The 72,089-nt window shown below is 44.4% G+C and overlaps 1 protein-coding gene across 1 annotated transcript; it reads right to left on the bottom strand.

Annotated features, from left to right (window-relative positions):
• Nucleotides 1-13,019: 13,019 nt before the first annotated feature.
• On the bottom strand, nucleotides 13,020-24,996 carry FAM107B (family with sequence similarity 107 member B). Its single transcript, XM_060258413.1, has 3 exons — nucleotides 24,787-24,996; nucleotides 14,536-14,689; nucleotides 13,020-13,538 (listed from the first exon to the last, which is right to left on the bottom strand). Exons 1-3 carry the CDS (start codon nucleotides 24,912-24,914, stop codon nucleotides 13,422-13,424), a joined length of 399 nt encoding a protein of 132 aa, XP_060114396.1. The 5' UTR covers nucleotides 24,915-24,996; the 3' UTR covers nucleotides 13,020-13,421.
• Nucleotides 24,997-72,089: the final 47,093 nt, after the last annotated feature.

The raw sequence follows: 72,089 nt of genomic DNA, 5'->3' as shown, positions 1-72,089 counted from the left end.
AGACAGGGTAAACAGTCCAGTAAGATTGAGAAGGTCAGAAAATTAGATTCTCTTTTAGAAATGCTTTGGGTCAAAATGGTGGGCCCAAAAGGAAGTTTAGCTCTGGGAGTTTATCATCACCCACCGGTTCGATGCTTATAATATGATGAAAATATTAAAGATAGTGGCTAAACATAAAAACTGTGTCCTAATAGGTGATCTAGACCAGGGGTGGCCAACAGTAGCTCTCCAGATGTTTTTTGCCTACAACTCCCATCAGCCCCAGCCATTGGTCATGCTGGCTGGGGTTGATGGGAGGTGTAGGCAAAAAACATCTGGAGAGCTACTGTTGGCCACCCCTGATCTAGACAATGGTCACCTCCAGACTGGACTACTGTAACTCCCTCTACATGGGGTTGCCCTTGAACTTGATCCAGAAACTTCAGCTGGTGCAAAATGCATCAGCATGCCTGCTGACTGCAACACCTGTGTGGCTGTACATTCAGCCAGTGTTTTCCGGCTGCATTGGTTGCCAGCTGAATACCAGATCAGGTATTCACCTTTAAGGCCTAAGTGGTCAGCGATCAATGTATCTGCAGAACCATTTCTCCCAATATGTCCTATGAATAGCTCTATGCTCATTGGAGCAAGTGTTCAGTTGTCTGTGAGTATATATGTGTGCGTGTGTGTAATATATATATATACTATGTAAGGATTTAAGGAGATAATGTGGATCTGTTGCAATCTGGCAGCTCAAATCTGTGCTCATCTCCAAGCACGATCTCTATTTTACACTCTACCTTCTTCCTTGGTACTCTGGCAACAATTGTATAAAAGCACTTGGTGAAAATATTTCTAACACAGTTTGTCAGCTTTGATTTAGCATTTTTGTTTTGTTGTTGTTCAGTCGCACAGTCAAGTCCGACTCATTGCGACCCCATGGACAAAGTCACCCCAGGCCCTCCTGTCTTCCACCATCCTCCGAAGTCTGCTCAAATTCGTGTTTATTACATCAGTAACACTGTCCAGCCATCTCATCTTTTGCCATCCCCTTCTTCTTTTGCCTTCTGTCTTTCCTAGCATCAGGATCTTCTCCAGGGAGTGCTCCCTTCTCATTTGGTGGCCAAAGTATTTGAGCTTCAGCTTTAGCATCTGACCTTCCAGGGAACAGTCTGGGTTGATTTCCCTTAGGACTGACTGATTTGATCTTCTTGCAGTCCAAGGGACCCTCAAGAGTCGTCACCAGCACCACATCTCAAAAGCATCTATTCTTCTGCGCTCGGCCTTCCTTATGGTCCAGCTCTCACAGCCATACATTACTACTGGGAATACCATCGCTTTGACTATACAGACTTTTGTTGATAGGGTGATGTCTCTACTTTTTATTATACTGCTCAGGTTCACCATAGCTGTCCTCCCAAGGAACAAACGTCTTTTAATTTCATGGCTACAGTCACCATCTGCAGTGATCTTGGATCCCAGAAATGTGAAGTCTGTCACTACTTCCATGTCTTCCCCTTCTATTTGCCAAGGTTTAATGGGACCAGATGCCATGATCTTAGTGTTTTTGATGTTGAGTTTCAAGCCTACTTTTGTGCTCTCCTCTTTCACCCTCAACAAGAGGTTCTTTAGGTCCTTCTCATTTTCTGCCGTTAAAGTAGTGTCATCTGCATATCTGAGGTTGTTGATGTTTTCTGCTTCATTGACTATGCTAACGCCTTTGATTGTGTGGATCACAACAAACTGTGGCAAGTCCTTAAAGAGATGGGAGTACCAGATCACCTCACAGCCGCTGCCAGTCTGAGAAGACAATACTGACTTTGATGGACCAAAGGTCTGATTCAGTATAAGGCAGCTTCATATGTTCACATGTCTCCTGAGAAACCTGTATAAGGGTCAAGAAACAACTGTCAGAATGGGATATGGAACAACTGATTGGATTAGAATAGGAAAAGGAGTTCGACAAGGATGTATATTGTCACCCTGCTTATTTAATTTATGCAGACTGCTGGCCTGGAAGAAGCAGAAGCCAGAATTAAGATTGCTGGGGAAAACATCAACAACCTCAGATATGCAGGTGACACTGCATTGCTTTTGTGCAATTAAAAAAATACATAAGGGGGGAGGTGTGATATAGGCATGCTGACTAGCAGAGAAAGATGAAGCAAGAATCTGTGGGAAAAGGGATACTGGAGATATTCAGGCTGGATTGCCTCCAGCTAGGCAAAGCCGGAGGGTGGCGATATTCAGGCTGGATTGCCTCCAGCTAGGCAAAGCCGGAGGGTGCTGCTTTGGCAGGGGTTCTTTCCATACATACCGAGGCTCATATGCTTAGACCAGGACATCCTACTGATAGGAGTACATTTGGGTTAGCAGAGTGCAGTGGACCATACTTTTCCCAGTTGCTTAATGTATTCTGGGTCATAGAACACAAGTCAAACAAGAAAAAGAAATAATCCTATCCCTAACCAACTAGCAGCATGAGAATGCAGATAGGACTAACTTTCTATCTCAGCAGCACTCTCAATTGTGTCCAATATCTGTGTGAACAGAATAAAAAGGGAGCAATATTATGGCAGGTGTTTTGTTACCATGGTGACATACAGCATGTCATACAGCAAACAGCAAGGAAAATCTCAATCAATCAACCCAAAGGTCAAAAAATCAGCAGGCTTCAAACTTATCAGGCTCTGTGAATCACAAGACCACCAATAAGGGTGCCACGTGCTACCTAAAGCCAGACAAGGTGAGACCGTGGGAGACCTGACAGGGGTGAAACAGCCCCTTCGTGGGTTGCAGCGAGGATTGCCAGGTCTTACCTGATGGCTGGTTTTGCACAGAAGTGACGTCATCGCACTGGGCACATCACACACAGGATGCACTAGTATATGGGTAAAAAGCTCTATGGTGCCAGCATGCAACATGCCTGGTGTGGTAACATCACTTCCAGGTGACATCATCATGCCAGGCACAAGGGGCTTCAACGTGGCAGCCTGGTGAAAGAGTGCAACCATTGTGTTGTGGATGCTATAGAGGCTGCTTGGCTCCATGAAAAGAAGCATTAGAATAAAAAAACATTAATACTGGATACAAAGCCAAGAAAATTCTGATGTAAAAAACTTTGAGTTGTTTACATGTGCATTTCTTGATAAAGATTCTTGAACGAATCAAGAAGTATAACGATGGAAACTCTGTTGAGAACACTCTTTGATGCACGTTTTGAAAATTTATATTCACACACATTGTATTTCTACATTGTCAATGTTGTTTCTTTTTAAGCCTGGACTTGCAACACAACTTTGTTATTGAGCTGAGCAAATGCACCATGTGCCGCCGCGCTGCCCCCTTCTGGGCTGAGCAAGGACTGCAGGGCAGCACGTACCCCTTGTCTGTAAATGCTTACCAGCACTTACTCAGGTCTCCCTTGGTATTTCAAAGTCTCGCTACAATGGCTGCAACATTTGTTTCCACATGCATTTTATGAAGTGAACTCTGACTAAGGAAAGCTTATGCGGAAATGTATTTTTTTAAGAATCACCAGGCTTTGGTTGCTGTAGGAAGACTAACAGGGCGATCCACTTCTGTATTACTTCACATTTCTCATAATAGAATCCTGTCAGTGTAAATGGAACTTGGAACTCAGTCCTGGCTCAAGCGCCAGGGCAGGATGAAGTTTGTGACTATAGATGACTGGAAACTAAAGGTTTGGGGGAGAAAGCAACTCATCCCTGTTTTTCCAAACCCTCAGTCCCAAAAGGCTGCATTGCGAGTGTTATCTGGCCCACTTTCTCCTCAGTAGGCAACTCTTCCTCATCAGGGGCTCTCTTAGCAATGATGTTTCGTAATAGGTGATTTTAACTACCTGCAGATTGATTGGGTCAATATGTGTTTAGGTCGAGAGAAAGAGATTGAGTTTCTAGATGCTCTCAATGACTGTGCTATGGAGCAGATGGTCTCTGAACCTACCAGGGGTGGGGCGATCCTGGATTTGGTCCTAAGTAATGCCCAAGACTTGGTGAGAGATGTAAAAGTGATTGCACCGCTTGGGAGCAGTGACCATAACGTTATTGATTTCACCATTTGTATAAATAGGGAGCTGCCCCAAAAGACCAGCACAACCACGTTTAACTTTAAAAGGGGTAAATTCTCTGAGATGAGGAGGCATGTGAAGAGGAAACTGAAACGAAAGGTAAATACAGTCAAAACCCTTGGGGAAGCTTGGAGGCTATTTAAAAGTACAATCCTAGAAGCTCAGATAAAATATATACCACAAGTTAGGAAAGGAACAAACAGGTATAAGAAAAGGCCTGCATGGTTAACAAACAAAGTAATGAAAGCTGTAAAAAGTAAGAAGGACTCCTTTAAGTGGTGGAAAGCTATTCCAAGTGAGATTAATAAAAGGGAACACAGGCTGTGGCAAATCAAATGCAAGACTGTGATCAGGCAGGCAAAAAGGGACTATGAGGAGCATATGGCAAAAAACATAAAGACTAACAATAAAAATTTCTTCAAATATATTAGAAGCAGGAAACCAGTCAGGGAGGCAGTGGTGTCCCTGGATGACCAAGGGGTAAAAGGATTACTGAAGGAGGATAGGGAAATGGCTGAGAAGGTAAATGCATTTTTTGCCTCAGTCTTCACTATGGAAGACGAGAAGCGTTTGCCCGCTCCAGAACCAATAATTTTGGAAGGGGTGTTGAAAGACCTGAGTCAAATTGAGGTGACAAGAGAGGAGGTCCTACAACTGATTGACGAATTAAAAACTAATAAGTCATCAGGTCTGGATGGCATACATCCAAGAATTCTGAAAGAACTCAAAGTTGAACTTGTGGATCTCCTGACAAAAATCTGTAATCTTTCATTGAAATCTGCCTCCGTTCCTGAGGACTGGAAGGTAGCAAATGTCACCCCCATCTTTAAAAAGGGTTCCAGAGGAGATCCAGGAAATTACAGGCCAGTCAGTCTGACTTCAATACCGGGAAAGTTGGTAGAAAGCATTATCAAGGACAGAATGAGCAGGCACATTGATGAACACAAGTTATTGAGGAAGACTCAGCATGGGTTCTGTAAGGGAAGATCTTGCCTCACTAACTTGTTAAGAGTTCTTTGAGGGGGGTGGACAAACATGTGGACAAAGGGGACGCAATAGATGTTGTTTACCTTGACTTCCAGAAAGCTTTTGATAAAGTTCCTCATCAAAGGCTCCTTAGTAAACTCGAGAGTCATGGAGTAAAAGGACAGGTCCTCTTGTGGATCAAAAATTGTCTAATTAATAGGAAGCAGAGAGTGAGTATAAATGGGCAGTCTTCGCAGTGGGATGCCGCAGGGCTCAGTACTGGATCCCATGCTCTTTAAGTTGTTCATTAATGATTTGGAGTTGGGAGTAAGCAGTGAAGTGGCCAAGTTTGCAGATGATGCTAAATTGTTCAGGGTGGTGAGAACCAGAGAGGATTGTGAGGCTCTCCAAAGGGATCTGTTGAGGCTGAGTGAGTGGGCGTCAACATGGCAGATGAGGTTCAATGTGGCCAAGTGCAAAGTAATGCACATTGGGGCCAAAAATCCCAGCTACAAATACAAGTTGATGGGGTGTGAACTGGCGGAAACTGACCAAGAGAGAGATCTTGGAGTTGTGGTAGATAACTCATTGAAAATGTCAAGGCAGTGTGTGGTTGCAATAAAAAAGGCCAATGCTATGCTGGGAATTATTAGGAAGGAGATTGAAAACAAATCAGCCAGTATCATAATGCCCCTGTATAAATCGATGGTGCGGTCTCATTTGGAATACTGTGTATAATTTTGGTCACCACACCTCAAAAAAGATATTATAGCACTGGGAAAAGTCCAGAAAAGGGCAGCTAGAATAATTAAAGGCTTGGAACACTTTCCCTATGAAGAAAGGTTAAAACACTTGGGGCTCTTTAGCTTGGAGAAACGTCGACTGCGGGGTGACATGATAGAGGTTTACAAGATTATGCATGGGATGGAGAAAGTAGAGAAAGAAGTACTTTTCTCCCTTTCTCACAATACAAGAACTCATGGGCATTCAATGAAATTGCTGAGCAGTCGGGTTAGAACAGATAAAAGGAAGTACTTCTTCACCCAAAGGGTGATTAACATGTGGAATTCACTGCCACAGGAGGTGGTAGCGGCTACAAGCATAGCCAGCTTCAAGAGGGGATTGGATAAAAATATGGAGCAGAGGTTCATCAGTGGCTATTAGCCACAGTATATTATTGGAACTGTCTGGGGCAGTGATGCTCTGTATTCTTGGTGCTTGGGGGGCAACAGTTTGGTGTCGTGGTTAAGTGCACGGACTCTTATCTGAGAGAAACGAGTTTGATTTCCCACTCCTCCACTACAGCTGCTGGAATGGCCTTGGGTCAGCCATAGTTCTCACAGGGCTTTTCCTCGAAAGGGCAACTTCTGAGAGAGCTCTCTCAGTCCCACCTACCTCGCAGGGTGTCTGATGTGGGAGAGGAAGATAAAAGAGATTGTGAGTCACTCTGAGTGGAGGGTGGAATATAAATCCCATGTCCTCTGCTTCTTCAGTGGGAGGGCTTCTGGAGTTCTGGCTTTGCTGGTGGACCTCCTGATGGCCCCTGGGCTTTGGCCACTGTGTGACACAGAGCGTTGGACTGGAGGGGCCCACTGGCCTGATCCAACATGGCTTCTCTTATGTTCTTATGTGACACAGAGTGTTGGACTGGATGGACCACTGGCCTGATCCAACATGGCTTCTCTTTATGTTCTTATGTGACACAGAGTGTTGGACTGGAGGGGCCATTGGCCTGGTCCAACATGGCTTCTCTTATGTTCTTATGTGACGCAGAGTGTTGGACTGGATGGGCCACTGGCCTGATCCAACATGGTGTCTCTTATGTTCTCTCTTAAGGGCAGGGGGGAAGGTTTGGGAGGTATTGGATATCAAAGACTGTTAAATAAATCTCAAGGGTGTTACTATTTTAAGCATGTTTGTATTTTAAGTTAAAAAAATTCTATAATTTTATTTGTGTCCTTTATAAAGTTTATATCTTTGCTACCTGGCATTACATTTTATGACACACATGGACCAGTCTGACAAGGTCCTATTTATGTTAGAACAAAAGACTTTGACTCCCTTGGTCTAGACCTTCAGATCTCTTAATCTACATGGCATAACACAGAGTCCACTTTCCAAAACTGCCTTTTCCTCCAGGGAAATTGTTCTCTGTATTCTAGAGATCAGTTGTAATTCCAGGAAAACTCCAGAAGAAGAAGAGATTGGATTTATACCTCACCCTTCACTCTGAATCTCAGAGCGGCTTACAATCTCCTTTCCCTTCCTGTCCCCATAACAGATACCCTGTGAGGTAGGTGGGGCTGAGAGAGCTCTTCTGAGAACTGCTCTTGGAAATAACAGCTCTGAGAGAGTTATGATTGACCCAAGATCACTCCAGCAGCTACATGTGGAGTGGGGAATCAAACCTGGTTTTCCCATATAAGAGTCCACACATTTAACCACTACACCAAACTGGGACCCACTGAAAGGCTGGAAAGCATACATCAATACAGGAAACCTGCTTGCTTTTACAGGTAGAAGGAGGGGCTGCCTAAGGAATGAGCAGGAACAGGTGCCATGATCGCCTCTCTCCTTGATCATTGTCTATTCTCTAGGTTTCATCCTAGAGAGACAACATTTCCAAGCTATATGGAGGTTTGAAATGCCTGCTGCTTGCTTGCTGTGAGGAATGCCATCCCCATATATCAGGGGTGGCCAACGGTAGCTCTCCAGATGTTTTCTGCCTACAACTCCCATCAGCCCCAGCCAGCATGGCCAATGGCTGGGGCTGATGGGAGTTGTAGGCAAAAAACATCTGGAGAGCTACCGTTGGCCACCCCTGCCATATATTATCATGGAATACCACAGATCAAGACCAAGTGAGAAAGACTCTTACATAAATGTAGACAGAGAACTAAATGAGATACCAAAGATCAATAAAGGTCACAGGAATAGCACCAGCATTACAGGGCTAAATTCAGGATGGCCTTAAATTTTGCAAAGATTGCCAAGTCTGAAAATCGCTATTGCTGAGAGCTAAAAGCTAGTATTCTAAAGCCAGCAGTCTCTTCCATGAAATTACTTCTCAGAGAGCAGCACTGAGCAGCAACTTGAGAACTTGAGTTCATTCATTCCTGGATTCCTGCTTATCAAGCAAGTTTGAGTGTCAAGAAAAGGAGGGCTTTTGAAGATGTGCAGATAAAATGTTCTTAAAGAATAACTGGGTTCCCCCTACCCTTATTCTGAATCCCCATACACAATGTAAAATACTGACCTTAAAGGATTCAATTCTGGCCAGCGCTAAAAGACATGAAACACTCCAGCTTGCCATTCTACAATTCTACTCAGCAGCTTTTTTTTCCTGCTTAGGGAGGCAACTTCCTCCACACATTGTGAGGTCTCTGTTGTTGAGGTATCCCTGAAGGATTCACCACAGAACTCAGACTCTGAGCAGCTGGGCTTTTTTTCAAAAGAAGTTATCTGAAACCATCATATGGTGTACTAGATAAGGTCAATATAACATGCAGTCTTCAAATTTTAGTTTGCACAGGCTTTCAAAATCTTACTAGCATTTGAAGAACATGTTTAATTTCTTAAAACATGTGCATGATTATAGACCTCACAGGTGCAGAGATGTATATTTGGCTACATTATTGGCAGAGTCCGCTTGCGGAGAGGGCGGGAGAGAAATTTAAAGTAATAAATAAATAAATAGATGGCTTGAGTCATATGACCAGAACTAGCTGAAAGGTCAAACCCTGCTGTTTTTGGAGGAACATTATTTTAATCCCAGCAAGGTTTGAGCTGGATTGGAAGGTCACCTTTGTATATTTTAAGGCCATTCTGCCTCAGTTGATACAGGAAAGTGATGCAACAGTATGAATATTTAAGAGTCATTAGATGATTCTTTGTAACTCCAGATACTTTATTATCTGCAAAAGAAAGGATCGAAAAATAAAGATAATCCCCATAACCAATTTTGTTCTTCCGGTCTGGTGGATGCCTTTTCCAAGCACTGGTGGCAATACTATGTGCAAAGGAGAATTATAAGACAGAAACACTTGTAGGTAGCAGTGTTGATCCACAGCACCCCCTGCCTCCAGGCATGCACATTCCTTTTGATTGGTGATTTTTTTTCTGGTCTTGTTAAAGAGCATTACATGATTTTTGTATCAAGACAATGATGTCTGTTCTTTTTTTTTTCTTTTGAAGAAAGACATGGCATAATGTGCACTAAATCAGTGTAGTAGAGAGGAGATTACACAGGAGTACATTGATGCTGATCATTGATGAGTGATTAGCTTGTGAGCAGAGAGTCTAAATGCACATAAGATCCTTTCTCATGATTTTGAACACTGCATTTTCAGGAGCCAGAAATTACAGGTAGGTGGGGTCAACATGCTCCTGCTCCCTCCCTCTCTACATGGATCAATTTCAACTCACATAATATTGTATGTAGAGAGGAGGGACGGTGGAGGGGAGGGACGGTGTATGTAGAGGGGAGGGACGGTGGCTCAGTGGTAGAGCATCTGCTTGGTAAGCAGAAGGTCCCAGATTCAATCCCCGGCATCTCCAACTAAAAAGGGTCCCGGCAAGTAGGTGTGAAAAACCTCAGCTGGAGACCCTGGAGAGCCGCTGCCAGTCTGAGAAGACAATACTGACTTTGCTGGACCAAAGGTCTGATTCAGTATAAGGCAGCTTCATATGTTCAATCTATTGCTGTGTAGAGAGTCAAAGTAAAAATTTTGCAGAGTAAGCAGTGAGATTAAAATGCATCTACGAAGTTAATGCAACCATCAGCAACACCTTCTATGTGCAGAACCAGGGAGACAATATGAAAGAACCTATCAGCACAGCCCTGGAATTGTTTCCTGCAAGGAGAGAGAATTCAATTTAAAATGATCAAAGAAAATGCTAAATGTAGCTGAGATATATTCACACAATTGTGTATTCCAAGCATGTAGACTTTTTTATTAAGTGTTAACTTTGGTTCTAAGAATTTCACCGTCATTTTCATAACACTTTTCAGTTAAAAACAAACTGGGCCAGAGCAAATACAAAAAATATCAAATTACAAAAACAAACCACATTAAGGCTCCCTTTTTAATATTTATACACATTCAAACTGATGGATTTATCAACAGAAGATGGATAAGAAGGAGTGAGAGGAAATATTAATTGTTACCTTAAATTGCCAAGGCCAAGTGGTTTTAAAAGTTTTGATCAGTGAAGAGGCAAATGGTAAAATAAAGTCAACTATGAGGATAGCTTAAACAAAACTACTCAGCAGATTAGGAAGGGTAACATTATGAATTTATCAGTAATCATCTTAGCTGTGAGACTTGTCCTTTGCCATTGAAAACAAGGTGTTTAACAGTCCTATAGCAGGTATCAAAAATATCAGGAAATTGTCAGGCACACATCAACACAACACAAAATTCTGGATTCCTACACAAAGAAGTCTAGCAGACTTTTAGATGGGCCAGAGATATGACTACGTTGTACAAGTAGTTAGCAATGTGACTCCCACTAACCCGCTGCCCCACTCCAAGACACTACGATGTATTGTATCCAAGGCTTTTTTTGAGCAGGAACACACAGGAACAGAGTTCCTGCTAGCTTGGTTAAAGGGGGTGAGGCCTAATATGCAAATGAGTTCCTGCTGTATCTACAAACAATTTTTAGGGTGTCATAGAAAACATCTGTCCTGACCCTGTCCAGTCATATAGTGCATTCAGCTAAAGGTGTCACTCAGGGCATATGACATTTATGGGCTCCCTTCAGAGCACTTTGGGCCAGAAACTATTAATTTGAAACTGACAGCTAGGATGAGGCCTCCATTCTCAAATTTTGAGCACCCTAAGACATTCACTGAGCCAGAGTTTGCCGCAGGCTTGGAATCCAGAAGTGTGCCTAGTTATGTAAGGGGTAATTATGCAAGAGAAGCATAAGGAAACTACAGCAGTTGATATAAAGCATTAAGGCAAGTTATTCTGGTGTTTCTTAAATATTTCTATGTATTGCAGAAAGAAAGACTAAGGTGAAGGTGAGTGGCAAAATCCAGTTGCTCTGTACACGGAAAGAATGAGCCATTTGCCGTTAGAAGACTCTCTAACCTCCAGGAGAGCGGAAGGGAAAGAAAGAAACTACAGTACTTCAGATTCTGCTTTGTAAAAGCAGCACAAGCCAGCATTGTTGAGTGACCTGTCATAAGTGTTGACGGCACTGTGAAGTCACATTTTGGCTTTGTGAAAAAAAAACAACCCTTCACTCTCCTGGGTGTGCATGCTGCTTTCTAAATCCACGTCAATGACAAAGTTGTTTGTCAGGGTTCAAATCATAAATAAATTTAATCCCAGCAAGATTTAGTTAATTGTTTCTTGGATATACCATGTGATTGTATTCTCAAATGGGCTTGGACAACCTGAAACGCTTCATGTCAAAAGGAAGACTGCCTATAGTCAATGGTACATCACAAGACTGGCCTCAAAAAAAAAATTTTCCCATTACCATTGCTTACAGCAATGACAAAAAATCAACTTCTTTCATTGCTGGTGCCAACACCAAAGAGATGCTGCAATCAAATGTAGCTACACAAAGTAGGAGGCATTATTACTCAATGCTCCAAAACAAGAAAAATGGACCTGATCTTCCTCCAATGTTGCTCATGTAATTAAACTGCAATTACTAGCTGTCAGGTGATCTGTACTGAAAGTCTATGTTATATCCATTTTGAGAAATATACCATATCTGTGTATCCAGAAACCAAAAAATGAAACATTTATTCCCATCTCTTACATATGACCTTATGTAGTAAAACTAACTTAAGACTGCGCAGATCCTGCTTAGGACACAATCTGCATTTTGTAAAGTGAGCATTTTGTAAAGCAAATTCTGTTCCCAGTTACTGATGAAGATGTACACCTCAAATACCTTTCACCTGACCACTGGGGGTAGGGGAGGAGACATCAGTAAAAAGCACTTGGAGGCCCAGATCCACATTGCATGATTTGCACTCCTTGGAGCCATAGGAATACTAAAGAACTGTAGAACTGGAAGGTCACTCAAGATTTCCACACCTGACTGGAAGAGTTTTAGCTGGTAAAACACAGGCAGACCAAAGTTTAGGCTTGTTCCTAAGAAAGCCCATTTCAGCAGACTGGTGTTAAAAGAGAGCTATTTTTTCCCTTGACAAGCTGCAGCTTTGTATGTGAAATGCAGAGATAGTCTTACTGAATGGAATAACAGAGAAACCAGAACATAATCAAGCTTCTTACACCCAGGGGGCAGACAGATGGTTCTTCTAAAACAATCTCTTATCATTCCCAATCTCTACTCAACCATGGACAGGTACTGGTTTACACAGGTTTTACATAGTCCACTGTTATTTTTTATGCCTACTGTTTTGTTCTTTACTTTAAGAAAAAAGGACATGGTTAAAATGGCTATATTATAGATCAGAATACACCCAATGAGATCCCCCCCCCCTTTCCCTTTTTGAACAGTAAGTATTTATGCATGAACTGCTTTTGAAAATGCTTGGTTTCAAAAGCAGCGCGCAGTGTCAAATGAGGGGAGGGGAAGCTGCTGCCAAGAAGCTCAGTCTTCAAAGAATCCCCTTCAAAAGGACACAAAACCAATTATGCAGTTCTTCACATCCTGGTGGAAATATGCAAGCCAAAGAATCAGAGGAGGGGCTGCTGCACAAATGCACAGCAGTATGGGTGCTTCACAAGGTGGAGGTAGGGGTCATACATTTGTGTGCCTTCAAATGCACAGCTCTGCACCCTGCTAACTGAAGAGATCTTGTAGCAGCTACATGACCAAGAACTTCCCCCCACCTCTCGCTGTCCATATTTGCTCACAGTGATGCTGATGTGGCCCCTGCCAGGCCACGTGCTAGTAGTGGGCAAGACACATCCAACTACAAGTCTCAAGAAATTCAGAATAATATTAAAGACTATGGGGTGCCCATTTCCAAACTGGGCCAAATGCAAGAGAAGTGGTTTCAGAATGTTTATTTTTTTCTGCATAGCAGAATTTCACAAAATAGAAGGGGGGGGCATTATATACACTAGCCTGAGATTCCCAGTAGCCTTGGATCAGGAATAAACAAGCAAAGCAACAAGTCCAATTTGTTTTCCTGGTCACCACTTTGGAGAGCTCTTTCCATTGACAACGTTGCTTATTTATCTGCTGATTCCTGTATTATTATTGGCGAATTGGTATCAGTTAAACTTGCAGTCCACACATGCTCCAGAAACTGACCTCATATTGAGTACATTTTATACCCAGATGCAGATTCTCTTCCTCCACAGCAACTGGGTGAGATGACCTTGCTGAAGAAACCTCTCCCAGGCAGCCCCAGAGGAAAGACCTCTAAGTCTTATCAGCAGCTTCTCTTCTAGGAGTTTTGTGCTTCTGCTGATTCTTGTGTGGTCCTCCTCAAGTTGTCTTTCACTTTGACAAACTCAGGTGCATTCTCTTGTTCTTCCTGCATCTTCTGTTTTTCAAGTTCAAGCTTCAAATAAAATGCAGATTTTTTTCAAAAGAGGAAGAGACAGGGGGAAAAGTATTGAACGAAATTCATACCCTGCCTGTCTACCCTCCTAAGGGCTACCCAGGTGGCTAACACATTAAAGTATGCATAATAAAAACCACATTTTAAAAACCATTAAAACCAACAAAAATATCACATAATTAAAGCATAAAACTAGAGCTAAAATATATTTGTTGTTGTTGTTGTTGTTGTTGTTGAGTCACACAGTCAAGTCTGACTCTTTGCGACCCCGTGGACAAAGTCACACCAGGCCCTCCTGTCTTCCACCATCCTCTGAAGTCTGCTCAAATTCATGTTTGTTACATCACTAACGCCGTCCAGCCATCTCACCTTTTGCAAAACATAAAAGCATTGGGCAGGGAGGAGGGACCAACTAAGGAAATGAAACAAACAAGTCTTCACCTAATGACAGAGGATGGCAACAGAGAGTTCCAGAGTTTTGGGGCCAGGAACAAGGCGGCTATCTCCCAGGATGCTGCCTACCTAATCTCAGCACGCAGCAGCACATGAGCCAGGGTTTCCAAAGACAGCCATAGTGGTCAGGTCAAATAGCATCAAACAAGTCACAGGACACAACGACCAGTGCTGAAAGGAAACCAACTGAGCGCTCAACAAAGAGGTAACTCATAATAACCTTGAAATGTAGGCAACATTATTATCTGAATATTGCCAAAGTGGGTTTGTTTTAAAGTTACTAAATGAGTTTCTGTCACAGTGAGATTTGAACTAGGGGCCACTTGGATCACAATTCCAGCGCCCAGGTAATGAGGACCCTCTTTCATGCACTTGACCTATCATTTTTAGAGCCCCAAATAACCAGTTGCTTTCTACACACATGCACTATGAAAATGACCACTAGATTACTATTCTGTAACTAACTTTCTATGTTGTTTTGTTGTCAGTAGTACATATCACGTTCTCTGTAAGATTCAACTGGCTTCATTCCCTCCCCTCTTACCTGTTCCAATTTCTGCTGCCGTTTAAGTAGCTCTATTTCCAAATCAGATTTCTTCTTCCGTGCCTCCTCTTCTTTCTGCTGTTTGATAACTTGGTCTCGTTTCCGTCTTTCCATCACTTTTTGCAGCTCTGGTTTATTCTGAGGAGCCAGACCCCTGGCAAGAGGGAAAACAAGCAACAACAACAAAAGATCAAGAAGGGCAGCTGTGCTAGTCTCTTTGCAGCAGCAGAAAAGAGCAAGGGCTCAGTAAAACCTTAAAGACGAACAACATTTGTGGCCGATATGAGCTGTCATGAGTCACTGCTCACTTCTTCAGACAGAGCTAGAATGTGAGTCTGTCTGTTCTTATATTTTGGAGACCAGAGTGATTTCAGAGGCCAAATGACGATAGCAAGCTCGATTGGATTAGATGTGCTATGCAGAAGGATAGCAGGTGAGGAAAAATCAGCATTGATAAGACAGGAAACCTAGATTCTGATTCAGTCTAGAAGGATGTAGTGTCTTGAGCTTTATTATGAGTTGTAATTCAGCAGTCTTGTGTTTCTAATTTCCTTTTGAAATTCCTTTGTAAGAGAACTGCTATTCTTAGGTCAGCAACTGAATGTTTTGTTTCCCCACTGGTTTTTGAATGTTGTGGTTTCTAATGCCAGTCTTATATCTATTTATTCTTTGTTGTAGGGGCTGCCCATTGTCTGGACCCATGACAAAAAAGCCCCTGAGTGATTTCACCAGGCTTTCAACAACTTCCACCCCACTTCAATCTAACTATGAATTAGGGAGAGCCAGTTTGGTGTAGTGGTTAAGTGTGCGGACTCTTATCTGGAAGAACCAGGTTTGATTCCCCACTCCTCCACTTGCACCTGCTGGAATGGCCTTGGGTCAGCCATAGCCCTGGCAGAGGTTGTCCTTGAAAGGGCAGCTGCTGTGAGAGCCCTCTCCAGCCCCACCCACCTCACAGGGTGTCTGTTGTGGGGGAGGAAGGTAAAGGAGATTGTGAGCCGCTCTGAGACTCTTCGGAGTGGAGGGCGGGATATAAATCCAATATCATCTTCTTCTTCTACACACAAGAAACAAACTTCCTGCACACCACAGTACAGATACACAAAGGACACACAACCACCACATTATACCGGAAACTGACAGATTGACAAACATATTTCTATGCCTCCAGCTACCACCCCAACTACCACCCCAAATAGCCAAGCCCTATGCTATAGTCTCATCTGCTTCAACCCGCTTGAAGAACCTAAAGCAGGCATCTTTACAATTGCAATATCCTCTTGATATGGTAAGAAAGATGATTGGAAAGGCCAGAATGATATCCAGGGACAGTTTGCTACAAGACAAGCTCAAAGAAAATGAGAACAGAACAGGGGGCATCGGTCACTTACTGTGAAGGGTCCTTCTCCTTTGAGATCCCCATTGTCCTTTCAGGGAGGCAGGAACTACTCCCCGCCTCCCACTCCTGTTAGTGTTGTGGGAGTCACTCGCCTTTCAGTTCCAGTAACTCCAAAAAACAGTAGAAATGTTCTCTAACAATTCTATGCTTGATACTTAACCCAGAAGAGTAGCAACAACAGATAACCAGAAGATGACATATAAACAGAACAGTTTGGAGCATGAAAAGGAAGTAGCCTAGACAGATGTTGACTTCAGGAGGGATAAGATGTCCTCCTTTTCTCAGAGGAGAAGGACCCTTCAGGGTAAGTGACCAATAACCCATTCTCCCTCTGAGACAGAGGACATCTTTGTGGGACCTCCTAAAGCAGTGTCCTCAGCAGTCTAGGTGTCTACCACACACTGCAGAACTCTTCTGCCAAAGGCAGCATTGGCTGAGTCATAAGTATTCATTTTATAACGTCACACAAAGGTGGAAATGGATGACTCTGTAGTTGCCCCCCATACCTCTTTCACTGGTTGGCAAAGGCTGTATTAGTAAATGCACTCCTGACTGAATGTGCTGTAATCCCCACTGGAACTTCTATGAATGCTAAATTCTTCTCTGATCTTCATTGCTTCCTGGCATTGTAAGGCTTTGGACACACACATACCCTGTCCGTTTGTTGATGTTTGCCTTGGCAGAAGTGTTGTCTGTCCTTACTAACACTTGTTATCCCTTCACCTGGACACTGAACTGCATTACAGCAAGGTGGATCACTCCGAGCTCCAATAGATAGATGGGAGGAATCTCTCACAGTTGGACCGACAGCTCTGAACTTGAGAATCATCTAGCATTGTCCCCCCACCTTCCAGCATGCTTGGTTTTTTCCCTGGCAACAGTTTGTGTGTCTTTGTCCACGCTGTTAAGCTAGATTTTACCGCCAATGGAACCCATATTGGAGGGTCCTCTTATTTCATCATTTGTAATAGAAATGGTCTGAAAAAGACCTGTAGAGTTCTGGTATGAAGGCATCCCCATTGGATCACGTCAGTTCCCAATATTAACAGGCACAGTAATTTGGCCAGTGTCATCAGTGAAGAGGACTTGCTCTTGATGACTGATACAGACATTTCCCTTGTCTGCTTTGCTTTGTCGTCTGTAAGGAAAAAACCTGTTGTGTCTGGTGCCTAATGCCAGCCCCAGATGTTCTAACTTCTGAGTTGGTTGAAGTGAACTTTTCTTTTTGATGATAAAGAAACCAAGATGTTGTAAACAGCATATGGTTGTTTCTGTTTCCTGATGTGATTTGATTCTTGAACTTGACCAGATCAGTGGTCTCCGTAGGTGAATGACTGGCTTGATCCGGAGCTTAGAAAACACCCTTGGGGGCTGTGGATAGGCCAAATGGAAGGGCCCTACACTAAAAATGGAAGCTCTCTACACAAAACTGCAGAAATCTTCTGTGTGGTGGAAAGATTACCACATGCAGGTATGCTTCTGTCAGGTCTATAGAGGTGAGGTATTCCTCTGGTTGAAGAGCTTCTGAGATAGATCTGAGGGTCTCCATCCTGAATGTCACAGTTTGATGTACTGGTTGAGGAACTTCAGGTCTAATATTGCCCTCCAGTCTCCATTCTTCTTGGGAACTGTGAAAAAGATGGAAGAGACACCTCTCCTGTCTTCCGTCAGTGGAACAAATTTTATCATGCAGATTTTGAGGAGATGTTGGATAACCTCAAATATTATTATCTGCTTTGTCCGGCTCCTGTGAGTGGGAGACCTCAGAAATCTTTCCAGTGGAGGTTTAGCAAATTCTATGCTGTAGACCTGGGAGACTACCTCTGTTGCACAAGCATTTGCTTGGGAGGCTATCTAGGCATCTTGAAAGTAACTGAGATTACCTACACCACCACCACCACCAGAATGTGTGGCCAATCATACTTTTGGGGACTTGCCATCACACTCTGCTCATTTGCTTCTATTTCCAAGCTGTTTGTTGAATCTGCCACCAAAAGATGGTGTCTAGAGCAAGCGTGTCCAGAGCAGGGGTGTCAAACTCATTTGTTTTTATGGCCAGATCTGACATAAATGAGACCTTGTTAGGATGGGCCATGTGTGTCATAAAATGTAATGCCAGGTAGCGGAGATGTAAACTTTATAAAGGACACAGACAATCACAATTATAGATTTTTTTTAAAAAAAAACTTAAAATAAAACATGCTAAAATTAGCACTCTTGCAATATTTTGTTTATTTAACAGTCTCTAATAACTGACACCTCTTGCTCTAAATTCCTGCATCAAAATCTGGAGACAATGTCTGTGTTGTAGCAATCGTGATTATGCTGTTCCAGTGTGTATCTGTAAGTTGCAAACCTTCTTTTGTTTTATTGACATTCATTACAGAAATGATGATGATATTGATGATATTGGATTTATATTCCGCCCTCCACTCAGAGTCTCAGAGCGGCTCACAATATCTTCCTCCCTCACAACAGACACCCTGTGAGGTGGGTGGGGCTGAGAGGACTCTCACAGCAGCTGCCCTTTCAAGGACAACCCCTGCCAGAGCTATAGCTGACCCAAGGCCATTCCAGCAGGTGCAAGAGGAGGAGTGGGGAATCAAATCCAGTTCTCCCAGATAAGAGAGCTATGGCTGACCCAAGGCCATTCCAGCAGGTACAAGAGGAGGAGTGGGGAATCAAATCCAGTTCTCCCAGATAAGAGTCCGCACACTTAACCACTACACCAAACTAAATAGTCAATGCTTTGAGCTTAAGACCTAGAGGAAAACATGAAATGGCTGGGTGTTGCGCGCTTTTGTAGATAAATTGCTTCAAGTGCTGGTGAAATCACAGACTGAGAGCTATGTGCTTGTCTACTATAGTCTTCCCCAGAGAAATAATTACAACTCCTACAAGGCAGTGCAAGAACAGAGAGACAGCAGTCTACAAAGGAAAAGTGCTGAGTGAACTTGGTCTAGACACATACTCTCAGCCTAATCCACCTCACCTCACCACCTCACTTGTTATTTCTCATCTAAATAGTTCAGATTACTTTCCTACTGAGAAGAAGACTGGATCATGAAGGCACGACTACAGTGAAAATGGGAAGGCAAACCCAGTTGCACCCAGGACAGCCTGGCACAATGAGCCATCTCTCTCTCTCTAGCAAGGCAAAAAACTCATACCTTGAATAAAACGTCATCGCTCTTAAAGGTGCTTTCTTTGACTCTCCCTGCGGTTGAGAGAACTGGACAAAGGAAGCTCTCTCTCTTTCTCTCTGTCGCCAGGGGATGAAAAGGGGGAGGAACCTCAGCAAAGAGAGGCTTTGCTCAGTAGCTTTGCTATGTGATTGAGAGAGCCTGGCAACCAAGCTGTCTCTTCCCCCTTCCTTCCCAAGGGAGGAGCCTCAGCCAATAGAGAAAACAGAGGCTTTGCTCTGTAGTTCCTGTGTGATTGAGCAATCTTGGCAAAGCAAGCTGCAGCAATGCAGAAGAAAGCAAGAGAAGGAAGCAGAGGACTATGAGTTTCTCACAGGCCTCACAGGAGCCCTCCGGGAGCCAGATAGGAACCGCGGGCCACATATTTGACACCCCTGGTCTAGAGGAACCACAATTTGTTATTTTGTTATCCCGTCTGTATTTGGGTAGCATATGTTGAAAGCAAAAGGAGTGACTACTGAAGGGTCTCTTGTCAGTATGTGTCTTGGGCATAGCCTTTTTCTTATCTCTAGTCTTTATTAAAATTTTGTTAAGAGTCTCTTCGGGTTGTTTGTCACCCTGGAAGAGGTAGGCGGCTAATACAGATTTAGATTGGAGGTTGGCCTGCCAGGTACGTGCTATAACACCCTCCTTGCTGCTGAAGCCATGTTTCTTGAACAGAAGTTTAGAACATCTAGGGTAGTCTCTGCTGTAAAGCCATTAGCTTTAAGGCATCTAAAGCTCCTTCTAGCAGGCAGCTGCTGTTCTCAGGAATCAACTGAACCATTTTTCTGGTCCAGACTATGGAGGCTCTGGAGTTAATAGAAGCTGTGCTCATTTCAGTCATTTTGTCTAATGTGTCTTATCTTCAGACAATAAATGACTGAACTGGTGCAAGGGGATCTGTAAAAGCTTGTTAGCAAACTTAGGTAAGGCATATAACTTTTTTACAAAGTGAGGGAATTGTCTATTTGCCATGGGTTTGTCTCTCAAAATATTCAGGGAAGGGAAAAAGCCTCTCTGCCATATTGGATCTGGGACAGAACTCCCCTTAAGTCTGATCTTAGTAGCATAGTCAATGTCTGCAAGAGTTCTCAGAGTCATTGATTTGACATAAGCTCGTCAGGATCTCTCTCCACCATATCCTCCTTCTCTTTCCCCAAAGCCCCCACAGACTCCTCCCCCTTTTCTGCTTCCTTATGGTTGCCTGCTCCAAGTTGGGAAATTCTTGGAGATTTGGGTGTATAGCCTTCAGAGGCCAAGCTTTGGGGAGGGAAGCAACCAGGAGAACTGATCTTCATCATCCTGAGGGTATCTCAGGTCAGGAGAGCGGCCCCTGTCCCAGGACCACCACAACCCAGAAACAGGGCCTCCATCTTTGCCAGGTTCAATTTCAACTAGCTTTGCCTGAGCCAACCACTCACACTTGCAATGCCAGATCAAGATCTACTAGCACATCATTCAGCACGCCATCCCACGTCAGGTAGAACTGGGTGTCATCTGCATACTGATGACACCCAAGGCCATGCCTCTGGGCAACCTGGCGAGGGGACACATATAGATATTGAACAAAATGGGGGAGAGTACCGCCCCCTGTGGGACCCCACATTCCAGTGGATGACTCTAGGAGATCCCCCCCCCAGAGTCACCCTCTGTCCCCAACCTTGTAGAGAGGAGATCAGCCATTGTAAGGTAGTCGCTGTAATTCCCATGTCTCTAGGCCCCACATGGAGGCTGGCAACCCTATTGTGTTTCAGCCAGAGTGCCTGTAGCTATCATCAAGTCCTCCTATAACAAGTTACATGGAGCCAAACCAGAGCAGAGGTGTGGGGTGAGTTCAATAAAGATGGTGTTATGAATCAAAGGGGCCATCTATCCAAGAAAATGCACCGTCTTCTGTGAGTTCTGTGATCACAGCCTCATTTCATGCTCAGAGGAAGGAACAGTCGTTTTTATCATGATACATTGGTTTGGGGGTGGATTCCCATTTGGCACACTGCAACCTAGGAAAATGGAAGGGGGACAAATAATATGGGAGGTGTCAAGCATGGTAGAATTCCACTGGGAATTAATTGTTTTAGGGTCCTTCATAAAACTGGTCTGTGAAATATCAAGGAGTGCCCCGGTATGTTGACTCTGTTATTCTTTCCCCCCCTCCCCCTTCTTGCTTTATTGCTTGTGAATTAGAGTAGTGAGAAACGAAACTAACTTGAGAAAGAGTAATCAGCACCTTCCCATACATTCCTGTCTGGGAGTGTGAAACATCTGGGGGAAAGTAAGGACGAGATACTGATAACATTGTGAGAATGTAGACATTTATGATAGTTTATGTGTTAGAGCGCATCCCTCGCCCCCACCTTGGCCGCTACCTGAGAGGGGGAAATCAAGGAATCTACCACCTCCTCCTTTTGGCTATTGTGCTGGGGAAGGCACGAAAGGGCATCTGCCAAAAAGTTTTTTGTTCCCAAAATGTGCTTCAAAACGAAGTCAAATTTAGAGAAAAACCCCGCCCACCAAATTTGTTTCTCAGTGAGTTTACGGCGGCCAGTGAGCGCCTCCAAATCCTTGCGGTCAGTCCAAATTTCAAATGGCAGCTTGGCGCCTTCTAACCAGGACCTCCAGGTCTTTAAAGCATAGGTTACGGCAAAAGCCTCTTTATCCCATACCGACCAGTTTCTCTGCTCTTGGGAACGTAGGCGCAAGGTTTTAGCTTCCCTTCCTCATCTTTCTGCATGAGGATGGCTCCGACGTCGGAAGCGTCACATTGCACAATGAAGGGCTTTAGTTCATTGGGGTGACTCAGGACTGGCTCACTAGTGAACAGTCGCTTAAGCTTAGTGAACACCTCCTGGCACTTAGGCGTCCAATTTAGCTTTGCCCCCGGTTTCTTGGAGTCAGGACCTTTCCCCCTAATTTTCAACAGTTCAGTGAGGTGCAACATTATTTGAGCAAACCCCGTAGTTTTGTATCAAACTTGACTCGTCATTGAAACTGCATGCTTGACATTTTGAAAGTGATCCTATCAGAAGTTTAACGGCCCTGGCAACTTTGTAACCAGATGGCTGAAAAGATTCCAGTGAGCAGTAAACTTCCAGAACCTGAAGAAGGGGCGAGAGCACCCACTCCCCCGTGGCACATGCTGGACGCCCGGAGAGTCGCTGGAAAGGGCTCCCCGCTCCACATCCAACAGCTCTCGGTAACCCCCCGTCAGTGGCAGCCATGCACTTCATCATTGAAACCGCATGCTTGACAGGAGGGGGTGAAATCTTCGTGCATTTACAAGAGTTTGCTCATCATGTATAAATAGATGGGGATATCTGGTTTTAAAACAAAAATGGATTATCATTTAACCTTCTTTGTAGAATGATTCCTTGTAGATTTTGCACTACATCATATCTTGTTCACTGAGCCTCACATTCCAAAATACAGGTGCGGCTTTGCAGCTGTTGCTGACAATTCCTGTTTCAATTGTATCAGTTGAAAGGAGCTTCAGCAAGCTGAAATTGAGAATTATCTCAGGGCACAGATCTCCCAAGATCAACTGAATGCTTTAGCAGTCCTGTCAACTGAATCACATCAAGCACAGGATGTAAATTTTGATACTGTGATGCACCATTTTTGAGAGCCAGCATGGTGTAGTAGCTAAGAGCAGAGGCCTCTAATCTGGACAAAAGATATAGTGAATGGGTAGGTGTCAACTGGAAGAGGTGTGATTAGAGGAGAAAGAGGCTGTGCACCAAAGAAATGGAGGCCCAGAGATAGGTTTTTGGCTAGGGTCCACAAAAATCTGTAACTGCCGATAAGAATATAAAATATAGAATTATTTCCTTCATCTGTATCCCCATCTTTACTGATTTGGTTGAAAATACAATCCATGTAACTCATCTGAACAAACTGTATTTCATATACACACACCCAACCAGGGATCAGAACCAGGAGACATTAAAAGATAGTCTGCAAAAACAACAAGGGAACATAATCTGAAAAGACCCACAGTCTACTGTGTGCAATGTTAATACAGCAGAGAATTCATATTAAAGCAGTTCCACTCTGCTTTGTGTGTGAGCAGAAATCAAAGAAAAATTTCTTGTTCCTGCATGGCTGAAAACTAAATTTGTTTCTGAACTGCAGAATTTTACCCTTGATTTCCTACCTTTTCTTTTTATGTTAAAAAATTTTTATTTGGTAACATATGGTAACAAATTATATTTCTTGCATCATTAATAACTTCTTTTATCTATCCCATATGTTACTTTCTACCCACTCCTCCCCCCGTTACTTGACTCCGCCAGTGTTATTTACTTAAAGTACTAATGTTTAAAGGTACCCTTAACTAATAAAAACAAAAATTAATATTCTTCTTTTTTCTAAAACTTAATCATTATCAAAAATTGTCCAATGTCCTTTTATTTTCCACTCGTCTTCTACTACATATCTTCTGAACTTTTTCCACTCCATCTTAAAAACTTCTAAATCATAGTCTCTTAAAATTCTTGTTAATTTGTCCATTTCACTCCATGTCATAACTTTTACAATCCAATCCCATTTCTCTGCTATTTTTTCTTGCTTCCACAACTGCGCATATAATGTCCAAGCCGCTGAAAGCAAGTACCAAATTATAGTTCTATCTTCTTTTGGAAATTTTTCCATTTGTAATCCCAACAGAAAAGTCTCTGCAACTTTCTTAAATTCATATCCCAAGATCCTAGAAATTTCTTGTTGAATCATATGCCAATACTTTTTTGCTCTTTCACAAGTCCACCACATATGGTAGAAAGAACCTTCAAGTTTTTTACATTTCCAACATCTGTCTGGCATCTTATTATTCATCTTTGCCAATTTTTTAGGAGTCATATACCATCTATACATCATTTTAAAACAGTTCTCTTTAATACTATGACACGTCGAAAGCTTCACAGAGTTCTTCTACAAATATTCCCAAGTTTCCATCTGTATTTCTTTACATTAATTGCCCACTTAATCATTTGAGATTTCACTACTTCATCTTCCATAGACCATTTTAAAAGTAATTTATATAATTTTGAAATTAATTTTTTGTTATCTCCAAGCAGAACTTTTTCCATTTCTGTTTGCTCTTTTCTTATTCCTTCAGTTTTAATGTCATTCTCCACCAAGCTCTTTATTTGTTGCATTTGAAACCAATCATATTTATCATTCAGCTCTTCAGCAGTTTTCAATTCTATTTTGCCACTTTGTATTTTTAATAGTTGATTATATGACAACCACTTTTCTTCACCCGTCTCAGCTGTTATTTTTATCACTTCGGCTGGCACTATCCATAACGATTTTCTTTCATCTCCATATTTCTTATATTTCATCCATGTATTTAGCAAGCTGCTTCTTATATAATGGTGAGAGAAAAAGCCATCTATCTTTTTTTCCCCATAATACATATACGCGTGCCAGCCAAATTTATTTCCATGATCTTCCAACGCTAAGAGTTTTTTGTTTAACAACATTATCCATTCTTTTATCTATACGAAGCAAACTGCTTCATGATATAATTTTAAGTCTGATAATTGAAATCCGCCTTCTCTCTTTTGCATTTGTTAAAATTTTCATTTTAATTCTTGTTTTTTTCCCCACCCACACAAACTCTGAAATTTTTCTTTGCCATCTATTAAATTGTTTACTGTCTTGATTTCTTACCTTTTCTGATTCATGCGGAGCTCCCTGTGAAGGTCTTGATGATTCCGAGATGATTTGACAGGATTAATTAGTTTCTGAGGTCTAATTAACTCTGGATTGTCTTCGTCTATGTAGTCTGGTTCAGCCATAATGTTTCTTGGAAAGAAGGAAAGACCTCTGAACTCCCAATTCTCACTTAAGTTATCTGAAATACATAAACAATTTTTCGTCATTAACTTTAGCAAAATACACACAGACAGGATTGCAAAAATGAATAGGGTTTCCATTTGATCAAGTCAAACATTAAAAGTATCCATCATGATATGAAGCAAGAAGAGAGTTTCTGCCTGCAAACTGACAGCCCTTCAAATGTTTATGGCAAATACACGTTTAATGCAGTTTTTCAGATCAGTATGTGTATTTTAAGGGTGGGGTCTACATCCACAGTCCATTCGCGGAGAGGGCAGGATATAAATTTAAAGCAAATAAATAAATAATCCCATCATCCTTCTCTGTTAACTGAAGTCTGAAAAGGGGGACGGGGGTCAGTGTACTATAGGGTTTGCCCCCCCCAGTCGAAAGAAGAGACAGACACAAGTGTTGGGTTATAACCGGGCCGCTTTATTAAATCAATTAACCTGTAAACTCGGCAGGGATAATGCCTGACAGAACAAGCCCTGGGGTCACCCCTTGACCCCGCCTTGTCCTAAGGGCGAGCACCCCTGCCCCCAGCACAAACCCGCCGTAATTCGGGTTGTAACTGAGCGGCCAGGCCCCCAGCCATTCTCCACCTGGGCCAGCATCGATCCCCATGGAAAGATCCGCCCAGGTGAGGCTACCCGTGGTCTGCATTTCCCGCACTGAGCCGTGTAGCCCATCTGCAGTTCATACAGACCACCCGCACCACTGGTGCTAGGCCATAGGGTCTCCCCTGCAAAATCCTGTGGCCAAAACATCCCCCTGCCACCGCCAAGTATGTGTATTTTAAGGGTGGGGTCTACATCCACAGTCCATTCGCGGAGAGGGCAGGATATAAATTTAAAGCAAATAAATAAATAATCCCATCATCCTTCTCTGTTAACTGAAGTCTGAAAAGGGGGACGGGGGTCAGTGTACTATGGGGTTTCTTCCAATTCCCATATTCTTGCATGTCTGCAGTTGCACAAACTGACCAAAGAGAAGCCATGCAGGAAAGACATAGCATTTTGCAGTTGGACAAACACCCTACTTGCAGATTAGAGGCCCCTTGCAAGCTTGGGCAGCAAGGGGCCTATCTGTGGCTTCTGGCAGATGACAATGGCGGGAGGGGTAAAAGGCAGGCTCCCCTTTGCAGACAAATCTGGCTCTCAACAAACTCTTGCAATCACATTACAGACAGCATACTGACTGGCGACAGCATCAATATTTACAGTCCATTTTTATTACAGTCCTGCTGTCTTATTGTGAAGAGGAATTCTCTAGTAAGGCTTGTGGCCACGGATTGTGAACCCGAAACTAGCATAGAATCAATAAAGCAGGTTACACGTTTGGATGGTCCAATCGCACCCTCCTGCAGAGACAGCAATTGCACTTGGCTCCCCATGTGAGTTGGCTGGTAAAGCTGCTCACGGGATCCCTGGGCTTTTTACTGGGAGTGTTGTAGTTGCTTGGGGCAGCTGCTTTTGTGTGGGCTTTTCCTGCTTCAGTTTTAAATCTGAAGACCAGCTGATTACAGGACTGCTTAAACACAGGAGCAGTCATGATCCTGAGATGCTGGGCAAAAGTCCAGCATCGGGCCCCAGAACTACTGTCCCTCCCAGGAGGGCCAAATAGAGAGTGGCCCCTGAGCCAGGTGAGGTGAGCAGGAGTCACTACAGCTGCTGGGAGCCAGGTGGCTGAGCCCAAGATAGGTGAGATGTACTGGGTTCAAAGCATTAGGATGCCCAAGAGATAGTGAGTTCAGCTCTTTATTCAGTGATTCAGCATAGTGAAATAGGAACAGAACTGTCTGGCAGGACCAATGGCCCTGCTTATATGCATGTAAACCTCCCCATCCAAAAACCCATTACCATCATCCCATTACACACAACTATAGGTTATATAGCCCTGTGGCACAGAGTGGTAAAGCTGCAGTACTGCAGTCAGAGCCCCCTGCTCACGACCTGAGTTCTATCCCAGTGGAAGCTGGTTCAGGTAGCCGGCTCCAGGTTGACTCAGCCTTCCATCCTTTCAAGGTCGGCAAAATGAGTATCCAGCTTGCTGGGGGGGAAGTGCAGATGACTGGGGAAGGCAATGGCAAACCACCCCGTAAAAAGTCTGCCGTGAAAAATGTTGTGAAAGCAACGTCACCCCAGAGTCGAAAATGACTGGTGCTTGCACAGGGGACCACCTTTACCTTTATAGGTTAATAGCTAGCCTAACGATCCCTGATAGGCCTCCTTCCGGAATCCCATTACACACAACTATAGGTTAATAGCTGGCCTAACGATCCCTGATGGGCCTAAAGCCAAACTCCAGTTCCAATACATAACAATAGGGCAGGTGCAATTGGTGGAAATAACTTGTTCTTCTTTTCCACTCTCCTCTGAGGTGGCAGGGCTACTGGCCCTTCCCAAACATGGCATCGAGGGCAGCTGCCTATTGACTAAGACCATCCTTGCTTAAACATCTTACATTCTTGCATCTAAACCAATCCTGTAAAAGGCTGCTTGGAACATCCCACCAGAAGGGGGGAAAGCACAAAAACATTCTAGAGGTCTATGTTAGTGGTGGCAATGATTTGTGCATGCTGAGCTTGGTGAAGAAGAAGAGCCAAACAGCAACCGCAACCTAGCCGGATCCATTTCACCATTAACAAGAGAGAGAGAGTTATGATGAGAGGATATACTCAAGGCTGGCACAATGCTTCGAGGAAGCAGATGCGGAGTCTCCAGCAGAATCTCTGTTGAGAGCTTCTAGCCCAGCGGAAGAATGTACCACTGTGTCATGAATGTTGCAGAGGCTGCAGGGTTCCACAGACAAGAAGCATCTAAAAATATTTTGAACTTGATGCATAGTTTTGAGAACCTCAGTGTAAAGGCTTAAGTTGTTTATATGTGCCTCTCTTGATAAAGATATTTATCGACACAGGAAGTATAATGATCAAAATTCCGTTGAGAACCTACTTTATGCACATTTGGAGAAATTATATTCATACTACCCTTGAATATTTTATACATATTCTTTGACAGCCTGGAATTGTATTGGAACTTCGTGGTTTGGTTTATGTATTTTTGACCATTGTATTTATTGGCAACAGTGTGTGTCTTTTGCCATATGCTTTACTAGTGCTTTGTATATTCTTCATGTGCTTGTGTAATTAAGTACATTGTTTTCATTGAACAAGGGCGATATCTGGTGTTTTCTGGTTGCTTAATCTTCCTCCTGGTCCCTGTTTTTTCATTGCTCCAGACTGCCAACAGCCCAAGTTAAAGGGCCAGCCTATCCCTGTCCCCAGCACAAATCTTCCACTTCCAAACTCCCTAGGTGGCCCCTCAGCAGGACACTCACATCTCCACCCTGCCTGTAGTCGGAAGAAAGCAATACAGGCCTAGTCTAAATAATTATTGTAAGGAGTACAAGTTGACCTGGAACACTCTGAAGCACAATGTAAATGCTAATTGGGTACACGGAACAACAGCTGAACATTTATCATTCATAAATAGAAGGCCACTGTTATAACTCTGGTCTAGTCGGATTTAGGGTACAAGGAGTGTGTATTTGTTCATTCTTTTACCAGTGTATATTCATACTCTTTAAACGCCCATTCCTGCTGCTGGCGCTGTGGACAGAGGTTCGAACTAGGATCCTGAGAGACTTGGGTTCAAATCCCAACTTCTATCCTGGAAGTATGCCAGTCTTAGATCTGTCACAAACTTGTAGCCTGACCTATACGTTACAGGGTTGTTACGGAAAAATGGAAGACGAGAAAACAATGTTCTAAGCCAGGGTTTCCCAAACTCCCGCCCACCCCCCACCCCCCATGGCCTGGTTATTTTTACACTTCTCCTTCGTGGCCCAATAAAATTTGGGGGTGGAGCCAGGAGACTCTGGGGGTGGAAACAGGAAAGAATGTACAAACAAGCCTAAAACTCTTGCAATATTTTGTTTAGGAAAGATAAGGAGAACAGTGGGATTTTGCAATGCAGTTTTTAAAATAAAACATTAAGAAAAAGCACAAGGACCACACAGCAGAAAACTAAAAAATATAAAATGCATTGGACTAGCTAGAGTGAATACATTTCTCCCCACTGTCTCCATATCTGGCTACATTAGTCTGAATTTTGCTTTCTTGGAGTCCTGTACATGTGAAGGGGCTGTAGAGCTTCCTCCCTGATTTTTGGAGCCCTTCCAGGAGGCTGCAAATGGGGAAAGGGAAATGGAGATGGGTCATTTTCCATCACCTGAAGATCCTTCAGGCAAAGCCCGGGGTATTGTTACAGTTTGCTGGTTTTGCACCAGAGAACATAATGAATTGAACAAGGCTTTTTTGTAGAAATAGTCCAGCAGGAACTCATTTGCATATTAGGCCACACACCCTGACACTAAGCCAGCCAAAACTGCATTTCTGTGCATTCCTGCTCAAAAAAAAAAAAAAAAGCCCTGGAATTGAAGCACCAGAACTTCTCAGTGACCCTCAGTAGTAAAATTTACTAAATATGTGTATTAATGCAATGCAGGCTTGACCGCTGCAGATGTGAATTGTACAAGTCATCTTGTATTGTACAAGAATTCATGTATTAAGTGCTTTTCCTGTGCAGAAGGACTAGACATAGAATTATTGTAGACTGATATATGTGTTTATATTTTCAGTGTATGCTTTCTTCAGTGTATGAGTGTTAAATGATTTTTCTAGACATTATTAATAATAAGCAATGTATAATCAGCACTTCTCATGAGTAACAGTCATTTAATGTTGGTAATTTTTCACTTGCAACACGTTTTTCCCCAGTCTTCTTCCTTATAGAAGCAAGCTGTGTACAGCACTGGTTGAACACCAGTAACATACCTCCCTATCCAAAGCAGTTTTTCAACTTTACAATTAATTGTACGTGTATTATTTACACAAGGTTATCAACTAATATTCAAGTGAATAATTTACAGTTGGAGTTTAAAAAAGTCCAGCAGGGAGGCATCTGAAGCAGGGAGTAGGAAAGGCCCTAAAAGTACTGAATCAGCATTCATATCAGTGATAAGTTCTCACTCAAATGCACTTTAAATGCATTCTTCAAGTTGCTCACTGGCTTGGCAAAGTAATTAAAAAAAAGAACTGCCTTCTCCAAGCCAGTCGATGGAGCAAAAGGGGCTTCGAGAGCCACACAATGTGTGTGAAAGAGCCACAGTTTGGCCCCTCCAGTTCCAGACCAACCTCCTTTGAACTACAATTCCCAGGGAAGAAAGAATGCCTGCAGATGTAAGGAGGCAGATGTAAGCCACTTTGGGTCCCCACTGGGAAGAAAGGTGGAGTATAATTAATTAAACCAAATATCAGAAGTATGGTGACAAATTATGCCTCCTCCTTATGTTCCCATACGTCCAAAAACTGTATCTATAGCTGCCAGAATTACATTTTTCTCTCTTTTTAAGAAACAGGCAGTCTGAGGCTCTTTTTGCTCTGGGACAGCCTTCAGACATCCGGAAGTTGGTTAATATCGCAGCAGAACTATCCAGACGGAGAAAACTACGAGGTGAAACTCAAAAAAACACCACAAAGGAGCAGGTAACAAAACAATCCCGTTCCGAGAAGGATTGGGGGGGGGGGGTACCACGAGTTAATACCGGGAGGCAGATGCTGCTGTCTGATCAGCCACTTTAAATCTGGAAGGAAACAGCAGCGACATCTGATTAGACTGTGCATCTGAACAGGGGCTCGAGGTCCCTTCCAACTCCATGATTCTATTGAAAGACTGCAATTTCTAATTACATTAGCTCTTTATGAACCATTGATGCATAAAATATCTTCATTGGCTCATAGGGAAAATGTGTTCTGAACCATACCAGGAGATGCTCAACTGGTGTTGGGACAGTTTTTATATGCTAGCAGTTTTCCAACGTTAATGGGTCCTTCAGACTGCACAGCAAAGCAGTTCTTTCAGTTCTGTTACTCAAGCCCCTCCCTTTCCCAAAAGGAAAAAAGAAGAGACTGGATGTATACCATGCCCTTTACTCAGAGTCTCAGTGGCTTACAATCGCCTTCCCTTACTCTCCCCACAACAGACACTCTGTGAGGCAGGTGGGGCTGAGAGAGCTCTCCTGAGAACTGCTCTTGAGAGAACAGCTCTGAGAGAACTGTGGCTTGCCCATGGTCACCCAGCAGCTGCATGTGGAGGTGTGGGGAATCTCCCAGATTAGAGTCTGTGCTCTAAACCACTGCACTAAACTGAAAGAGCTGATGAATGGTGCTGGCATTTACTGCAGAACCCTATACTGCACAATAGGTGTTCCATGTTTATTTTCCATCCCACTATAACAGGGCTGGCCAACAGTAGCTCTCCAGACGTTTTTTGCCTACAACTCCCATCAGCCCCAGTCAGCATGGCCAATGGCTGGGGCTGATGGGAGTTGTAGGCAAAAAAACTTCTGGAGAGATACTGTTGGCCACCCCTGCACTATAAAATGTAAATCAACCTCTCTCTCAGAAGGGCAAGTGGTATTTCAAAAGTAGGGAATCAGGCAATGCCTTTCACAGTAAAAACAAATAAACCTTTTCTTTTTTTAAATTCTAATTCTGCCACAATTCTTAAAACAGCCTTGCATTCCACAATGTTCAAAGTTCCAACTACACATACATAAATTGTGCAAACTAATTCCCAAAATGAATGTTCATGCTCTCACACATACACAGACACACACCCCTTAATGCATTAAATAACAAATTATTTTTCTAATTACCCACGAGGCTGAGAGGAGACAGAAGAATGGCACAGATTTCCAGACATGCTGACCATAGCAACAGCCTACTGAAACAGTACTTTTTTGAATAAAAAACTGCTGGCCATACTATAATTAGATTACTCCCCACCTACATATATTTTTACTGTAAATGTATTGGTTCTCTGAATTCCATAAGAAGAAGATCCTATAGCATGTGGTCATTTTTTTAAAAAAAGTACTGTAATTTGTATAAAAACAAAAAGTGCATTGCCAAAGGCAAGGTTCATTTGGAGCTAAACAGGTTTTCTAAAAAAAAATGTATTCTATGGACTGTCAATTAATACTGTACTCACACCCAGGGCTTTTTTTGGAGAAAAAGCCCAGCAGGAACTCATTTACATATTAGGCCACACCTCCCTAATGTCACCATTGTTTCACACAGGGCTTTTTTGTAGAAAAAGCCCAGCAGAGACTCACCTGCATATTAGGCCACACCCCTTGACACCAAGCCCGCCAGAACTGCATTCCTGCTCAAAAAACCCCCTGCTCACACCCAATGGAAATAAAACAAAAAGCTAAGGGTCATATAAGGTGGTCTTATCTACCAAGTACATAAGACATGCCCATGCCAAGCTATACCTGTTGATGGGTAATCTGTATTATCTACATGATACCATGGGCTGCACACCTATTGGCCAGTTTCCCATCCAGATACAACAGAATATATTCCATCCTGGTTATTACCTTTAAAGCCCTATATGGCCTAGGACCTGCCTACCTGAAGGACCGTCTCTCCCCGCATGTTCCCCAGAGAGTACTGAGATCGGGAACTCAAAATCTCCTAGTTATCCCCAGGCCAAAGGAAGCCCGCTTAAAATCGACAAGGGACCGGACCTTTTCTATTATGGCCCCCTCCTGGTGGAACCAGCTGCCGGAAGAGGTGAGGGCCCTGCGGGACCTCGCCCAGTTCCGCAGGGCCTGTAAGACAACCCTCTTCCGGCTGGCCTATGACTAGCTGGTACAAGAAACTGAGCGTAGCTATACTGGATGTCTGCTGCCCCCAACGTTTTAAATGTTTTAAATGGTTCAATGTTTTAAATGGTTTAATGCTTAAATTTAAATGCTTTTATATTTAAATCCTATTTATGTTAGATTCCTGTGTTGTAAGCCACCCTGAGCCACTTGTTGGGAAGGGCGGGATAGAAGTAATAAAATAAATAAATAAATAAATCCTGGGCAGCGACACACATTTCAGCGTGTTAAAAATCTCTTTTAGTTCACAGAACTGAGAAGAATAAACCTATGCACTTGGTGAATTGGGTCAGAGCAGTGAAGCAAAAACACAGTCTCAAAGCCAGCCAAAACAAAGGTTCAGTGGCTGTGCACATTACCGGTACTTCCAAACAGAGATCTGGCACCCCTTTGCTTTTAAAGGTTTTCCAAATCAAAAAGAGAAACTGTAGATCAACATTAATGTTTATCAAGTCTCAAATGGCACCAACATTACAACCACATGTAGTGCGCAGTTCAGACAAGGGTCAGGACTACAGGTGACACAAATCATATCTGCCCTGGCCCACAAAAACACTTATCTCACTAAATTGGGTAGGACAACTTTCTTTTTATCTTTTGAATTTAACTTACCTATCTGGGCAGCCATTTGCTGGAAGTCAACTGAACTTCACACACAGCTTTTTCAGTTCCAAAACAGAGACTGAGGCCATGTATTATGTTTAAAACCAACATACATTACACAAAGCAGTATGTAAGCTCTGAGATTCTTCAGAACCCTTCATCAGGCTAGATTTCCACACACACCCCCCTCAGGCCATGATCCCTTGTCAGTTTCTAATGTAACATGCTAGGCAAATTTCCAAGAGACACACTGGTAGGCATACTACCTTGCCAATCCTGGTACAATTGCTCTTGCTTTCTTCATTCTAATTATAGACATTACACATTCGTATGATTCCTAGTAATCTAGTTTTTAACCACATGGCTTGTAGTTTAGCTGCAGGCATCAACATGCTTTGTGTAAAATGCCAGTTTATTTGTCTCAAATAACATGTCAGGATATTACCTCCGCTTTCCACCCACAGGGCGCTCAAAGCTGTTTAAAGTTACAGTCAACATCTTCTTCAACATAAAGCCACACCTATGCCAGTTAAATACACTTAACAACCCAAAAGCAACAAGAACCACCAGCAGTGAGAAACAGAGGTACAAACTAGCCCCAATTATTTCCCCATAGTAAACTTTCTTTAACAACTGTCCCAAGCTCCTTTCTAGTTCATCTTTCGTAAGTTTTTATATGGCTTTTCTTTCCTTTTCTCTTTTAAAGAGAAGTCAAAGGGAAAAAATTCAGCACCCCCTTACGCTTCAAGCAATAGAATTCACATACCTTTTAAAGCCCCAAGAATCACTTTTCAAGGGCTCATCTCACAATGCAGCTGAAACATTCTCAGTGGAGTCTGAAACAGTGAGAAATCAGCAGGTTTCAACTGGGCTAACTGCACTGGAAGCGCAGTTAAGAGAGGGAAACCATGCAATGCTCCAGTAGATTTTACCAAATGAAATTAATTTGTGTTTCTATCTGGAGCTTAGTTTAAAGAGTCATATAAGGTGAGCGCTTGTCTGTCTTCCAGTGAATTACTGCTCAATCACTATTTTCTTTTTTGTTGGGGGGGGGGGGAGTTCACTGATCCACTGGGATCAGTTCCACCAAGTTCCTGAAAACCTGAACTTACAAGCCCAGCCCAATATTTAAGGCCTTTCAAATACATTTATTAACTTCCTTTTCCTGTGGCAAGACGGGGTCACAGGGGCCAATTTATAGACACAAGCCAGCACAACAGAATTCAGAAGCAGAGCAGGGAATTAAATAGAGCGGAATGCGTACAAATCATGGAAAGGAACTGAGAGGAAATGCTTTCGAGTGTGTTTTCTATTGCCAGTTACAGGAGGGGTGGATTACTTAGCTAACAATAGACAAGCAGCCAAACTACAGTTTCATTCAGTTTCAGCTTCCTTAACCATCAGCACTTCTTCTGCACTGTCATGATGGTACTCTGACAAATGCCAGTTCTACAGGATTATCCACATAATTCTAGAAATGCTTAGCTGGCCAAGCACCCTCTGCAGTTGCAGCAATTAATGAAATAAGGAAATAGGCTGTGAGCTCTCATGGCTGGAAACTATAACAAACCTGCTTCCAATTTGCTCTTCATGATTAACATTACAAAGCTGGTGGCACGCAGTTACAGAAATTATCTCAAAAAAAGAGAAAACAATATTCTTTATTACCCACCCTTTAAAAAAATTTACTGTAAACCAGCATTTGTCCCACTTATTTATATCAGTTTCCTGGAGCTCTCAGTTATGGCCCTGGAAATGAAAACTGGAAACAAGGGGGGGGGGGTTTGGGGGGGGGGAGGGAGAGCTGATCACAATTTGAAAAAAAGGCTTGCTGCTCTGTGTATTCACTCCTTCCTACCTTTAACTCCCATATACAGGATTTGTATTGTTTTCAAAAGCTTGTTCAATAATATAATAGTGATTGCAGGGCAAAAGGTTGCTTGAACACCTTGGGAAGCAAAGCTGCTCAAACCGCCTCTAGCATGAAGGCAAAGGCTCTGAACTAACCCTGATTTAGAAGTCCAGATACTTTATGCAGTAGCCCTAATAGCTCAGAAGCTGAGCAGGACCAGTGCCTGGATGGGAGGCCAGGCCACCAAGGAAGATTGGGGCTGCTGAAGAAGAAGGCAATAGCCAATCGCATCTGCTCATCTCTTGCATTCAGCCACCATGAGTTAGTTGCAACTTGACAGCATGCTTTACTTTAAACATTTTATGCCAACAGATTCATACAGGTGAAGACCCTTAATTGATAGCAACTATAATCTCTCTGGGAAAAGTTATATCATCTTTGAATTTATATGCAAACATGTAGAGTAGCCCCTTGCTTCTTATGGTTGCTTCATTACACATCCTGTTATTTTAACATGCAACACTTCAAGCCTATGTTGCAACTTCAATGAAAGTGCAAAACTTGCAATGCATTTTTAAAACCGTTGCGCACACAGAGAGAGCAACCACAGCTTCCTACTACACATTTCCGTAGTATACTTGAGATTAAAAAACACATGACTGCATTACCAGCTAACAAATACTGAATGTGCTTCCAATTGTAAGCATGAGCCCCCTCTTTCATCTTTAATGGACGATGTTCACCTGGACCCTCGTACCCCCCTTTTTACCGTTTATGGACTGAGTTTACTCTGGCCTAGTGTCAGAGATACAGGACTCTTATTGTTATGAACTTACAGCATGAACTCATATCGTGTGAGCACAGGCAAGCGGCTTCTATAAACATTCAGTGGTAAGCAAAAAACATTGGGTATAAGAACTAATCCAATATGGGCATTAATCCCAAATACCCACTTTCCTACTGTCTATAGGCAATGAATCCTGTCTAACTTTAAGCATTCGGCATTCGTGCCAGCTTCCATTTGGACATTTACTCTGCGAATCATGCAGCAGTGTTCCTTGCCAGTCTCCAGCCAGCTCTCTGCTTGTGCCTATTTGTGTCTGCCCTGCCAAGAAGGACTCCACACTTCTCTCTGGAACTGCTCAGCCTGCAGATCCTAACTGCATCCCTGATTCTGAGGGCCATCAAGCAGTCTAGAAGCCATATGCCTGTGTTGTCCTGAAACAATGACGTCAAGCCTTTCTGGACGCTATGAGAGCCAAGCAGGAGCCCCATGTACTCAGGATATGTCTTGAAGGTGCAAATGGGAGAAGTCTAGGTGAAGCATGGACTTGTGAATTTTGTCTTCTCACCTGGACAAAAGACTGTTACTGCCAGACAGCCAAAGCAGTTACGTACACAACTTCACCCAGGACAAAGACCAGTCCCAGCCACAGAGACCATCCTCATTGTGTTTAGCTCTGGTGTCACCATAGGTTGCGATTTGGCCCACTATTATTCCATCAGGTGTTTTGTTTAAGTAAGTTAAGATAATCAACACTCTTAATTCCTTTTCCAAACATGCCTGGGAGCCTTCCTCTCTGTGACATCAGGTACGACATGCTGCAGTGGGAAGGGAAGGTGGCTCAGTGGTAGAGCATCTGCTTGGGAAGCTTGGGAAGCAGAAGGTCCCAGGTTCAATCCCCGGCATCTCCAAAAAAAGGGTCCAGGCAAATAGGTGTGCAAAACCTCAGCTTGAGACCCTGGAGAGCTGCTGCCAGTCTGAGAAGACAATACTGACTTTGATGGACCGAGGGGAGGTCTGATTCAGTAGAAGGCAGCTTCATATGTTCATATGTTCAGTGTCACCAGTCAGCTGACAGCTATGTCATGGGTCACCTGATGTCACTGCCTGGGGATTACTTAAATTAGCTAGTGATACTGGTCATCTCTGGCTCCCCCTCCCCTTATTGTTTTCACCACTGGACCATTCCTTCTGCAGTCTTCAAGATAGGTAAAGTATAAGCCCTGCATGTCTTTCCCTTATATGTTTCTCTATAAATTTCATCTCTATTTTTCTAAGAAACAGTGTGATTGATGAGTGATTTTATTTTCTTGTATGTTTGAGTAATTTTCTAATAAAACCAATTATAGTGTACCAAAATTCTCCTCATTATTTAAAAGGGAAATTCTTGGGAGTCCACCTCCTGTACACACAGGTTTATAACCCCGCTTAAGTTGGCCATCTTTGCCCACCAGACTAATCCCCCAACCTCCTTTAAGGGCAATTTGGCTTACACAATATAAAGATGAAGATGGACACAATATTGTTAATGTGGTCACAGGACGTGTACAAATTTTCTTCATATATATACATGCTTGCAAGTTGAACAGTGGTTCTGCTCTCACCCCAGCATATTTTAAAAATGTTTCCCATCCTGGGGGCTTAGACCCAAAAGTGAGTTGTGAAGCCTCTGAAAGTGGGTCACAAGCCAGCCCTCCCTCGTGGTGGCCCCTTCCTTTTCATTGCTCTCTTTCTCCTTCTTGCCATCTTCTGACTTCTCCCTCCCTTTGCAACAGTATTGAGGGGGGAAAGCCATCCAAGACCAAGTAAATGTGTAATAGGAGCCTGAAGAAGGGGAAAAGGCTGAAGAGAGGGCAGGAGCTGTTCAGGGGGACATGAAAAGCCCAGAGGGGGATAAAAAGAGGCACGTACATTCACCTCTTGCCCAGCCCCCTGCACTTCTTCACCGCCCTCTACCTGTTGTGGAAGATGTACCACACCAAGCCTCATACTGCCAGCACCTTAGCTGCTGCCCTTTGTGCATCTTCTCAGCTTCGCACCCCCTGAGCATGCTTCCTTAAGCTCTAGCCCAACTGGAGGAGGAGGAAGCGATGATAGAGCGAGGCCCCCACTCTTAGGGACTTGGACCTCATTTTTGGTCTTCTTCAGTCCGGTGTTTTTGGATACTGTTACTACTGGATTTGGATTTTGCACACCCATGGACGCAATATGAAAAAACCCTTTTTGTCTCTGTTTGAAGTCAAGATATTGTATTCTATAATGTTGTATGTCGGCGTTTCCCATCGGCAGGGTCATGACCCACCCCCGGGCCATGGACCTCTGGACACCGGGTTGCGGCTGGGCTGCGGGCAGAAGGCAGGAAGCACTGCTGTCCTCAGCTGAGCAGAGCTCCTTGCCACCTCCCTACGGCAGCACCCGGTAGCCTCCTTCCCTCCTTTGTGTGTGTGTGTGTTTGGAGTCTAAGAGGCACAGTGTGACTGGTGTGAGCGTGTATGGGGGGGGAGGAGGTCTGAAGGGTCCCCACGTTAAGCTGAGCTGTCTCGCGCTTGCTCACCTTGTTCCCTTCCCAGGACTTCCCCATTGCACACGAGGCCCCACAAAGGAGAGCGAAAGCTAGAAGGAGAAGGGAGGTGGCGACGCAGGCTCGGAGCCTCTTGCCTTGCATGGCCTGTCGACGCTCATCGAGGCAGCTCGCTCGCTTATCCCCTCACAAGGCGCTTCTGTTTTTTGTGTGTGTGGAGCGTAAGAAGTGCACTTCCGTGTGTTTGTGTGTGTCTGGAATCTGAGGCACAGTGTGACTGGCAGGGAGGCAGCGGGCTGTTTGTGACAGAGTGTGTGTGTTGGGGGGGGGGTCCCCCTTAAACTGAGCTGCCTCCTTCCCAGCCAAGTGGGCTTCATGGGAGCAGCAGTACAGCCAGGCCCAGCAGCTGGAGGTGAGAGGGTGCTGAGAGCGCCTTCAATGCCCAGCATGGAAGAGGAAGGCAGGGAGAGAAGGCTGAGGTCAGTGTGACGGGTAAGGGAGGGAGGGAGGGAGGGAGGGAAGGACAAGTCTTGCACTGCCGGCTGCCCTCTGTGGGGGTTTTTCTGTTACCACCCTGTCCAGGCAAGTCTCTTGCTGATGGCCACCCTATCCCACCCAGAGCTGGCCCCTCTCACAGGCTTGCAGCTGCAGGCTCCACCAAGTCTCGCACAGGCACCTGCCACTCTTTTTGTTTTCTTTTTGCAACCTCATTTCAAATGCCCTTTCTTTCTTTTTCTTGCTCACTTCCATCCTCTCCTTCAGTATTGATTTTTACCTTCCTCACCTTCCCACCCCCTCTCTTTCTTATTTACTTCTCATTTTCTCCCCCTTTTAATTTTCTTCACTTTTTCTTCTCTCTTCCTCTAAAAATCCTACTCTTTCCCCAGCAGGGTTCTCTCCCCCCGTTTCCATCTCTTTTTGTTCTAACCCCGCCCCCCCCTCAAGTGAGTGAAGGTGATATTCATCAGCAGAACTTGCTTAAGGATGCTCTGAGCCAGCAGGTGATGCTCTGATATCCATGAAAGCTGGCACAGAAGCATCTTATTTTTCTAAACTGCCAGGATTTTACTCTAGTCTTAAACTTTTGTGAATTAGCCCTCTTCTTTAAATGCTCTGGCATCCACAAAAGTTTATGCTGGAATAAAATCCTTCTCTCTCGTTAAAAAGATACCACCATGTTCTAAAAAAACAAAACCCTGAAACTTACCTGTGTGCATAAAACTAACACTGACAAGCAACCATTCAATCAGGCAGCTGTCACTTCGGAACAGAAGATCACTTTTAGGCATAACCTGAAGGTGCTTTCTCTGTGAAAATGTGATAGTTCAAAAGCCCCACCATGCCAAATGAACTTACTTCTGGATTTAATCATTCCTTAAGGCTCAATAGAACCATTTTTTTCTGTGCTATCTTTTTTCTCCTTCCCTCTTCTCCCTCCTTCTCAGGCGGGGAGATGGCAAAGGGAGCTCCCGGGCTTCCCCTCCCTTTAAACACCCCAGATAGCCTGCCTTTGCCCTCTCCCCACATTTGCATGTTATTTGCACACCCTTCTTATGTAGCCAATCCTTCAAGAGTTTACAGGGTTCTTTGTCAAGGGCCTACTGCAAGCTCCAGGAGGACTGGCTACATCAGGGGGGAGTGGTCTAATATGCAAAGGAGTTCCTGCTGCAAAAAAAAGCCCTGCATATTTGTTCTATAGTGCTTAACTTTCTCCTCAGTATCTAAGTTTGCTTTGAACAGGAGCAATCAGCCAGGCCTAGTTAAGTCATGCCATTCAGGTGGCATCAAGTCACCTAGAGGGTGCTACCAGGCCTAGAGTAGCCAACCTCCAGGTGGAGCCTGAAGATCTCCTGAGATCACAACTGAACTCCAGACAATAGGTCTCTCCCCACCCCCAGAGAAAATAACTGCTTTGGAGAGTGGACACTATGGCATTATATTCAGCTGAGAGCTCTCCCTTTACTGTCTAGCAACACCCTCCGGTTAGCAGCTTTCCCAGTGGGCCAATCCTTGTCTGTCCCAAGGCAAGGCTGAGGGGAGGAAGGAGAGAGGGAGTGACAGGAAAGAAGCAGCCGCCATGGCCTCATGAGGCTGCAGTACAGTAGCAGCCCTTTCTTAGACTGGTTGATGGAAAGGACACAGAGAAGTGTCAGAGATGTGTCCGTCTCTGAGGTAAGACTGTTTTGGTGATTTGTTCAGTGTTCCCGGGCCTACAGTAGGTGGGGGACAGGGGAGTTAGCCAATGGGGAACCCAGAGGTGGTGATTGACACATGATGGGCCAATGGTTTGTTGTGTGCACCAATCAGCCAATGGGAGCACTTCTATTTGGCCACCACCATTAGGGAATTATTATCTACTAGGAGTAAGGCCCGTTGTGAAGAAAAACACAACGGGCTCTAGAAGGAGGTTCTGGGCAAGTGCATGCCACCCTTGCTGTCTTCCTGCCCACCCAAGTGAAGGCACTGACCCCCCCCCCACACTTCAATCTCTGCCACCCTTGCTGTCTTCCTACCCACCCAAGTGAAGGCATTGACCCTCCCCACCTCAATCTCTGCCATCTAGAGAGCAGTTGTAAATCTGAGTGATCTCCAGTGCCTCCTCAGAAGCAAATGGCATTGTACCTGTCTGAGGTCCTATCCCTTCTCAAACCCCACCCCTAACCTGGAGTTGGCTACCCTATATCCTTTCCTTTATCTGCCCTCTGACTTCAGCTTTCCATTGCCTTTCCCACTCCCTGCAGCTTCTACATAGGAAAATGACAGTCTTTCTTGACCGGGGGAGGGCAAAGCAGTTTGCATCATTCTCCTCTCCCCCCATGTGATCTGAACAACAACCCTGTGAGACAGGTTAGGCTGGAAGTCTATGCTTGGTCCAAAATCACCCAGTCAGCTTCTACAGCAAGAACTTGGGTCTGGCAGATCCCACTTTGAAGCCCTAACTCATATGTTCTCCTCAAATTCCACCACAGAATCTCCAGGAATTTCCCACCAACTTGGAAAGGTACCACTAAAGGCCTCTAGGTGAATGCCCCCCCACCAGCCTGGCTGTTTTTCTACCTACCTGAGTGAAGGTATTCACCACCACCACCCCCACCTCAAGGGAGCTGATCTCTACCATGTAGAATTTCTTGACCTGAAGTTTGCCTGCAGCCTCTAAGGAAAAGGACAGTCTTTCTTCACTGTGTGTATGTATGTGTGTGGGGGGGGGGGGGGGGGAACCAAAGCAGCTGACATCATTCTCATTTCTCTCCCCCCTTTGTCTGAACAACCCTGTGAAGGCTTCCCTATCTCCTTCTCAGGCAACCATTATGGAGCGAGGCTGAGGAGAGAAGGGAGAGAGGGAGTGAAAGACAGTAAAGTTGGGGCAGCCATACCTTCTGAGGCTATGCCAGGCTTCCTGCCTATTGCAGTGGCTTTCTGAGGCTGTGTGTGCTGGAAGGCCATCTGTGTTGGCTGTTGATAGGGCCTTTTGTGAGGCCGCAAGAGCTCTGCAGCCCTTTTTTAAACCGGTTGACAGAGAAGAGCTAAGAGATGTGGCTGTCTCTGAGGTAAGACTGCTTTCGGCAGCTTGTTCTACATTCCTGGGTCTGAGTAGGCGGGGCAGGGAAGTCAGACAATGGGATGCCGGAGACACTAACTGACATGTGATGGGTCAATCGTTCTCAAAATATTAGCGAATAGCCATCCTCGGTTTGGCCATGGTGAAAAGAGAATTATAACTATAGATGACAGTGTTTGCAACGCAATGTAATTGTAATGTAACGCAATGCAGGAACAATATATTGGTATAGTACTTAGATCAATATATAGTGATTGTAATGTAATCCAGTGAAAAATGAAATATATTTCTCTACATAGCACCGCACCCAATCCCAACAAAAAAAAATGCTGTTTGTTACTACCTTCATGCTTGAGAGGAGATGGAGTGTCTTAATGGAATCTCAACTAACTTCTCACCATTAGAAAGGATTCTCTTACACACATTTATCTCCTATTTTGACATATGTATCACTTCACTGTTTTCCCCTCTTAGTTAAATCCATAAAAGTGTTGACCCTATACACTTGACTTGTTATTCCTGTTTTGTCTCCACAAATCTTTATCATGTTATATACTAATTTGCTGTTCAGCCTCTGTCTATAAGTTTGAACAGTTTCTTCCATTTCATTGTATCTGAAGAAGTGTGCCTGAACATGAAAGTTCATACCGTGAATAAAACTTTTTGGTCTTAAAGGTGCCACTGTCTACTGATAGTGAAAGCACAGGATAATTGCTATCGTATACCTTGCATTACAATATCCTATATGTATCCACTGTTATTTTGCTAAAATTGTACTATGACAAATTTCTCAATAAAGACTGTTTGCACTCTTAAAAAAAAAAAGTGCCACTGGATTCAAGTTTTGTTCTCTTGTTTCAGACCAACATGACTACCCAACTAGATTTAGGCAAACTGGAGTTTGTTCTCACAGCTAAAAGGAGGAGATGGAAAATGAGGGTAAACATATGATAACTTAATCTGAAAATACTGCAACAAACTGGAAATTGGTGGCCATCTGGAGACAACTGCTTTAGGTAAAATGAAGCTGCATTTTCCTGTAAGCAATCTTGGTGTGCTGCTAAAACACCAATACAGAGCCAGAAACTGACATCATTTTGACTGGATGCATTGGGGTTCTCCTATAATCAACTGCTGCAACGATCACATCACACCAGATATTTTAAAGCCCAAGACGATGAATGTTACTAACATCCGTGCACCATATATCCTCTTCCTCTCCTCACCAGTTACTTCCCAGCAAGGAATTTTAAAGCTTAAGAGTTTGGTTTTAAAACACAGAGTGCTGCTCCCCAGGAGTAAGGATGTTCTGCATCCATACCACACTGCTTTTCCCAAGTCTATCCATCTACTGGCCTCTGATTATAACAAAAACCAGTAAAAGGGAAAATTCTGTACCCCAGTTCTTGACAAAAAAACCCCTTCCTTTTACTAAACCATCATAAATTTGCAATTTCACATACCAAAAACACAGCAGACGTTTTCTAGTGTTATGTAACAGTTATCTGTGTGTAATTTTGCAAGTTAGGACAGCACCTGTTATCTAACATTGTGGCCTTATTTGTACATTTCCTTTTTCAGGGTGGAGGATGTTTTTGGTAGCAAGAAAAGGAAAAAACTACACACACACTCACACCAGTGCAACAATCTTAAAAATAAAAGAATGTGCCAACCTAGCATTCCGAGTGCAGCAATTACCACAGTTCAGAGACAGTGTTAGAAATTTTTACTGACAATGGAACCAGGACAATGAACAGTCAAGTGACCCAAGGCCTGAATCTGGACTCCACTGGTACTCAAAATGGCTGCCCCCAAGCACCTTCCGTTTTTTTCCCCTCACACATATAAGCTGAGACACAGGCATAAGGATATTTTATCTCCCTCAAAGAAAACAGAAACAGAACCCTGACTAAAGTCTTCTTGTTGTTATTTAACATTTACTTATTAGAAAACAGACACGCTGCCTCTCCAGAAAACTTCGCACCACAGCCTTGAAAGGCCCCTGCGGCAGTAAGCACGAAAAGCCTACCCATTAATCAATATTCCCTGTTAAACATTACTTGACGTATGGGGAGCAAGATGGTAATGTTTTCACACATTTCAATTCTCCTTGTTCAGAGACAGTCCATATTTCCAAGTCCTCCTGTAATATTTTAAATCTTGTTTTTGGTTTCTTTCTGCTCCATACAAAATTGTTTATCGTGTTCTGCCATTTTTTCCCAAGAACATTCAACTGCAAATTTCCTAGTTCCTGACCTTGGAAAGTCAATGTCCATGTTCTGACCTCAAGGGAGATTTGGGAGTACCTTTTTAAACATTATTATGAGTGTGGACATACCTGAGTAGTCCTTAGGGATTAGAGCAAGTGTGGCAAAGAAAGCTTGGTCCTGCTCCCATCAGAGGGCTCTTCAGATCAAATCTCTTAAATTATGGGAGATCAAAACACTGGACCTTCCTGAAGGTGTTTTTTCTTCAGTGGGGGCAAAGTCATCCAGGAAGTGGTTAGGTCAATTTTCTGCTCACTCAGACAGGGCTATGCAATTTTTTTTTGCTGTGTGGCTCCTATTTGAAAGAGCCAGGCTGACCTCTCCAGTTATGTCCAAGCTCCGCCCTGCATCAATTCTCTTAAGTCTCTCTTTGGAGGAAGGCTTTGCTACCCTTGTCATTGGCATACCACTCAAAAGTCTCCTAGTCCTTCTCCTTGGACCTAGATCCCCCCTCTGAACCTTGTTACTATTATCTTTGGGGAGGGATGTGGATGATTTTGCCCCATTGAAGAGAAAGAACCTTTGGGTAAGGTAATGTTTCATTCTCCTTCAGTTGGGGAAATCATCCAGGAAGTGGTTAGCTGTCCCCAAACAGTTCCTTCTGGGTGGGTTTTCAAAAAAAATATTTATGGTTCCAGCACTTGTTGCCGCACCCATCTTCCAAATGCTGCTTCAGCAGAGGCTACTTGGTCTATTCTCTAATGCCTCACAAAGGTAGAAATGGAGGCCCAGGTAGCTGCTCTGCAGATTTCCTCCACCATAGCCCATGTGGAGAAGATTGCTGTAGCAGCAACTGATTTAGCAGAGTGCAGGGTGTTGGGCCCCAGGGAGGTTAGTCCTTGTATGCCTTTGCAATGCACTGTTTGATCCAGTATGCCGCGGAGACCTTCGAGACCTTCTTCCCATGATTCTGGGACAGTGGGAGACAAACAGTGCATTAGATCTTTTGAATGCCGCTGTTCTGTCAAGATATATTTATGGCTCTGAGTACATTCAGCTTGTGCCAAAGCTTTTCCTTAGGATGCTTCAGATTTGGGCAAATGATGGTAAGATCACTTGATTGTGGTGGAACAGGCAGTTCAACTTAGGAACAAAGGAAAGATCTGTCCTCAGGGTTATCAATTCCTTCTGGCATAAGCACAGTTCTTTCCTAGTGAATAAAGCTGCTAATTTGGAGACTCTCTGCACTGAGGTAGAGCCCCGTGGCGCAGAGTGGTAAAGTTGCAGTATTGCAGTTGAAGCTCTCTGCTCATGACCTGAGTTCGATCCTGATGGAAGCTGGGTTCAGGTAGCCTGCTCTAGGTTGACTCAGCCTTCCAACCTTCCGAGGTCGGTAAAACGAGTACCCAGCTTGCTGGGTGGGGAAGTGTAGATGACTGGGGAAGGCAATAGCAAACCACCCCATAAAGGTAAGGTAAGGTAAATTTATTTTTGTATCCCGTCCTCCCCCGCCGAAGGCAGGCTCAGGGCGGCTCACAGACATGGGACAACCATGATTTCAATAAAATACAATCGAGACAAAAGACAAATTAAAATAAAGCCCTTTATGGCTGAGGACCTGCCTACCTGAGGGACCGTCTGTCCCCAGAGGGTACTAAGATTGGGAACTCAACATCTCTTAGTGATCCCCGGGCCGAGAGAGGCGAGATTGACGACTACGAGGGATCGCACCTTCTCAGTAGCAGCCCCCTACTGATGGAATCAGGTTAGGGCCTTGTGGGACCTCACTCATTTCCGGAAGGCTTGTAAGACCAGACTCTTCTGGCTTGCTTTCAGCTGACCCTTGAGACCTATAAGAGCAGGAGGAATCCAGGAAATATTGATGCCAGCGTAACTGTATTATACCAAAATGTTATTAGCACCAACTGTTTTAAATAGTTTTATTAACTGACTGATTTTATTACTAATGTGTTAATCTTTTATTGTTATTATGACCAATGTTGTAAAGCCGCCCTGAGTCTGCCTCGGCAGGGAGGGCGAGGTATAAATTTAATAAACTAAACTATAAAAAGGTCTGCCATGAAAACATGATGTAACGACACCCCAGAGTCGGAAACGACTGGTGCTTGCACAGGGGACTATGTTTTTACTGCACTGAGATAACGGCCATAATGAAAGCCATCTTCCAGGATAAGTAACGCAGGCTTGTTGTCTTTAGTGGTTCAAATAGTGGCACAGTCGGTGTGCATAACACCTTAGAAAAACTCCAAGTGGGGAAATCTGGAAAGATGAGGCCAACTATCTGGTTCTGAAGATGAACCTCTTCATGTACTTGGTTGTGGGCAGTTCCTTCTGTCCTCACCCTTTGAAGCTCTCAGGCTGCTGAAATTCCCACCTCTTTCTTCCTTGTCTTCGCAGGCTGAAGCACTAAGCAATTCTGGGCTTGCAAAGCTGCAACTAAAATGTGGAATGGACATTGCAAGAGTTTTAAGCATATTTGTATTTTAAGTAAAAAAATAATATCCTTAATTGTGTTTCTCTGTATAAAGTTTATATCTTCACTACCTGGCATTACATTTTATGATACACATAGCCTGTCCCCACAAAGTCCCATTTATGTCAGATTCAGCCCTCATAACAAATTAATTTGACACCCCCTGGCTTAGTACAACCTATTTATCTGGGATATTTCTCTGGATCTCTTACCTATGTGGTAGACAGCATGATGCTACAATTGGTTATAAGGTATTTTCTAGGGTTCGTACCCTATCACTTTGTTATTGCTTTAGTACTGTACAAGAAGGATAGCTTCTTAGCAGGTCAGTCTGGAAAGATATTCTCAGGAGGTCCTTGAGTGGGGGTGGAAGGTTACCAGGGCGCTTTCCAAGGAACCCTGGTTTAAGGGAGTTTCCCAACAAAGTAAAAACACTGTTTACCCTTTCCTTGAGTAACAAAGTTCTCAGATTACAGAAGGACACATTCATGGGACTTTCCTTTAGCTTGTGGTCTCCACAGACATTTGGGATATGGGGAGGAGCATTCTCTCAATCCTTCAGTTTCACTCTTCAAAGTTCTACTCAAAAATTCAATGGAAGATTACCAGAGCAAAGGATAGAAGAGAATTTAATTGGGACAAAGCTAAAGAAATCTACTCATCCCTAAATTGTCATTATTCCGATTTCAGCTCCCTCCTCCAAATCTCCAAAGGTTGAATATTGTATAGGAAGGAAGCTTATAAAGTATATTTGTGTATGGGGTGGGGCAGATTAAATAATCTAAACATGCAATCCACACTATGACCCACTTTATTCAGTTAAAATGCCCAGGAAGAATTATACTATGAATTCAATTCAACTTTTAAAAACCATATCCCACACCCAAGTTTAAGGTATTCACTACAATCTATACTTCACCTAATCATGCCTCTTCTAAATACAACACATAACTATTTGTTTTTAGCCTTAATTTTTCTCCTTTAGTGACCAATGTTAACTGTTTCTTGATCTTTGGATTTACAACATACAAGATGCCCTCAGACCAGTTCCACATCTACCCTAACATCCTATCTCACACAGTGGTCAACCAGTTGCCCTGGAGAGCCAAAAACATGGCACAGAGGTCAAGGCCATCACCTAATGTTCACTCCTAGCATTGGTATTCAAAGGTTTACTGCCTCTGAATATGGAGGCTCCCTTAAGACACTATGACTAGTAGCTATTGATGGACCTCTCCTCCAGGAACTTATCCAACCCCTTTTACAGCCATCCACACTAATGGTCATGAATATATCTACCAGCAGCAAACACTGTGATTTACTTACTCTTTGACTGAAAAAGTACTTTCCTTTGTCTTTTGTATTTTTTTTATTTGATTTGTACCCTGCCCTTTCCACAAGTGAGTTCCAGGTGGGTTACAGTATTAGTTATAAGATACACACAACTTTAAAAATGATGAGTCCTGGCATTAGTTGACTAATCACTTCAACCAGTCATAACTGTCAGAACTTGTAACTTTCTCTCTGCCTGCCTTGGCCAAACCGACTCCATGCTGTAACCTAACACTAACACAGAGTCCATAACCCTGCCCTCATAGCTATTCCAAATATTTAGGGCTCCGAGACGGGCGACAGATAGTCTCGGTTCAACATCCACAGGTGCCCTTTTGAAGACAGGCCGTTTGGCCTTCACCACAGGGAGGCATCATCCCTTCTGATAACGAAGCCTGGGAAAAGAGACACTTGTCTGTTACCCGTGTGAATGATAGCTTTATTGTACTTTACTGATGGCATAAAATGTAACCAAATGCCAGGAGCCGGCATTACTGTTATCTCGTTGCTTCAGCACTGTAGTTCTTCAATAAAGATCCTAACTTTGTAACAAGTATTGGAATCGTCTGAAGTTCGTTCCAGTTCTGACAATAACAGATGATAATCACTGATGACAGTGGCTGATGACAGGAGGGGCCAAATGGTATATAAAAGGCAACCCATGTTGCCGAGGACTCACTTTTGACACATGTAGACTGGGCAGTGCCGGGAGTGAGTGTAAGATGTAGTGCTACCCCCAAAGCCAGCCAGCAGATGAGCATTCAGCATAGGCCCTCCACGGCTCGCCTCATGCCTTCACTTTCTCTCACCCTTTCCCCCACAGGTGGCGAGGCTCTGGTGAGCAGTGGCTTAGAGCAGGGCTGCTTCTGGGAGGGGGAGGGCTGGGGCGCTGCTTTCCCACCGTCTCTGATGAACTTCTCCTTCCATCTTTGCTCCTGGTAGCAGTGGAAGTCCAGTGCAGGTGAGTCGGTGGGTGGTGGGGCTTTGGCCTGGGGGCTGGCAGAGCTTTGTCCAGGGGGGCAGGCTCTCACTGCTGTCCCTTCCTTTCTTGCCTTTGTGCCGCTGCCGGAGCTGGAACGGCTGAGCAGGGAGGAGCAGTGTGCAGGGCTAGCTGCAACCACTGCCTATTACAGGCTGCCCAAGGACCAAGGTGAGCCGCCACCGCCATGCGGGTGGGTAGGGGGCAGGGGGGGGGGGCTCAGGCACCTGCTCACTCCATTCTCCTCTCCTTGCAGGGAAGATACTGCACAAAGTGGTGCAGTGGTCCTCCCCCTGTGCCTGCCGCCCCCCAGGGGAGAGAGAGGCAAAGCTTGTGCTGGCCAGGGCTGGTGGGTAGATAGGGAGAGGAGACTCCATGTGGGTCCAGAGCAGGGGATGGAGACACACCAAGGTTGCCAACAGGTCCACTGCTACTGTTTCCCTCTCCAACAGCAGCAGCAGGCCATTGTCGCAGCTTCTGTTGTATCTGCTAGATCTCACCTGACCCAATTATTTAATTCATTCTTTGACTTCATTGTCTCAAGGCCCCAAATGCTAAGGAATTGGCTACTGGCTGTGAGGCATTTGTGAGCTTTTTGGCAGATAAAGTCTTGTCACTCCACCAAGACCTCCCAACCACATTTGATACAATAATGGAACTGGAAGCCCCTGGTCCAATTTCTGGTCTGATACTGAACCACTTCAGTCGACTCTCCCAGGAAGAAGTTGACAAGATTCTGATAGCTGTAAAACTCACCACTTGCTCCCTTGCTCCATGCCCTTCTTGGCTGGTTAAAGTCTGCCAGGAGAGCATTTGGAGTCCCCTGGATGATATTATCAACTTATCCCTGCTATCAGGAATCTTCCCAGCTCACTTAAAGGAGGCAGTGGTGCATCCATGCTTGAAGAATCCATCGTTGGACCCTACAGTCTTCTCTATCGACCAATTTCAAATTTATTGTTCCTGGACAAGGTGGTGGAAAGAACGGTGGCAGAACAGCTCTAGGCCTTCTTGAATGATGCTGCAATCCAGTCTGGCTTTCACCCTGACCGCAGGACAAAGGCCTGGGTCACCCCCGTGGATGATCCCGAGAGACATCTGGATTGAAGTGCTGCTGCTTTTTGATCTGATGGCAGCATTCAATAGTCAACTACGATCTTCTGACCCACTGCTTCACCAACACTGGGACATGAGGGACTGTTTTACAATGACTTTACTCCTTTCTTTACAGTTAGGGATAGAAGGTGGCACTCTGGGAGGAACTGTCCCACAACACCTGCTGGAATGCAGGGTACCAGAGGGGGTGTTCTCTCCCCAATGTTGGTTAACTCCTACAATATATGCACCCCCTTGCTCAGTTGGTCCAGAGGTTTGGCCTGGGTTGTCAGATGACACTCAGCTCTATCTAATGATGGACAGCTGGCCAGACTCTGACCCAGAGGGACTGGGTGGGGTATTACAGGCCATGGCTGGTTGGCTTTGACAGAGCTGACAGAAATTAAATCCAGCAAAAATGGGGATCCTGTACCTGAGTCATGGCGATCTGAGATTAGAATTCAGTTCCCAACCCTCAACAGGATACCACTGAAGCTGATGCCAAGGATTAAGAGTTTGGAGGTGCTCCTGGATGCCCTCCTTTCAATGGAGGCCCAGGTTGCTACTGTTGCTCAGTTGGCTTTTTACCATGTGCAGCTGGTCAAGCAACTGGTCCAATATCTCATTTCCCATGACTTAGCTACAATGATCACTTCCAGACTGGATTATTGTAACTCGCTCTACACAGGGCTACTCTTGAACCTGACCCAGAAACTGCAGCTAGGCAGAATCCAGCAGCATGTGTGTGAGGGCTCACATTCAGCCAGTGCTGTGCCAGCTGTGCTGGCTGCCAACAGAGTACTGGATTCAGTTCAAGGTCTTCGTGTTAATCTTCAAGGCCATATGTGGCCAGGGGCCTGCATATCGTTGGAACTGCCTTTCCCCATACGTCCCTTGCAGAATGTTGAGCTCAGACAATCAGCATCTTCTGGTGGTCTCCAGTCCCGAGGATGTCCAGCTAGCCTCGACTAAGGCCAGGTCCCAGCCTGGTGGAACAATCTCCCTGTTGTGATCGGGGCCCTGTGGGATCTGTTACAATTCCACAGGGCCTGCAAGACAGGCCATCAGATGAGACAGCAGACATTCAAATCCATCGTGGCCTCCTCTGCTGACAATGCTGGCCAAATGGAACCAGCCCAAACTGAGCATTGCTGTTGAGCCTAATCCACTCTGATAGTATTTCCTTTGTTTTAACTGAAATATGTTTTTAATTATCTAAATTTATATTGTTATCTTTATGACTTGTAACTTGCCCTGAGCCTACCTTCAGGGAGGGCAGGATAAAAATCTAAATAAATAAATAAAATTGAAAGGAAGGAGGCAGGAGTTTTAAAAGTGCAGGAGAAAAACAGAGGGAAAAGGTCCCAAAGACACCTGGCAAGAGGGAGCACAGACTAGGAGGAAAAAAGCAAGGTAATTCCACTACCACACCACCCAAAGTTTGACCCTCATTTCCTACTCAACAGTGCCTATCTTTAACGGTTACATTTCCGCACACATTTCCACCACATAGGACACCTTTTTAAAACAAAAAATCCCAGTGTGCTTCTGTCACAGAAGATTTCTATCAAGTTTACCTGAGCAGCAGAGATAGTCTGGAACTGCATCAGGTTTCATGAAACTGCAGCATTTCAGAAAGCACACCTAAAGAAAAGCACAGAATGGAAAGGATGTATAAAGGGTACCAGCAAAACTACAAGAGTATGCAAAGTGACTGGCTTTTGGATGCAAGATACCCGGTTGCACAGACATTGCTCAGCACATCATTACATTCTTCTAGATTAAGCAATGCATGCTCAGTGGCTTCTGGCTGATCCTATGCCGGCACACGAGGAAGATTTTCCCCCCATTCAGAACAACATTCTGGGAAGAGACTGTCCTGAAAACTCAATGCCTGAAGAGGACTTGTCAGCATTTCTATCTACTGCATTTTATTTCTGTAGGAACTATGAGGAAGCTCTGAACTGAGCAACTGTCAGACTTCAGATTACACAGCTCCTCTGGCTGACAGATATGACATGAATGAGTGAAGGGATGAACATCAAGCACGCATAATTTTCCAAATTCAGTCCTGAGGATATTCACAAACGAGATCAGGAAACAAGGCTGGGAAAGCCCTCAGCTCAGAACCTTGGAGAACTGCTAGTCTTTCAATCGGCTCACCCTCTTTCTGAAAAGCATGGCAGGAGCCAAGCAAAGTACTAGGCACCAGTTTAGGAAACCTGTGCTCCTCTCCTACAATGATGAATGTACACAATGAGATAAATGGTATGTTCCAGGTGTATTTTAACCTACTGTGAGATGGAAAGAGACATGCATAGCGTGTTGGGGAAAGGAGGGGAGGCCAAGAAACTCATTCTTTTCTCTCTTATCATTAATTCTTTTTGCCTTGCAAACCTCTCCTCTTAACCCCCAATTTGATGACAAGCAAAAGGATAGAGTTTTTGTTGGCTGACAAATGTCCCTCAATTACTGAGCAGGTTGCAGAATTTCTGGCCCTAGCAGTGAATGAGAAAGAAATTAAAAATGGGGAAATACCTTGCCCCACTTTTCTTAGCTATATTCCCATGCTGGTTGGTTGGGTTTGCAAATTACTGTGGTTTGTATGTCCCATTTTGAAATTCCTTTGGACCTTGTTTTTCTTTTCTGTTATGCCAATAAAGGTTATGTCTGTCTGATTATATAAACACTTTATTCTAAAGGTCACTTTGGCAGAGTTTGCAAACAAACTAGTTGGGAGTACTGCTCCTAGAAGGACCTCACATATTTATTATTAACGTGCTAAGTGAACTTGAGCAGCTTCTGATCTAGGGGCTTTTCAAAAAACGGGAAACCAAGGGGCTTGCTCTTGCATATGCTAACCAGTTTAAAGCAGTTGCACAACTCAAGTGACTGATAAACCAATCTGCAAACCAAATCCCACATATACTTTCTTCAGACAAGAGTAACTTTCTTCAGACAAAGTCATTGTTTCGATCTGGATGCAGACCACTGCAGTAAGAAACTGAAACTTGTAAACTTATGTTAAGACCTACTTTTTTCATTGTTTCTAATTTTTGTAATCCCAGTCCCATTGTGTCATTTATTAGATGTCTCATGCTATTCGACTGCATTGTCTTTCACTGGCTAATCCACCTTGAGTCTCAGTGTGAAAAGCAGGTTATAAAATAAATAGATAAAAAAGGCCTGTCAAATAACCTTACTGGATGTGTCTCATTGCCTTGCCTTCTCCAGCACTTTGCATGGGACACAGTGGAAGGCTGCAGATAACATCTGGAGGGAGCTGCAGGCGCAGTGCTCCCTTGCCAAATCTCACATCAGCCCAAAAACTCGCAAAATGGGAATAGGCAATTCCTTCCTCTGCCACAGAAGAATCATACCCACTCTCAGCTTTTAGACATGCATTCTATTTTTAAAAAATTACGGTAAGTGAATGCAAATACAACCTCGCCTACTTTTTAAGGCCATTGTAAGGATTACCAAGAGCAAGTGAAATGAACTCAGAATTTAAGAAAAGGCTCAGGAGCTGGCCTGACCTAGAGGGCCTAGACTGGCCCAATTTCAACAGCTAAGCAGGGTTGGCCGTGGTCAGTACCTGGACGGGAGACCTTCAAAGTTGCCATTAGGGAGGAGGGAAAATGTTCAGATGACAGAAGTGGATCGTTTTTTAAGGATGGCGAATATATTAAATTACTGAGCTCTGAAGAAACCATGAGCACTCTATAAAACCACCTTAACCTGCAGTTTGTTTGGTTCAGCATTCTGTTCTCTTCAGCATACTACTGCCCAAGTAACTGAATTTTTAACTCTTTTGTTGGCAAGCTCTGTCCCTCTTAGCACCAAGGGTATTTCATGCCATCACAGTCCACCATGCACTAGTCATGGCTTGTTGCATTCCCTTGAATCACATCATTTTATTATTTCCAGTCACAAAGAAGAGCAAGCAATTATGTGATCATGTGTTTGATCCTGTGGATCCATTCCGTTAACACAGCAGGTGCTTTGTTCTGGCAGGATCCGTGATCCACATGACTCTGACAGAGAGAGAGAGGTAAGGAAGCATGGGTGTGCCATTCCTAGCCCTTGTTTTAAACTGTCCTACTGAAAGCTGTGTAAATCAAAGGAGGATATCATGATGACCTCCAAAGCACCTTTACTGGACATGCTTATGTTTCACTAATGCCAGCTAGCATAGCGTACTAGTGATCTGTGAGGTCAACATTATTTGGAAGGAAAAGGCCCAGAACATATGGACATATGAAGCTGCCTTATACTGAATCAGACCCTGGGTCCATCAAAGTCAGTATTGTCTACTCAGACTGGCAGCGGCTCTCCAGGGTCTCAAGCTGAGGTTTTTCACACCTATTTGCCCGGACCCTTTTTTGGAGATGCCGGGGATTGAACCCGGGACCTTCTGCTTACCAAGCAGATGCTCTACCACTGAGCATATCAAGGACGTATGTTTAAGGAACAGTCTACCTGTGAAGGAAGGTAAGGTGGCGGGCCAGACTGGATTCCATCATGCTGAAGCTGGGGATGCCATTTTTTAATATTCTACCATATGCAAAACTCCCAGCAGGTAGAAAAATTAGGGCAGTAAGGAAAATGACTGTGACAGAGCTTTACTACTTCCGCCTGTAAGTGGGGGCTCACAGAACTGAACCCTCCCTCAAGGAAAAAATACACTGGAAATTATCATGTCAAACGGTTAGGCTACAAAACCCTTCACCCCAACACCTAGTTTTTTAAAGGGGGGGAGGTGTTTTGAGAATTATTTATCCTTTGATATGCAAATACTAGCAGCCTCACTCAACAGGAACCTGGCTGTTTCCTGAAATAATTTTACCAACCAACACTTCCTGGTTTTAACATACAACGGAAAAGGAATCCTCACCCTTGTGGTGAGAAGGGCGTATGTGGGAGCAGGCATATGTACCGTGGGCCCCAATAAGGGGCAGAAGGCAAATTTAACCTTCACTGCAATATTACTCCAAGAACACTTCAGCTTCCACATGAAGCTGCCTCATACTGAATCAGCCCATTCATCCATCAAGGTCAGTATTGTCTACTCAGGCTGACAGCAGTTCTCCTGGGTCTCACAAAAGCGTCCTTCACATTGCCTACTGCCTGATCTTTTTAAGTGGAGATGCCTGGGATTGAACCTGGGACCTTCTGCATGCCAAGCAGATGCTCTATCACAGATCCATGGCCCCTTCTCTCCTAGGAATGAAGAGTAGTCCCCTTCCTGGCTGGCTGTTAGAAATAAAGAGGGATGGAATATCATTCAACTCACATCTACATATGGACCCTGACTCCAGCCATTAACAATCCAATTCCTATCTGCCTAGACTCCTCTGGAGTCTATTTTCTTCGTCACACTAGGGTGTGACAGAAATTAGGACAAAGATGGGGGGGGGGGAAATCCTCTACTTAAACTGCTCCTATCCCACAGACCCAATCCAGGACATGGTACAAGAGGAGCAGATTACTGATAGAACTATAATAAGCAATGGTAAGATCCTGCAGAACCGTCAATACAAAACTGTAAAAAAATCAATCAGGAGACAGCATGTAAATGTATACACATTTATCTGCTTAAAAGATATACTCTCCAGGCTCCCTAGAATATGCCTGTTTTCTGGCACTTGGGAGTATAAAAGCTTCTGCTCTGAACAAATTACTTTTTAATTTTATCCTGCATGTGAGATACACAAAAGTGGGTAACATTCCTACTAACCCGAAGCCTTTTTCTTCTAGCAAAGGAAGGTATCTTAAGGTGCTCTTAGCTCAAGATGGTCTTTTGAAACAAGAAGCTTCACGGGCTGTAGCCAGCCAATGACTCCTCAGGAAGCTGAAGGTACCATTATCTGCTCTACAGAATCATTTTGTACTTCCTTATATGTTTGGGAATTCAGGTTTCTTTGACTGCCATTTGCAAAAACTACCACTGTCCAAGTGCTGCCGTAACAGATGGATATACATTTTGCTGTAACTTTGGGAGAGGCTGCGACTCAGTGGCAGAACATCAACTTTGAATGTAGGAAGTCCCAGGTTTAGTCCCCTAAACATTCAGTTAAAATGGGAGTGGGGAAGGAATCTCAGGTAGTAAATGCTGGGAAAGAACCTTCCTTCTAGAGACCCTACAGCACCACTGGCAACTTCATCCATTCAAATTGGCTAGTTTCTATGAGCAACAGCAAACTTCCCCTGTACTATTCAAATCTAGATCACTTCTGAAACTTTTTTTCAACTATGCAAGAAATGAAAATCATATTGATATTTTCATACTAGAGTTGCTAACAACATGGAGGGAGGGAATCTTGCCCCTTTTACAGAGGCTACAGAATGGAGATAAATACCATCTACTAAACACTAAGACTGTTACAGGGAAAGGACTTATTTTCTCCAGGCATCTGGCAACCTGAGCTCATACAGCCCTTTAAAGTGAAAGAAGTAAAGGTTTCCCTTTACAGTGAAACGAATGAGACCACAGGCTTCTTGCTATCTGGTGCAGCCAATTTGACATCTCTTTTGCCTTTTATGAGCCTGGGAGGAGGTGCTAAATCAGGCCTCCACCCACATGACAGGTCCCACTGTTATCTCACCTTTCTTCCAAGGAGCTCAGCATGACATAAAGCTCTCCTGCCCTCCATTCTGCACCTACAACAAACCTTTTTAAGGTTAGGCTGAATCCCAGGCATCTCCACTTAAACCCAGTGGAGATAATCAGTTTTCAGGGGCGGAACCTCTCCTCAGATATGTCTTCTCCCAAGCAATTCAACTTTTAGCCCTATGGGGGTGTTGAACTCATTTGTTATGACAGCTGGATCTGGTAATGAGAAAGGAAACCTAGGTCTCAGTTTGGCCCAGATGGATTCAATCCAGGAGGATGCAATGAATAAATGGGCATAAGTCTGACATTAGAAAACAAAACATTCAAAAACCAGTGGGGGAACATCTAACCTTCTAAGACATTCACTTCCTGATCTAAGAGTAGCTGTTATCTTACAAAGGAATTTCAAAGGAAGATTAGAAACAGAGACTGTTGAATTACAACTGATAATGAAGCTCAATGCATCCTCCAGAACTGAATTGAGACCTAGGGTTCCTTTCTCATTACCAATGCCTGCTATTGTCATTTGGCATGTGAAATCACTCCACTCGCCAAGATATAAGGACCAATGGACTCACATTCTAGCTTTATCTGAAGAAGCAAGCAATGACTCGAAAAAAAATCATGCCCTACCGCAAATTTTGTTAGGTGCTGGTGGGCTCTTGCTTCTTTCCACAAATAAAGATTGCAAGCTGTGCTGTTAGGTTTCGTTTTTTTCATCATCTGTTTAAACTGGACAGGAGAATCTCTCCAAGTGAAATAATGTATTGATTTCAGATTGGGCAAAATCAGTGCTAGAAAGGCAGCCATGAAGGCAGATGTGTTGAACTGAAACATATGGAACCACAAATATATATTTAAAAATACTTAGCCATCTACTTCATCATTAAACTATGGGATCCAATCCAAGTGTTCTAATTCTTAATTAGGGTCTTTTTGAAAGAAAATAAAATCCCAGATAGGCATGGAGAAATCTAATCTTTTAAAAGAACCCTTTTCAGAATAAAACAAAATAGTTTCCTTTTAATTCTCGTTTCCCTTTATCCTAATGTATCCCTTTTAACAAACCTACATACATGTGTGTGAGACAGAGGGGAGGGGAAGGGAGGGAGGAAATCTTAAAGAAAAAAGCAAAGAACAATTATCTCAATATCAATCGTGCTTGTCAAAAGAATCCATCCACCATCCCTCCCTCTGAAGTAGCGAGTCCCATTCAAGAAATATCTGGGGACTTTGGGGGTGGAGCCAGGAAACATTGTGGTGGAGCCAAGATCAAGGCTGTGACAAGCATAATTGAACTCCAAGGGAGTTCTGGCCATCACATTTAAAGGGACTGCACACCTTTTTAATGCCTTTCATTCTTTTGGGGCTCTAGGGTTGCCAAGTCCCATTCAAGAAATATCTGGGGACTTTGGGGGTGGAGCCAGGAAACATTGGGGTGGAGCCAAGATCAAGGCTGTGACAAGCATAATTGAACTCCAAGGGAGTTCTGGCCATCACATTTAAAGGGACGGCACACCTTTTCAATTCCTTCCTTCCACAGGAAATAATGAAGGATAGGGGCACTTTCTTTTGGGGCTCATAGAATTGGACCCCCTGGTCCAAGCTTTTTGAAACTTGGGAGGTATTTTGGGGAGAGGCACTAGATGCTATACTGAAAATTTGTTGCCTCTACCCCAAAAAACAGCCCCCCAGAGCCCCAGATACCCGCGGATCAATTCTCCATGATTTTCTATGGGAATAAATCTCCACAGGGAATAACAGAGTTCCCAGCAGACATTTCCCTCCCCTCCCCCCGCTTTCTGACGACCCTGAAGCGAGGGGGAGGGCCTCCAAACCGGGGGATCCCCTGCCCCTACCTGGGGATTGGCAACCCTACTCTGAAGAAGAATGAAAGCTTATACCTGAAATGAAACATTGCTGTTCTTAAAGGAGGAGTCAGGCTTTGCTCTTGTTCTGCTGCACCAGTACTGGCTTCCACTTCCACTTCCCCCTCCCTTCCTCTCAAAGGAGGCATGGCTTGTTCTCTCCTGCAGGAAGCAGTAACCAGGAAGAAGGAGCTGGGCAAAAGCTAGCTGCAATGTGATGGTAGCCTCAGCCCCAAAGAAGCAAGTAAGAGGGGTCAGCTGCTTTGGGGGGGGGGAGAGATGTGACCCCTGCAGGAGCCAGATACAGCCTGTGGGCTGCATGTTTAACACCCCTGGTTAGGAGTTTTGGATGAAGTTTTGAGAGACCCAGGTTCAACTCCCCACTCTGCCTTGGAAGCTTGCTTGATGACCTTGGGCCAGTCACATACTCTCAGCCTAACTAACCCGGTAGTAACACAAACAATCCCTATCTTGATCTTTTATCTGAAAGACTACCCCGCCAGCACAACTTTCAAGCAACCTCATTTCAGGCTGACTTCTGCCAATCTCCTGCTGCTTCGACATCCTGCCATCATAAGAGAATGAAAGCAACATGAGGCAAAGCAGGCTTGAACTAGGAATAAAAAGATATGAGTTCAAATTCCCAACTCATCCCTGAAGTTCCTTGGGCAGCATTAGGCCAGTCAGTGGCTCACAGGGTTATAGAGAGAGTAAAAGGAGAATAAGCTTTTACTGGACAGAAGTAGAATGTCAATGCAATACATAAAACTTTAGCCTGTGACTGATGTGGGGGCCAGTTTGCATCACCTGGCTATTCAGTCATTTCTAAATTCAGGTTGAAGGTCGAGCTCCAAGGCCTTCCTGCACCCCAGCCTTTACATATCCTCCACTTTCCCTCTAGGCCGAGGGGTTTCACAGTACCCAGGTCTGTAAAACAATACTGCTTTTTGACTTCTCCGCCAAGTGCCAGACACCTTATATGCACGATACTAAAAATAAAAACATTGATGAAGGAGCACACCTTTACCCAAGTCAACTTAAATATCTCCCAGAAAACACAGCTAGAATTTTGCACAAAAGGATTTCCTGAAAATGTGCCGTTCTCACAACAGCCATGCTGTTTACAACAACCACTGTCAACAAAGTGTTGCTGCTGCTGTTACTGCTAATCCAGCAAGGTTTGAATTTCTGTAGACAATAATTTTGCCTACTTTGAGATCTCTAAGGCTGTAAAATACTCCGGGGCCCAAAGTTATCAATACCACAGAAGGGACCAGTGCCTTCCAATAAGATATTTTTAGGGAAAGCAACAAAACACTTTAGCAGAAAGAAGTATTCAGGCTCTCAGCCCACTTCTCACACACACGACAGAAGTTCCCCAAAGGTAGCTACAAACTTAAGCTGGGCTGCATTCACTTCCTCTGCGCACAACAGGCTCCTCTGCCAAGATCTGCTTGGCCTGTTTTTGTATAAAGTTCTTTTTGATAATTCTCAAAAGACAGAGGAACTGCTAATGACGGTGAGCACATCACAACAGCATGCCAGCACACACACCAAGCAGTGACATGATGCCGGACTGCGTCTGCACTCTCCAGGTGCCTCCACAAGACGCTAGGACCACAAACTCAATAGTTACCCATATCAGACCACTCCACTGAGAAAAGTCTGACACGTTCCTTGTACAGGCAAGCTCCTTAGGTTGAAGGGCAGCACCACAGACTGAAGCTACTTTCTCTTGTGTAAGGTGGAAAATCACCCCATCATAGGCAGCATCTCCAGGCCTGAAGAGTTCATTTTAAGCAGCTAAAGGTCATCCCTTAACATCAGTTTTCCAGAGACAATGGTCAAAGTATCCTAAAGCTTTATTTATGTTTCTTTGGCAGGGAACCGATGGCAGTACTTGGCAGGGGAGACTGAGTGAGCATGCCTTGCAAACAGTTCTTTGACAGTGGTTTTTTAATTATACGGGGATTGCCACAATTTTAAAAGCTTGCTTTCTTGCTTAAAAAACAGCAACATAGAAGTGAAGGGTGCTGATATCTTATGAACATATGAAGCTACCTTATTCTGAATCAGACCCTTGGTCCATCAAAGTCAGTATCGTCTACTCAGACTGGCAGCGGCTCTCCAGGGTCTCAAGCTGAGGTTTTTCACACCTCTTTGCCTGGACCCTTTTTTAGTGGAGATGCCGGGGATTGAACCTGGGACCTTCTGCTTCCCAAGCAGATGCTCTACCACTGAGCCACCGTCCCTCCCAATCTTAAAAGTTAAAAGTTTCTAATTTTTTAAGTGGAGAAGAAAAGCTTTTTTCCTTCACAAGTTCCATCTCACCCAATTAAGTTGATTCACAGCAAGGGGAATTCTGGCAAACAATGAACAAATAATTTAAGGAAATCCACCGCCATAAGATTGGATGGACAACCAGTAGTATAAAGTGGCTTTTAAAACAGATTAGAAAAACTCATGAAGGGCAGGCCTCACAATAGTTATTAGCAAGCTAAATGGAACTTCTATATTCAGAGATAGTACATTTCAGAATACTAGATGGTGGACTCAAAACAGCAGAAAATGATTCATGTCCTACTTGAGCGTCCCCCTATACATCAGCAAGCCACTGCTGGGAAACAGAAAGCTTGGACTTAGCAGACCACAGGGGAAATCCTGCTTTTGTGCAACATCAGTCAGCACTCAGCACTGTTAGAGTCAAATGACTTTGGCCCAGACAGTTGCAACAAGAAGGAATTACTCTACAAATAACGTGGTTGAAATTACTGTCTGTATGTCTGTTATTACAGTACAAGCGGGGTGCAACTCGCAGTTAGTAACAAAGAAAACCCCAATGTGTAGTCGAGCCTACGCTTCCCTTTCATCCTGCTGATATTTAATTGAGCAAGACCTAACTGAAGTTTCACTGAAAAAAGTTTGCCCCAAACATCCGCACACAGATGCATCCCCAGCCAATCAGGCTAAACCTCTTGCAGGGACAGGATTCCTTGCAACAGAGCTCAGCCATTGAGAGGGATACCATATGCGCAACATATGTAGCAGTTAGAGATTAATGACATGGTATGGAACAATGTCATGAAAATGCTTTGCATAGATGCATGCGGAAGCAGGCAAGTTCCAAATCAAGTGGAAGATTTAATTAAAGCAAATGCCATGCTTGCATTGCTAGACTGAAACTGGATTTCAGCCCACAGAACCCTGTTCCAAATATAAAGTAATCAATCACGCCATCAAGACTCGCCAGAAAAAAGCGAAATGCAAGCAACTCAACAAGCAGGGAAGGAAATTCCCAAAGACTCAAAGAAATGTAGAGCCGGTTTTCCGACCCCAGTGGGGGGGGGAGACCCTGCAGTACAAAGCCCGGCTCCTTTGAATGCCTTTGCCAAGCACTGCCCAAGTAAGGACAAAAGGCAGCTCCAGAGCATCCCCTCCCCTCCCTCTTGCAAGAAGACCCTCCAAGCTTTCGCAGCAGGACGCGGCTCTCCTGCCCAGTCCTTGGGGCCGCTGAGAACAACTGGGCACCACTGCAAACTTTCCAAACGTGAGTCGAGGACTTGGAGGATAAAGGACCGGCAAACAGCGGCGGTATCGATGGGCCCCCGGGTGGCTTTGAAACTGGCAAATAGTAAAGGCGGGGGGGGGGGGGCGCTACCAAACCCAGAGAGAGCTCCCCACTCCGGCCATGCCTAAGGCAGCGCTCCTTAGCACATTTCCGAAGGAGGAAGTCCCGTTGGCTTCCTTGTAAACACACCGAGGCTTGCGCGATCTCAGCGTTTGCCAGGCTGTCTCGACTCCCAGCCCCCGGCGGCCGGGACCGCGCTGCTCTCCAAGCCCAGCGAATGGGGCGGGGCGGGGGGACCCTTCAGCCCTTTGTATTCGCGGCCTCTTTTGTTGCCTCTGCGCACTGCTGCAGCTCGCCGCCCCCGCCCCCGCCCCCCCTTTCCACCACGCTCCGGCCCGGCCAGGCTCCCGCAGCCGCCCTCTTACCGGCGGGCCCAAGCCCGGAGCGCCCTTCGGAGCGGAGAAGGCGGCCTCCTCACCGCCTCCGCCACATCTGGAGGCTTCTGCTGCTGCAGCAGCCGCGTCCCTCGCAGGCCTTTGTGTTCAGCCGCCGGAGGAGGAGGAGGAGGAGGCAGGCGCGGCTCCCTTCCCTCGGCCCTTCCTGCGCACCAGCCGGGCCGCCGCTCCAAGCCCCCTTTCCCCAAGAGAAGGCAGCTCGTCTCCCGGCCGGCCGGCCGGCCAGCGACTCACTGCAGAGGCCCACCAGCCAGCCTCGCCTGGCCCTGGCGACGGGGCGGAGCCAGCAGGGCGCTTGGCCGATGAGGCCCCGCCCCCCCGCCCCAGCCGGGCTTTGTTGTCGGTCGGGGGGGGGGGAGAGTGCTCCGTGCTGCCCTCGAGGACAAGGCCGAGGGGATTCCCGGGCTCGGTCGCTGTGCAGCAGGACAGGGACCCCCTCCTGCGCCTTGGAGGTTCACCCCCTCCCCTCCTGCAAAGAGCGGCCTTTTTAACAGGGGGCAGCAGGAGCCCTGGGGACAGGACAGAGCCCCCCCCCCCAAGAGAACCCTGCCCCTCCTCCCCGCCAAGGGCTGCAGTCCTGCCTTGAGGGGCAGATGAGGCTTCCTGCAAGACTAGGAGAGCCCAGCTGTGCTCAGGCACAGTGCAACAGCCGCAGCAGGAAACACTTGTCATCCCCTTAGGAGCTCTGTGGGGGGACGCATCGTCACATTGCGGGCTCCACTTCACGGTGAAGTTCAGGTATTGCTCAATCCCAATCCCAGCAGCCAGGAAACAGAAGGAAGAAGTAGGACTACAGTCCACAGATATCATCGCAGCCGGAGGGAGACCTAAGCAAAAAGACCTAGAATCCACCTTTGGCCCAAGTTTTGGGTCACCTGATCCTGAAGTACTGCTGAGCAAGGCACAGCCTTAAACCCCCCCCCCCCCCCCCGGGCTCAAGTCCTGCAAGTGGTTAGCAACCTGAGAGGCACATCTTAAGATTTTGCACCATTGGAGGCACTCACTGAGGATGAGCCACTGACCCAAATTTAGTGTATTGTGTGTATTATGATAATGAATGATATTGGATTTATATCCCACCCTCCACTCCGAATTGCAGTCTCAGAGCGGCTCACAATCTCCTTTATCTTCCTCCCCCACAACAGACACCCTGTGAGGTGGGTGGGGCTGGAGAGGGCTCTCACAGCAGCTGCCCTTTCAAGGACAACCTCTGCCAGAGCTATGGCTGACCCAAGGTCACTCCAGCAGCTACATGTGGAGGAGTGGGGAATCAAACCCAGTTCTCCTAGATAAGAGTCCGCACAGTTAACCACTACACCAAACTGGTGTATTTTTTCTTGGCAACCTCTCAACTAGTCTCTCTTTTACTAATGGTAGCAAAACATTTCATTGCAGAAAAATGGGAAACAGTTAAAACACCAACATTAACTCAATGGTTCTCTAAGGTATGGGATGTAATTACAATAGGTAAGCTAGCCACACAGATATTACAAGTTGAAGTCCCCACAAAGAAAGATAATTTTATAGAAAATTTGTTGTTGTTGTTTTTTTTACTATACCCAATCTAATGACATAGTGAATTGTAAGTTACCACAAAAAATATTGATTTTGTGCTAATTTTGTAACAACATTGTGATGTGCATACATGCTTGGATAGTTCTTTGTAAAGATATATCTTGTTTGTATTTTTTCATTGAAAATAATAAAAAATTAATTTAAAAAATGGGCAACCCCCTCCCCCAAGATGTCCTAGGACAATGTGAACACAGAAAGGCAATAACATGAAATAAGCATGCTGACTCTTGCTATTCAGAGAGCACCAAACTAGCTGCTATTTGCTAGATTCTCCCTCTGCCTAATTAAAAAAGGATCAGATCAAGTACCCAACTTGGATCACAGTGAAGGGAAATAGCTGTAATAATAGTACAGCAGGCAAAAAAAAAATTGCAATCATGTTTTGGGCATTCTGGTTGTGGCCATCTGAGCTATGCCATGCAAAACATCTGCAAAGGGAGAGCAGGTATATCCAAGCCATGGAGAATCCAGGCTTTCTGCTTCAGCGATGAGAACTGGGACCAACAAGCCCCTAGGCCAAAATCTGGGTCTAATAGACAAGAGTGTTGCTCTCCCCCCCACACATACATTTCTTTTAAACTGCAGTTTGTCAGACAGAGTTGCCAACTGATGGGATGTTATTTACTAGGTGATGTTATTTACCTTCCTTCATGTGCCCTTTCCCTTTAATTTAAAGGGATGGGATATGCAGTGCTTTTACTTGGCAGAAACTGACTGACCCAAGATCACCCAGCAAACTTCCAAGACAGAGCAGGGATTTGAACCTGGCTCTCCAGAGCCTTCTTTGACAATCTAGTCAATACACCACTCTGGCTTATTAAGTCACTGCACCATTGACTTATCTTACTACTTTTCTTTAAGCTTACTATTACTTTAACATTAAGCTTAGTAATAAGCAGACCTCGGATTCAGCAGGAGCTCACAGGAGCACAGCTCCTGAACCTTTCTGAGGGTTCCTCCTCCTCCTCCTTCCCACCTTGCCCATTGAATAGCAGGTGCAGCTGCATAACAATCCCTGGATGAGCTCCACCACCTATTTTTCTACAAAGCGACCCCTGGTAATAAGATAAAGTAATAAGGTAAAGACAGCACAGATTCAAGAGTAGTTTTCAGACTGCACTTGGAAGCTATAAAGGATGAGGCCAGGTTGTATATATTTTTAAATTATTGTCTCCTAAATGGAAAGGGTTTTTAAAGTTCTTATAACCAAGTTGGGCACATTACAAATAAGCTCTCCCCTCCCAGATTACAGCCATTGCCCAGATGCTTGAGATTTGTGCAGGTACACATTCAGTTGTTCACATTTTTATGCATGAAAAACATTAATGTTTTATGGTCTACTTCTATCTTGAGAATTGTTCTATGGGTATTTCTATGCAGCTGTTTGTTTTATGATTTCAGTGCTCCTCAATTGTTTTTAATACTAATGATTGACACTATTGTTTTTATGATTTCTTGGTATTATTTGTTCTTGTAAACCTCCTCAAGCAGGACTCCAGAGGAGCAACATATACATTTCCTAAATAACGCAATAAATAAATGGTAAGAATGGGAGGGGAAACAGATATAGGCCCAAGTGCCTTAGGTCAAAGATAATAAGTAAGTAATTTTGAATACATCTTTTTGATATATTATTCATAATAATGAACTATTTTTCATAATAAATAATTGTCATTTTCCCCTTTTTCCTCCAGAACAATCTCACCTTGTTCTAAATTTAAGAAATGACTGTATTATTAGGAAGTATAATACAGGAATAAGGCTTGTTGTGAGGAGAAATACAAGGGGCTCTAGAAAGAGGCTCTGGGTGAGTGCCCCCCAATCCTGCTGTCTCCCCCCCCCCCACCTAGGTGAAAGCATTCACTTCCCCCCTTGGTGTCTTCACATCCACCAGCTTTCCACCCACCAACCACCTCTTTCTCTCAACTATCCCTACACCCTTGGCACTCCACTACTCCCCCCACACATGACATCCGCTCACTCCTCACCCTTGCTGTCTTCCCACCCACTTCCAACCTTTGGTATTCACTCACCCCCCACCCTTGCTGTCTTCCCACCCACCCTGCAGCTGAAACAGATGCTGGCTTTCCCCCCCACACACATATGAGTGTATGCCCCCGTGTCTGTAGTGACTCAAAGCCCTGAAACAGGCCCAGAATGGAGATACCAAGGGATAATTATAGGGGGAGAATGACAGCGGTCACACAAATGGTATGGGGACCAAAGCAGCTTACATCACTCTCCTCGCCCCCTTTTGATCTACATAACAACCCTGTGAGGTAGGCTAGGCTGAAAGTCTTTGAGTGGTCTGAAATCACCTAGTCAGCTTCCAACGTAAGGACCTAGGTCCTGGCAGCCCTTGCACTGCAGTGCTAATTGCTGTAATAAGGGGGCTGACCTCAGCAGGGTATAATGACACAGAGTCGACCATTTTCTCCAGGGGAGCTGATCTCTGCCATTCTGAGTGATTGGCAACATTGGTTCCCCAGGAAGAAATGACTGTTTGGAGGGTGGAGTCTATGACATTGTACCTGTTTGAGGTCCCACCCCTCCTCAAGTCCCACCCTCTCCAGGCTCTACCCCTCAAATCTCCAGGAATTTCCCAACCTGGAGTTGGCAACCCTATCTTCTTCATAGCCAGCCATCAAACCTACCTTTATCTGCTCCTCTGACTTCAGCTTTCCATCTCCTCCCCCCACTCCCTTCAGCCTCTACCTAGTAAAAGTGTAGTCTTTCCCCGCAGGGGGGACCAAAGTAGCATACATAAATCGCTCTGCCTTTTGATCTTCAAAACAACCCTGTGAGGTAGGCTAGGCTGAAAGTCTGTGACTGGTCTGGAATCACTCAATCAGCTTCCACAGCAAGAACCTGGGTCTGGCAGATCCCTCTCTGAAGCACTAACTGCTACATCACACTGACTGTCATAGGGGAGCTGCTCCCCCAAAGGCCAAAGTAGGCCTGGAAAGGGCCTCTCCCTCCCCCACCTTTTACTGACAGAACCAAGCTTGGAATACTATGGTTGCCTAGCAACAACCATTGAGGGACAATGGAGGACCTGGAGGGATAGGCCAATAGAATGCAAAGGCAGCTTCCGAGATCAGCTGCCCAGGTGGCAACAGTAGCCTCTTTGTGTGGCCCAGAGGGAGGGAGAAAAAAGCATTGGCCATAGGGCCTCACCAAAGCTCATCAGTGTCTAATGCCGGCATGGACAGGAGGCCAGCCATCAACAGCTATTAACAGTGAGGGAGGGAGGGCAAAGCAGCAGCTGCTGGACTATGGGCTGTCTATCTCCTGGGAGAAGAGAACAGTTTGAGGGCCAGTGGCTAACCTCAGTCGGCAGCAAGCTGTGGAGGAGCCAAACAGGAGAAGCAACAGCAGTAGAAAGCTCTTCCTGAGCAGAGGCAGGAGGTTCAGTAGGCAGCCAGACACAAAGGAGTGGCAGAAGAAGTGTCTTCCTCAGCAGAGACATCCATTATTCAGACAAGGAAGTTGTTGCTGGGCCAACAGTGGGCGGGGGAGAGGAGCAGACCCAGCCAATGGAACGTGAATACATTTGAGTGGTGGTTGACAGTCCAATGGCTGATACCACGAGTAGCACAGCCAATGGGAGAGCCAGAAAGTGCCAATACGCTTGGGCTTTTATATATAGGATGTCTGGAGCCACTCTGTAACAATATTGTCTGACCACTGAGGAAGGCCAATTGGCCAAAACATGTTTGGTCAGAGTCAATAATGGCCTATATTTGTGATTAATGCATAATTTTATTCTGAATAGAGGCTAATACTTGGGTTTATATTTATTCTTATTTAATTTGCGATAAATACATGTATATTTTGTGATATCGATGTTTCAAGTTTATGCACAGAACTATTGGGCCCTTATATTCTGATTTCATTAACCTTTTGGTTCTTAATGCCCATCAATCATTTGCCATGCCCCTCCAATCATTACTAGGGGTTGGTGTGACAACTGTCACATGTTTTTCAATTGAAAATTCTCTATGTAAAAATATGGAATGAGTTGAGGTTAAAAGATGTGAATCCTGTAATAAATCTTCAAAGGGTAAATTCATTATCATAGAATTATCGAGTTGGAAGGGGCCATAGAGACCATCTAGTCCAACCCCCTGCTCCATGCTAACCATACAGTTGGCTAGAACAGAATAAGCAGTTAGCAGGGCTGAAGAGTCCTGAATTTAAAAGCTTGGAGGCAGGGAGAGTAAAATCATGTTGTTTTAAAGCAGAGAGAGAAAGAGAGGAAAGATGGAATAAAAATGGTGTTAACAGAAAACAAGAAACAGAAAATGGGACAGTGTTTCACAATAGTGCAGAACTCTCATTGCTTGAGGAAACAGGGTAACTCAAGGATCAGGCTACTGTTGCTTGACTACATGTGTTCACTTAGAGAAGAATCCTGCTCACAGCCAGTGTTCCCTCCAAACTGAGTTTTTTAGCCTCTGGTTCACACATTTTTTGTCTTAGCTCAGGAAGGATGGCCCCAGAGCAAACTAATTTATATAGTAACTCACAACTTTAATACCAGTAGCTCACAAAGTAGAATTTTGCTCACAAGACTTCACAGTTTATAGAGAACATTGCTCACAGTCCAATAATGGGGGGGGGTTTAATTACTTAGTATAATCCACCTTTGTCACTGAGACTCAAAATGGATTACACAGTGTAAATCAATGCAATAAATCATATGAGACATCTGATAATCAATGCGGTAAGACAAGATTATGTTAATTTGAAACAAAGCAAAAAATCATTATAGAATAGATGGTATGTCAAATAGTGCCATTCCATTATTATACAGCCCTGTTACCTTTCTCAAAACGCCCTCTTGAACCGTTCTGTTTTACACAGTTTGCAGAATGACAAAAGTGTAGGAGCTTTCCTGACTTCCTCAGAAAGGTCATTCCACAAAATGAAAGCCGCAACAGAAAATGCATGTATATGGGCAGTTGTTGATCTTACTCATTTGCCACAGTGTACACTATATTATCAATGTGTTGTATCATGCTCTTACAGCATTGGTTTCAATTTTTTCCAGTTCCATTTTCTGCACTGCTTGACATAGCATGTCTGATACTTTTTTGCATCTTTCTAATTTTTTGTAATGCTAGTCCTATTCAGGCCTCACAGGAGCACAGCTCCTGAACCTTTCCCCCTCGTCCTCCCCACCTACCTACCTTGTCCATTGAATACTGGGTGAAGCTGCATAACAAGCCTGGGATTAGGAGAGTGGTCAGCCAGCTGGCCACCAGGGGCTTTGCCACACTCCCAGTAGCCCTCATTAACCCCTGGAGAAGCCCACACCACCCCTTCTCCACTTCTTATGTGATTTTAGGTGGCGGGTGGCTTGCTGGCCTTTTGACTGGTGAGGGGGGCGACCCAGGAAAGCCCCGGGTGAGCAAGGCTTGCTTGGGCTGGCTGGATCTCTGGAGAATGCAGCCCATCCAAAAAGAGTGACACCTTAAATCCCGTATCAGGTCTTTTCACAGCAGTAGCACTTCCATCTTGTCAGGATTAAACTTCAAATTATTAGCCCTTAAACGTCAATTTATTAGCCTTATCCACCTCAAAACTGCCTTATCGCCTAGCCTGTTTCAAGGCTGAGGTGACCATCACCTCTCTCAAGGAGGCATTGACTACCTCTTGGACCCAGTCTGACAGCCTGGCAGATTTAAGTAGGCAGGAAGGGCAAGAGTCATACAAGAAGGTGGTAGCCTTCAGATTCCTAAGGACCCTGTTTGTGTCATCAGAATGAATAAGCCATAAAGTATTCCAAACAACTGAGCAAGTAGGTACCTGTCACTGCTAATTCAGAGCCGAAGTTGGTATGCATTGGCAAGTTGGCAAGAGATTTTTCTGGAAGCTGTTGAGCAAATCGGTCTGCAAGCACTCCACCTCTTCCTGCAGACGAAATCTTAAAAGACCTCTAACCATCCAGAACAGTTCCACTGGCCTACATTATGCAAGTGCAACAACAGTGGGAAAGTGTGTCAAGCATGGTAGACTTCCAATGGTAATTAATTGTTTAGAGTCCTCCATAAAGCTGGTCTGTGAAACATCATGGAGGACCAAAGTGTGTTAGCTCTGTTATTCTTTCCCCCTCCCCCCTCTTGCTTTATTGCCTGTGAAGTAGAGTAGAGAGAAATGAAACTAACAAGAGAAAGAATAATCAACACCTTCCCATACATTCGTGTCTGGGAGTGTGAGACATCTGGAGAAAGCAAGGACAAGACACTGATAACATTGTGGGAATGTAGACATTTATGATAGTTTATGTGTTAGAGCGCATCCCTCGCCCCCACCTTTGGGAATCCTTTGAAGTATGCCTTAAAAGAAATGTATCAATGTATTTTTAGTATCACTCTCAAGAACCTGTACCAGGAGAGCATATCGCTCTATCAGTAAATGTAGTTTTGTATCCACTTGACTCGTTCTTGGAAACTGCATGCTTGACAAAGTGTTGCTGTTGCCACCTTCACTGCCATGGAGTGAATTTTGAAATAGGTTTCAGCCAGCATCTTATCAGATTTGTCCCAGGTCTTCCCCAGTGTTGCTTTAGCCATCTCCTCTTCCATCACCTGTAACCTCTAAAGAAACCCAAAGCCTACCTGGGTTCTAGCACCTGAGAGAAGATGTCTGGGAGCAATCATGTCAGCCATCTGGGTCATTTCCTCATTGCAGAGATCACCCAGGGCGTTGATGCAAATGCTGACCACATCAACAAGAAAATCCCCTAGAGCCATCAGAAAGCCATTGGGATTCATCAGGCTTCAGGATTGGCTCATTTAAGGTTGCACTATTATTGACTGGCCATAGCAAAGCTGAGAATTGTGGCAAATTATGTCTTCTGTCTAAAAGCATCAGATCCTTGGCTGATGCAACCTCATTATAAACCTGATCTAATCCTGCATGCCTCATGCAATTATCTAAGATTACAACGGAAAACACAGAACATGAGTACGATGAAGTACTTATAAGGATGGTAAACACAGAACAGGAGTATGGCAAAGCCTGTCTTAGTCAAGGTTGAATGTGTCTTCCTCTGGGACCATACATAATTACTATTATAATTCCATACAATCATACTGAGTCATGACAAAAATGTTTGTGTATGTTATTACTGCAGAACATTACTAACAATGCAGGAATCAAGCTATAACAGCGCGCCTCGCGGTCTCACTGGATCACTTCTATATGCGGCTTATGGCTACCCCAGCCCCTCTTCCGCCTCAGTTCTTCCTTTTGAATTTTACCTCTCGACTATGAAATGCAAGGGGCGGGTGTAATATGGATTTCTCACTACTAGTCTCTTCGGGGGTTTTGTTTTGCTTTCAGATGGATATAAACTTAGTTGGTAGGGGACCACAGCAGTTTTGATAGTTTTCCCAATATACTGGCACCAGAGAACTTTAAAGTAAACCACAGAAATTTATTAACATACACACACCGTCTTCAACTGGGGAATGGAAAATATATACATGGGCTATATTGTATCTCAAGAAGTTAACAGTTTCTTTGTAGTTCAGGCTTTATAATATCAATTTCGCTTAGGTCTTTCAGGTTTCACCCATCATACAGCTTTCACTCTCCAACACTATTCTGGGTTGGCCTCTTGGGTATAATGTGCCAAGTCTCTTAAGTCGACTGGTGTCTCTTCTCCCAGCCCTTCAGACTTCTAGACCCACATCTTTCCCTCAACCACCTCTTTAGCTCTTAAGAGAAGTGAACATATGAACATATGAAGCTGCCTTATACTGAATCAGACCCTCGGTCCATCAAAGTCAGTATTGTCTACTCAGACTGGCAGCGGCTCGCTAGGGTCTCAAGCTGAGGTTTTCCACACCTATTTACCTGAACCCTTTTTAGTTGGAGATGCCAGGG

Source organism: Heteronotia binoei, chromosome 17 (genome assembly GCF_032191835.1).
Source record: "Heteronotia binoei isolate CCM8104 ecotype False Entrance Well chromosome 17, APGP_CSIRO_Hbin_v1, whole genome shotgun sequence".
In the NCBI taxonomy this organism is placed as follows: Eukaryota; Metazoa; Chordata; class Lepidosauria; order Squamata; family Gekkonidae; genus Heteronotia; species Heteronotia binoei.
This window is presented reverse-complemented; position numbering and strand designations above follow the sequence as displayed.

What these genes read in the sequence shown, in the direction of transcription:
- FAM107B (XM_060258413.1), bottom strand. Translation starts at nt 24,914, where the DNA reads ATGGCTGAACCAGACTACATAGACGAAGACAATCCAGAGTTAATTAGA. An exon ending in CTCCGCATGAATCAGAAAAG is followed by an intron (nt 14,690 to 24,786) that starts GTAAGAAATCAA and finishes CCCTCTTGCCAG; the next exon opens with GGGTCTGGCTCCTCAGAATA. An exon ending in GGCAGCAGAAATTGGAACAG is followed by an intron (nt 13,539 to 14,535) that starts GTAAGAGGGGAG and finishes TTTTATTTGAAG; the next exon opens with CTTGAACTTGAAAAACAGAA.